The 70,154-nt window shown below is 48.5% G+C and overlaps 3 protein-coding genes and 5 non-coding genes across 8 annotated transcripts in view; 6 read left to right on the top strand and 2 right to left on the bottom strand.

The window, feature by feature from the left end:
* Positions 1-15,340, bottom strand: part of Bri3bp (BRI3 binding protein) — a 17,471-nt gene extending 2,131 nt beyond the window's left edge. Inside the window, exons 1-3 of the mRNA XM_027413861.2 lie at positions 15,024-15,340; positions 3,352-3,454; positions 1-867 (exon numbers count right to left, since the gene is read on the bottom strand). The exon at positions 1-867 is cut by the window's left edge and continues 2,131 nt beyond it. Of these exons, the coding sequence (XP_027269662.1) occupies positions 440-867; positions 3,352-3,454; positions 15,024-15,242 (750 nt within the window). The 5' untranslated portion in view covers positions 15,243-15,340 and the 3' untranslated portion in view covers positions 1-439. The remainder of the gene's footprint in view (positions 868-3,351; positions 3,455-15,023) is intronic.
* A 6,206-nt stretch (positions 15,341-21,546) lies between these two features.
* On the top strand, positions 21,547-43,380 carry Dhx37 (DEAH-box helicase 37). The gene is made up of 27 exons (XM_027413862.2): positions 21,547-21,738; positions 23,850-24,019; positions 24,681-24,793; positions 25,654-25,993; positions 26,927-27,075; positions 28,066-28,158; positions 28,935-29,031; positions 30,295-30,408; positions 31,523-31,624; positions 31,939-32,053; positions 32,489-32,584; positions 32,807-32,889; positions 33,966-34,110; positions 34,863-34,939; positions 35,176-35,408; positions 36,400-36,511; positions 38,420-38,526; positions 38,614-38,802; positions 38,950-39,074; positions 39,168-39,284; positions 40,149-40,321; positions 41,169-41,283; positions 41,398-41,535; positions 41,719-41,813; positions 41,898-41,971; positions 42,459-42,556; positions 42,690-43,380. Exons 1-27 carry the CDS (start codon positions 21,636-21,638, stop codon positions 42,773-42,775), a joined length of 3,459 nt encoding a protein of 1,152 aa, XP_027269663.1. The 5' UTR covers positions 21,547-21,635; the 3' UTR covers positions 42,776-43,380.
* Positions 43,381-43,821: 441 nt separating this feature from the next.
* Ubc (ubiquitin C) lies at positions 43,822-68,139 on the top strand (the record flags this gene model as incomplete). The annotated part of the gene is given in 7 exon segments (NM_001244378.1): positions 43,822-43,831; positions 44,845-44,856; positions 50,975-50,984; positions 50,986-51,002; positions 62,669-62,678; positions 62,680-62,696; positions 65,707-68,139. Coding segments are annotated over 7 exon segments (2,509 nt in total), but the record flags the coding sequence as incomplete, so codon positions are not given.
* Positions 46,190-46,261, bottom strand: Trnaa-ugc. Its single transcript has one exon. It is a non-coding gene; the product is annotated as a tRNA-Ala (tRNA).
* On the top strand, positions 46,517-46,588 carry Trnad-guc. Its single transcript has one exon. It is a non-coding gene; the product is annotated as a tRNA-Asp (tRNA).
* Trnaf-gaa lies at positions 49,184-49,256 on the top strand. Its single transcript has one exon. It is a non-coding gene; the product is annotated as a tRNA-Phe (tRNA).
* Trnad-guc lies at positions 49,642-49,713 on the top strand. Its single transcript has one exon. It is a non-coding gene; the product is annotated as a tRNA-Asp (tRNA).
* On the top strand, positions 51,270-51,341 carry Trnaa-ugc. Its single transcript has one exon. It is a non-coding gene; the product is annotated as a tRNA-Ala (tRNA).
* Positions 68,140-70,154: the final 2,015 nt, after the last annotated feature.

Here is a 70,154-nt window from a genome sequence, read left to right as displayed (position 1 = left end):
GGTCACACTTGGGATTACGAAGGTAATGCACACAGCGCTTACCCAGCAGCCAGTTTACACTTCCGATTCCTTCCAAGTTCTGATAAACTTGACTTGATCTGCCTTTATTTAAAAACCTTACAAAAGATTTAAATGTTTGAAAAAAATTAACTTCATGGTCTATGCAGATAAATTTCTCTGACTACTCAGCTAATAGGGGTATATCCATTATTTAAAAAATATGTTTTTCCCACTAGCAACATTCTGATTAAGTTCTACATAAGTTCTTTCTCCTCCAGTGGGCCTTAAGGTCGACACACAGTGGGAAATACCAGGTGTGGCATTCTTGTTCAGTTTATTGGGAGGGGTAGGGTTTGTTGGGGCTGCCAGCTGTTTTCTTCTTCCCTTGTCTTCTGACGTTACTGCAGGTGGCACCCTTGGGTGGCCAGGCACCTGGCCTTCACTTGTCCTTGGAGCGGTCGAGGTTCTCCAGCACCCTGTTGAGACGGATGTTGAGCAATCTCACCTGGTTCTCCAGGTGTTCCAGCTTCTCCTCCACACTGGGGCTGCCAAGGCCACCAGGGCTGCCTCGCCAGTAGCCCATGGGCCCTGTCATGAAGTAGATGGCCACCACGAGGCAGAGCGGTAGCACGGTGTGCTCAGGCTCACCCTCATACTTATGCAGGATATACACGCATGACATGGAGAACAGGATGACTCGTACGAGCCAGAAGAAGCGGCCAAACACCAGGTGCAGGAAGCTGAAGGTGAAACCCAATGTCAGAGATAAGAACCAGTAGGCCAGGAGGACCACACCAACCAGCACCAGGGCCCGGGTGGGATTGTTGGACACAGAGGCTGGGCTGAAGTACTGTGACAGGTTGGACACTGTGAAACAGAACAGAGGACAGGGCCAGTTATTCCCACGTAGTCAGGACCGTCTTTGAAAGCAGGAGGGACAGCTGAGCTGAGGGGCTGGCTGGACCCATGGGCTCCTACTACAATCCAACATAATGAAAGCCAATTAAAGCAAGCACTTGAAGCCAGGCAGTGATGGCGCAAGCCTGTAATCCTAGCATTCGGGAGGCAGAGGCAGGCAGACCTCTGTGAGTTCGAGACCTGCATGGTCTACAACAGCTAGGGCTGTTACACAGAGAAACCCTGTCTGGGGGGGGGGGAGAAACAAAAGAAAAGAAGAAGAAAAGTAAGCGCTTGAGCCTATAAACTAGCAGAGGAAGCACAGGTGGCCCCTCGGGACTGTTTGTTACATCATGAGTTTAAAACATCTTTTGTGAGGCTGGACAGATGAAAAGTGGTGAAAAGCACTCTTGCAGAGGGCCCAATTCAATTACCAGCAACCACAGGGTGGTTCATAACCGCCTGTAACTCCAGTCCCAGGGAACAAATCCTCAGGTACTGCATATATGTGATGCACAGACATACATGCAGACAAAACACCCATAAACAAAAATAAGTATATCTCAAAAAATATTTTCACAAAAATGATGCTGTGGTTTCAACTCAAGTCCTTGTGTTTTTAATGAGCTATCTCCTCATGCTGGTCACAGTGGCTCGCATCAGTCATCCCAGTACTTGGCAAGCTAAGACAGGAGGTTCAGAAGTTCAAGGTCATCCTTGGCCCACCACAGTGAGCTTGAGGCTAGTGTGGGGAGTACAAGTGAACCTTGCTTCAAAAACAAAGTAAATAACAACCACAAAACCAAAAATAATAGCAAAACAAAAACAGTAAAACTGATTGCACCAGCTTTGAGACAGGGGTCTTAAGTAGACCAAGCTGGCCTTGAACACACAAGAGATCTGCTTGCCTCTTGGGTACTGGGATTAAAGGCATGAGCTACCATGCCAGGATAAATTTCATCAATCTCTGTCTCTCTCTTTCCCTCTCCCCTGCCTCTTTTGGCTTTTTGAGGCAGGGTTCCCTGTGTAGCCCTGGCTGTCCTGGAACTCAAAGATCAGCCTGCCTCTACTTCCCGAGTGCTGGGATTAGAGCACCACTCCTAGCCTTCAATTTCTTTTCCCTGAAATGTGACCAGTAGAAAACTTCTATATACCTATAAAAAAGCTTATTTCTATCCAACTGATCTAGTGGAGGAATGTTCACTGTAACTAAGACTCTGAAAAATGATGGGGAAGGAAATGCTGAGAACAGCCACCTTGGCTAAGGTTCCTAGAGAGGCAGCTGTCACACTCCTGAGCTTGAGGCACAATTTCCCAGGGCCTTAGGGTGCCCTGCTGCTTATCAAAGCTAAGAGAGAAACCCACACCCCAGAAATAAGTATTTCACCTCCCCCACCAGCTTCTCTCAGCTGAAACATCAGGTTTCCTCAACGATGCCTGGTGTCCTGCAGCTGTCCAGCTCAGTTTCCCAGCCTGGGCTGCATGCAATTCCTTGCAATCAGGTTTATCTCTACAGGTTCACTGCCCAGGGATAGCAACCTGAAATTGCACAATTCCAGTAGGTGATGGCTGTGGCAGTCCCACAGGATTGCACACAGTTGCAGTGTTTGGTAATGTGTTGACTCAGCTCAGTCCCAGGGAGGGCTGTAACTGCCCTGGGGGCAGTGAGCTGCACAGCATCCTCAGAGAGCCACTTTTCTGCCTCCCATTCTCCATCTGAGTAGCAAGGTGGCAAGGCCTGATGTGAGGCCTTCTGAAGGTTAAACTCAGTGATTCGGGGCTGGAAGTGAGTGCAGTGGTAGAGAACTAACAATAGCAGTGATGTGTGGGCCCCACCTGAATAGTGTGGCTCCACCTTGAACCCTGGTCCCAGATCTATAAAGAAGGGATGCCCAGGACTAATAAGGACTCTGAGAGGGCCTGTTACAAGGGTGTATCCATTTTCTGGGTCTACCACAACTGACTCCCATACACCAGGTGGCTGATGATCATTAGATAGTGTAAGCCATCCTCTCTCCCAGTTCTAGAGGCCAAAAGTGCATGTCCAGAACCACACTCACAAAGCATGGTCTCCCGAGTCCTCCACTTAAATGTTTCTCTCTACTGACTTTGTCTTTGGCTACATACTGAAACACAGCTCTGACTGCACCTGGATGAGAGCTCTTAGGAGCATCCTTCTGACCTCTCTCTGCTTCAGGGGGCTCCAGGTGGCCCATGGCCCACAACATCATCATCATCATTGCAGGCTATGCCTTCATTATCTTCACAGCCTTCGAAGCTTCGTGGACCCCACATTTAGCTATTAAAGGTAAAATGTTCTTTCCTACCTGTGGTGCTCCATCCCCTCAACAGGCTCATGTACCCTCAGCTGGTGGCATGGAGATTTTACTACACAGTGAGACTGCACCCCAAAACAAAACACACAACACCCTGCATGATCATCCCAATACCTACCGTCAAGTCCAAGGACTTCCAAGAGCTCCATCCAAACTTTCCATATAGTCTCCATGAACATGTCCACTCCCTGCACGAAGCGCTCAGTCAGCCTGGACAGTAACTGCAGGGAAGAGAGGACAGCTAAGAAATCAAGCGACAGCCGGGGTGCACACACCTTTAATCCCAGCACTGGGGAGGCAGAGGCAGGCAGATCTCTGTGAGTCGAGACCATCCTGGTCTACAAGAGCTAGTTCCAGGACAGCCTCCAAAGCCACAGAGAAACCCTGTCTCAACCCCTGCCCCCCCCAAAAAAAGAAAGAAATGGAGCGACAGTCTTTCCCAATCCAATCAAGCATTGAAGCCCTAGAAGAGGACCATCTCAACAGAAAAACCAGGAGCTGCCTCACATGCGGTCTACACTCAAGCAATGAACAAGAGTCAATAGCTGGCCCACCGCCATGTAGAATATTGGAAAGCCCCCTTCCTCTACACACAGGACTAACAATTAGGTGAGAGTGGGTGAGTGGCTCTAGGTCATCATATCTGACTCCTCTGCCTGGGAGTTTCTGCCCTCAAAATGCTTCCCAGGGCAGCTGACTCTTCAAGGGACCGACCAACTCTGAAATCTGAGACCACGCAGCAAGGGTTCATGCTCTGTCTGAGGCCTTGAGAATTTCTAGGAGATTCAGAAAACCCAGATAACCAGGAAATCGTGCTACTTATTGCTACTTCCTTATTTTCTTTTGAATAAGTGATCATGCTAGCTAGCTTCCTGTCAATTTGGGACATGCTAGTGTCATCAGGGAGGAGGGAGTCTCAGTGAAGAAAATGCAGCCTTGTAGGCAAGGCTGTACGGCATTTTCTTAATTGGTGATTGATGGAGGAGGATCCAGCCAGCCCAATGTGGATGGGGCTATCCCTGGGCTGATGGTCCTGGGTTCTTTAAGAAAGCAGGCTGAGCAAGTCATGGGGAGGAGTAAACCAGTAAACAGCACCCCTCCATGTCTTCTGCATCAGCTCCTGCCTCCAGGTTCCTGCCCTGCTTGAGTTCCTATCTTGACTTCCTTCAATGATGACCACTGGATGTTTAAGCCAAATAAACACTTTTCTCCCAAGTTGCTTTGGTGGTGGTGTCTCATCACAACAATATTAACCCTAACTGGGACAGTGATATTATATACACCAAGCATAAAACTTGAAACCAGGACTGGTGATTAAGTGGATAATGATGTCCCGAGTTCATTCTCCAGCACCACATAAACAGGACAGCTTAAAACTGCCTGTAACTCAAATTCCATGGAGATCTGATATCTTCCTCTGTTCTCTGTGCTTGTACACACACACACACACACACACACACACACACAAACACTTTTTAATACAATTAATCTTAGAAAAGAAAAACATGAAAAGCAAGCATAGTGGTGCACACCTTTAATCTCAGTATTCAGGCAGGCGGACCTCTGTGAGTTCGAAGCCAGCCTGGTCTACATATACATAGTGAGTTCCATGACAGAGCTAGCATAGGGAGACCCTGCTTCCAAAAACAAAACAAAAAACACCAACCAAGTAACAACAACAAACAAAACAAAAAACAAACAAAAAGGAAAAGTACACAAGAAAGGAAGGAGGAAGGGGGAGGGAGGCAGGCAGGCAGCAGTATGCTTCTGATGGCACCAGCTATCTGGGAAGTGGTGTGCAGCAGTTCTTTCAGGACAAGCTACATTCTGACTCATGCTGTATCTTCCAGGCCTTGTTTTTCACAGCTGGAAAATGGGACCAGGAGAGGATTCAACATAGGAAGCTGAAGAAGCCCAGGGGCTACTGCAGTTAGACCAGTGATGGGGTGGCAAGGAGGGGCTCCTGGGAGGACAAATCCAGATCAGAGGGTCTTTCTGGGGCTGTGAAATGGCCAGGAGGAAGAGGACACACCAGGGCAGTCCCATCTGTGCCCTTTCAGCCACTCAGCTAGAGAACATGCTGGTCCCTCCAGCAAAGATAGACATGAAAGGAGACCCACAGACTTTATGGAAATGCTAGTGTTCAGCTGCATTCTCCTAAATCTGTGAAACTCTTAGTCCCCAGTGAGGAACATCTGAAGACAGGGTCTTTGAAGAGGTGATTTGGCTACAATGAGACTACTAAGGCAGGCCAAGTCTAATAGGGCAGAGGTTATTATAAGACAGTGTGTGAGTGGGACAGGCTTGTCATCCCAGCTACTCAAGAGGCTGAGGCAGATGTGTGTGTGTGCAGGGGGAGTGGGCAGGGATTGTTTATGCAAACATAAGGTAGGGCAGAGTAATGATCCGAATGAGGCAAGAAGGAAATCTGGTTCAACACATCTCAGTAGTCAGTGTTGATTCAAACTTCTAGAGCCTGACACCAGACAGTTTATTTTAGGTACACTTAAGCACAGTACAATTTGGAAAAATGTTTCCTGGTATAACACAATCCCATGTACACAGGAGGCATAATTGCATCAAAACTCTCCTCAAAGTACATGTATGTCACTTCTTCCATGAAAATTAGATGTACTCTTGAGATAGTTACATGTGCCAGGTGGTGATGGCGGCACACGCCTTAGGCAGGCAGATCTCTGTGAGTTCGAGACCAGCCTGATCTACAAGAGGTAGTTCCAGGACAGCCTCCAAAGCCACAGAGAAACCTTGTCTCAAAAAACCAAAAACCCAAAAAAAAGGAAAAAAGAAAGAAAAGAAAAGAAAAGAAAAGAAAAGAAAAGAAAAGAAAATAGATAGGCTACACGTGTCATCTTAGGGCCAAGGGGAGGCCCTGGTGTGGACTCCATCATACAGAGAGCACAGAGTCATCTGGGCTATCAACCACTTTCCAGTCCTCTTTGTGAGAGCCTGGGGGAACCCCTGGTCATATAGATAGCGCAGAGGTCATCTAAACTATTAGCCACCTCTGGTGGCTAATAGGTCCTGGTTGTAGAAACTTGGGGGGAGCCAGATATGGCCTGGCTCTACAGATAGTGAAGGGGTTACCTGGGCTATTAGGCACCTCCATTCTCAGCCCTTTGAAGGGAAAACAGGTTATACATCTTTTCCCCTGAAAAGACAGCCCTATGTGTTTAACATTCCTGTGCTATCTGGGAGCACAAGGACCTCTGCGCACCCAAACAGGCAGGGAGATTACAAGTTCAAGGCTTGCCTTGGGCTAAAGAATGAGTCCAAGGCTGGTCAGGACATCTCAGTGAGACCCACTCCCCATCTCAAAATAAAAAGTTAAGGTGTAGCTCAGTGGTAGTGTATTTGCCTAGCCAAAAAGAAAAAAAAAAAAAAAAAAAAAAAAAGAGCTAACATCAGAGACACACAGAGGACAGCCATCAAAACAGAGGGCAAAGAAGGCCTGCAGGCCTATTCTGGGATGCAGGGAAAGCCAACCTACCACAACCTTGACCTCAGATTCCCTGCCCCAAAGCAGTGAGGTACTGGGTTCTTGGTGAGTGACAACACAGTCCAGAGCCAGTAGACACCAGGTGAGAGAGCTGTCTTACATTAGGACTCCAAATCTGTTAGTTCAAGGAACTCCTAGGAGGGAGGGGAGGGGAGGGGAGGGGAGAGGAGGGGAAGGGAGGGGAGGGATACCAATATGGCATTGTGCCTATGTGCCTGGCCAACACAGGTAGAGCAGATTTCCAGGAAATGAGGTGTTGCCACCAAACAAAACAGGTGGAAAGAAAAAAATGATATAAATAAATAAATGATAAAAATAAAGGCTGCTTGTTATTATGGGATGAAGCGTGCACAAGGAGGGCAGAAGACAACCATGTGGAGTGGGTTCTCCCCTTCCACCTTCTTGTGGGTTCTGGGTATTGAACTCAGGTCGCCAGGCAGGAAAAGCAAGCACCTTTACTCATGGAGGACAACTTTCCCCTCTCAAGGACAACTTTCAAAAACTGATCTTCCTGCCTCTACACATTCAGGGCTGGGGTTACCCACCATGCCCAGCTTCACTTTATTTTATTTTTTTAAGATGAGGTCTCATAGATCCCATTTTTCTGGTGTTTTGGAGATAGGATCTTGAGACACACATACACACACACACACACACCAAAAGAAATGTGATTAGCACCTGTATATCATAAAATGTTACTAGAATGAATATAAGTTTCCTGGATGGGACATGTGTGGATTGTGCAGAAGGTACCATAATATCTATCGCTATCTTACTTCAAATGGTGAAAAAAAATGCAGACCATCTGTGTTTGTGAAGAGGCCTAACTTGCTATCAGTGCAGCCATGACAGGCTGCAGACTAACAATACTGGGACTAGGCCTCATCCTTATACTAACCAGGAAAAAAACTGACTGTACCCTGTGGGGGTTGGGGGAGGCCCCGCAATCAAAATTGAGACAAACAAATACTAGATGTTCCAGAACATTAAGAATAGCTTACCTAGTGGGCTGGAGAGATGACTCAGGGGTTAAGCGCACTAACTGCTCTCCCAGAGGTCCTGTGTTCAATTCCCAGCAACCACATGATGGCTCACAACCCCCATAATGACACCTGGTCCCTCTTCTGTCTTATAGGGATACATGCAGACAGAACAATGTGTACATAATAAATAAATCTTAAAAAAAAAAAAAAGAATAGCTTACCTAACTTGTATATAGGTTGTCAATTTCCTTGCAGCAACACCAGTACCAATCCCTCTTTGACAAGACTTCTGTTGCCCCAATTCTGCCTAATCAGGAGTTCAACCACCATGTGAATCTGGACTTCCCCTACTCAAATCCTTTACTCCTTAAAAACCTGCCATAGTTGAGCTCAGTGTTCTCCCTAATCCAACTGCTATGTTGGAGTGGACGGAGAGCTCAAGCTTACAATAAAGGCTCTTGGGGGTTCACAACACAGGCATAACATTGGTACACTTGTACAGAAAACAGAAAATATGCACAACGAGTGAAGGCAGCTGAGGGTCTTTGCTCTCTATTCTTTCAACTTTTCAATATTCTGAATTTTTAAAATATCACTACAATTTATTATGTATACAGTGTTCTGCCTCCATGTATGCCTGCAGGCCAGAAGAGGACACCAGATCTCATTACAACGTGGATGCTGGGAATTCAACTCAGGACCTCTGGAAGAGCAGCCAGTGCTTTTAACCTCTGAGCCATCTCTCCAGCCCAGTATTTTGAAATTTTAATTAAAGAAGAGAAGAAGAAGAAGAAAAAGAGAGTCAAGGAAATAACTCAGTAAGTAAAGGTGCTTACCACTATGCCTGTTTGATCCCCAGGACTAAGAGAAGCCCCCCCCCCCAAAGTTGTTCTCTGACCTCCATACAAACACTGTGGCATGCACATGTACCACCCATAAATAAATAAGTATAAAAAGAAAAAACTCTTTTGTTTTGTTTTTCAAGACAGGGTTTCTCTGTATAACCCTAGCTGGCCTGGAACTAGCTCTATAGACTAGGCTCAAACTCAGAGATCCTCCTGCCTCTGCTTCTCCAGTGCTGGAATTAAAGGTATGCACCTCCACTGCCCAGCTCTAAAAAGAAAAAATGTAAACGATGATGCATCGTGTGTGTTGATTGTGTCACCATGAGTGCCCATGGCTCATTTGTCAGTTCACATGCTTTGGTACAGTCTGAGGAGGGGTCAACTCAATAAAGCTGTTCAAATGATTAAGTTGGGAGAAAAAGGACCAGGGAAGTGTCCATTGCTTTACTCAAAATACTTCTTCACAGCAAGCAGCAACAGAGGAAAAGCTCTGTAAAAACAGAAAAAAGCAACTGTTCAACTAAAGGCCCACAAAGAAATAGAGCAAAGGCTCCGGAAAAAGACAGGGCCAGAGCATTCAGAAAAAAAAAAAAAAAGAATTGAAAAACTAAACAATAGTAATAATAACAACAATAATAAATCCTGAAAAAATGTTACTTCCCTCACCTTTTTTCCCTTCCTTCCTTTCTTTAAGTTTTTCAAGACAGGATTTCTCTGTACAAACCTGGCTGTTCCAGAACTAGCTCTGTAGACCAGGTTAGCCTTGAACTCACAGAGATCCTCCTGCCTCTGCCTCCCCAGTGCTGAGATTAAAGATGTGTGCCACCACTGGCTGTTTTGCTTTTTTAATACATGGTGTCACCTTGCCCAGGATGGCTCAACTCACTGTATAGCTGAAGCTGACCTTGAACCTGCCTCTTCCTGCCTCCACCTGCCCAGTGCCAGGATTACAGGTGTATGTTACAGGACCAGTCCAGCAACAGATCCACTTCCAACTTCTACAGAGAAAGCTATTTATGGGCAAACAAAAGTTTGCACAGAAAGGTCCTGCTCTGGTCACATTTGGAGGGACACACTACCACACATAGCCTTTGCTGCCTGCAGCCCCTCAAAAGCAACAAAGCAAGCTGCCAAGGCCAAGTAATGTCTGATCCCCTTTATGTGAAAATCCAAATAGGAAAATCTGTAGAGACAGAGGCTAGCAGGTACCTACTGCAGTGAAGGCCAACAGTTGATGGCTTAGTTGATGAGTTTCCTTTGGGGGCGATGTGACACTCTGTAGCTAGATAGAGGTAATGGATGTGCAATCTCTGTGAACATGCTTGTAGCTACCAAACTGAGTAAAAATGGTGAACTTATGTGTATTTCATTGCCATAACTAGGGGGAAAAAATGAAGGGGCTAAAACTATAGCTCAGTTGGCAACATGCTGGAATGCATGGAACCCTGGGTTCCATGAGCTGGACGTGATGACCTGAGTTCCAAACTTCTGCACCCACTTAAAAAGCCAGGTGTGATCATATACTGGTAGATTCCTGACAGTGTAGTACAAGCAAAGCCAGGAGGATTGATGTTGTCAGATTAGCTCCAGGCTCAGAAAGAGACCCAGTTTCAGGGAATAAGGCAGAATGATGGAGCAGAACAATTAAAAGTCCTCCTGAAGGAGCCAGAGAGATGGTTCAGTGACTAGGTGGTCTTCCAGAGGTCCTGAGTTCAATTCCCAGAAACCACATGATGGCTCACAACCATCTGTAATGAGATCTGGTGCCCTCTTCTGGCCTGCAGGCATACATGCCGACAGAACACTATATACATAATAAATAGAATCTAAAAAAGGTCCTCCTCTGAGCTGGGCAGTGGGGGCACATGCCTTTAATCAGCACTGAGGAGGCAGAGACAGGTGGATCTCAGTGAGTTTGAGGCCAGCCTGGTGTAAGAGTGAGTTTCAGGGGTGCTGGAGAGATGGCTCAGAGGTTAAGAGCACTAACTGTTCTTCCAGAGGTCCTTAGTTCAACTCCCAGCAACCACATGGTGGCTCACAACTATCCATAATGAGATCTGGTGCCCTCTTCTGGCCTGCAGGCAGACATTCAGAAAGAACAGTGTATACATAATAAATAAATAGTGAGTTCCAGGACAGCCAGGGATACACAGAGAAACCCTATCTCAAAAACAAAATAAAACAAAAAACCTTCAAACCTTCCCTTCCTCTGCCCTCTGTGTGAAAATGAATGTTGTGTGCCCACACAATGCACAGTAAAAAGGAAGGCTGGGCATGTTGGTCTACACCTGTGACCCCAGCACTCTGGAGGCTGAAGCAGGAAGGTCAGACTAACTACACAGCAAGACACTCTACCTCAAAAATGAAAAGAAAATGAAATAGAAACCTTAAGTATTATGCTACATGTGCTGTACAAGGAGCAGAGCTTTTATGGGCAGTGAAGACAAAGATGAGTTGAGAGTAGGTAAAATCTCCGAATGGTGGAAACAGGAAGGAAATAACCCAGGTAATCCAGCAGTTAAGATTTTTCTCTACTTATTTATTTAAATAAGTAGAGAAAATAAGTACATGAGTGCAATGTCCATGGAGTCCAGAAGAGAGTGTTAGATCATCTGGAACTAGAATTACCAACTACTGAATGGAACCCAGGTCCTCAGAAAGAGCAGCCAGTGTTGTTAGACCCTTAGGTCACCTCCCTAGCCCCTGACTTGATGTTCTGATTTAATGAAATGATAATTTTTTGTTTTGTTTTTCAAAGGTTTATTATGTATACAGTGTTCTGCCTGCACCACACCCCAGAAGAGGGCACCAGATATCATTATAGATGGTCATGAGCCACCACATGATTTCTGAGAACTGAACCCTGGACCTCTGGAAGAGCAGTCACTGTTCTTAACTGCTGAGCAGCCATCACTTGGGAGCCGATAGGTTAATTTTTTAACAAACAAAATTCTGCCCCATTCCCATCCCCATTCTACGGGATCGTGGGATGGCTTTTAAAAAATTATTTATGTACATGTATGCATGTGCTATGGTTCACATATGGAGGTCAAAAGACAGCTTGCCCTCCACCATGTGGGTGAACTCAGGTCATCAGGCTTGGTAGCAAGTGCTTACACCTGCTAAGCCATTTTACCTGTCCTCATGGATAGTTAATAGAGCAGTGGTTCTCAACTTTCCTAATGCTACAACCATTTACTACTGTTCCTCTTGTTGTGGTGACCCCCAACCATAAAATTATTTCATTGCTACTTCATAACTGCAATGAATTGTAATGTAAATATCTGACATGCAGGATATCTGATACTCAACCCCAAGGGGGTCACGACCTACAGGTTGAGAACCACTGTTATAGTGCTTATGAGATAGTGAAATCCTACAGTGGGAACAATATAATTTGGAAGAACGTGTGTGTGTGTGTGTGTGTGTGTGTGTGTGTGTGTGTGTGTGTGTACTCCACCTGTGAAGGTCAGAGGACAACTTGCAGGAGTCGGTTCTCTTCCCAACATTTGGTTGCTGGGGGAGGGAAGGAACTCAAGACATCAGGCTTACTAGTGAGCACATTTGCACCTTTACAAGCTGAGCCAACCACTGTATCAGCCCTCAGTTAATTTTTACTAGAGGAAAAGACTGCTGTGTAGTTTAACAGGCCTGGGTTTACTAATTAGCATCAAACATGCCTTCTGGGTAGGAGGCTTTTTAAAAGTTTGTTTCCCAAGCACAATGACCCACATCTTTAAACCCAGCACTCCAGAGGCAAAGACAGGGAGAGCAGCTCTATGAATTTGAGTCCAGCCTGATCTAGATAGTGAGCTTCCAGGCCACCCAGGGCTACATAGTAAGACCCCGGCTCAAAAAAAAAAAGAGAGAGAGAGAGAGAGAAAGAGAGAAGGTACTCCACATTCTAATCATAATTTGTGTGAAGTAAGCCTTAATAAGCCTTATGCATGATGGCATGGGTTTGAATTGCCACTGAACCCCTGTAGCTCTGGGGGCTGGGGCTGTGTAGTCTTGACCACATCTATATCTCATTTGGGCAGAAGAAAGCATCTGGGGGGTTGGATGTGACTGGGTTGTACATACTGAACACTTGCTTGTCATTACTGGGAAATATTGACATATGAAAGACTTGGTCTAGAGGTCTACTGAGAGCATGATAAATATGGTTGATAACAATATGCTATATTTTAAAAGTTATGAGATAGTATACTTTAAGTGTTCTCAAAACAAAAATGATGAATATGTGTGATATAACATGTTAATTGGTTTAATTTAGCCATGCCATTGTGAACATACTGTATTCTGTATCATAATTGTGCATGACTATTTATGAACTAAATAAATGAATAAAAAAAAAGGGAAAAAAGAAAGGACTTTGTCTAATAGAAGAATAATAACTCCTTCATTCATTTGGAAGTTACTAAGGGCTGAGAGTAGCCTGAGTAGTTAGCATGAACAAGGTTATGAGTTCAGACCCCAGCATCCAAAGAATACTGATATATAGTAACTATTAAGCAGCTGGTACATAAATATTTGTAATAGCCATTTTCAAAACAACCAAAAGAGGAGGGAAAGATGGCTCAGCAGTTAAAAATCCATACTGCTGTTACCAAGGACACAAGTTTTGTTCCCAGCACCCACTCAGACAGCTCACACACAGCCATATGAATACACGTAGTTAAAAATAAAAATACAACCAGGCTTCGCTGCACACACCTTTAATCTCAGCACTCAGGAAGCAGAGGCAGGTGGATCTCTTGTGAGTTAGAGGCCAGCCTGGTTTACATAGAGAGTTCCAGGAATACAGAGACACTGTCTCAAAAAAAAAAAAGTCAAGTCAACTTGAGTTCCTAATCAAAGGAGCTAAAGTTCCCATCCCCACTTAACAGAGAAACTCAAGTTTAAAGAAGAGAAACCAAGTCGGGCATTGGTGGTGTACACCTGTAATCCCAGCCCTTGGGAGGCAGAGGCAGGAGGATCTCTGTAAGTTCGAGACCAGCCTGGTCTACAAGAGCTAGTTCCAGGAAAGCCTCCAAAGCCACAGAGAAACCCTGTCTCAGAAAAAAAAAAAAAAAAAAAAAAAAAAAAAAAAAAAAAAAAAAAAAAAAAGAGAAACCAGGAACAGGCAAACTGGCTCAGCCAGTAAAGGTGCTTGCTTGCCAACAGGCCAGATAGGGATTCTCATGACCCACATGGTGGAAGCAGAGAACTTAAAGCTGTCTTCTGACGTCCACATGTACGTATGCACGCACTCAGTCAAAATCAACAAACAATTAAAAGTATTTAGGCCGGAAGTTGGTGATGCACAGCTTTAATCTCAGCACTTGAGAGACAGAGGCAGGTGGATCTCTGTGAGTTTAAGGCCAGCCTGGTCTACAGAGCGAGTGACAGGATGGGCTCCAAAGCTACACAGAGAAACCCTGTCTCGAAAAACAAAAAATAAATAAATAAATAAAAGTATTTAAAAGTGAAGTCACCTGGGCTGAGGAGATGGCTCAGATGATAAAGAGCCTTCCTGTGCAAGCATGAGGACCTGGGGTCAAGAGGCAAAGATAGGCTGAGCTCTATACATTTAAGTTCAGCCTGTTCTATACAGTGGAGGACCTGGATTCAATCCCAAGAACGCTTGTATTCCTGGAGCTGGGGAGGTGGAAGCAGGAAGATCCTAGTGGTCCACTGGCCAGCCATCCTGGCCTAATCTTCAAACTTCAGGGCAATAAGAACTTGTCTCAAAATACAAAGGTGCATGGCTCCTGAGGTTGAATACCTGAGGCCGACCTCTGGACTCCACACTCACACACACTAAGTGAAGCGACTGGCCTAACTTCACCCGCTGAGAAAGAGGGAGCGCCCCAACTTGGACCCAAAGTTCTCTGGACTCCACAACCCCAGGGCCAGAGACCAGGAAGGAAACGCAAGGAAGGCAAGAAAAAGAACACATGCATCTCTACTTCTCTTTTCTCAGCATGGTGCACCCAACATAGGTGCTTCGGCAGAGGGTGGAGAGCTCCTTGGTGGAGGGGTTCATCCCAGTCCCGGAGACCCCAAGTGTTCAAGCTATATATATCAAAGGCTCCAACGAGAGGTGGCCCCTCCCGCTCCCGCCCCCGCCACCCCAAACACACATTAGGCGCTCAGGTTGCCAAAGCAAGAGCTCAGACCCCATCGCTGCCCGGAAAGGAGAATTCGGCCCAGATATCTCTGAGGCAAGAAATGGGAGGCAGGAGGCCCTCGAGGCCAGGCCTCGCGGGGACCCGGGCGTCCTCAATGCCTGGCTCACAGTGGGAGACCATTGAGACGCGGCGGGTCAGCGCGCGGGCGTCACGCGCTCCCGGGGGCTGCGCTTGACCCGGGCTGCAGCAGGCCGCGACCGTCCCCAGCCCCGCGTGCCCCCCCCGACAACGGTCTCCCGGCCCCACAAGGTGACCGCGGGCGCGCCGCCCACCTTCTGAGCCGCGCGCACGTTGTCCTCTCCGAACAGGCTGTTCACGCTCTGCGAGAAGGTGCTGGCCGCGCGCCGGTGGCTGTTCTTGTCCGCAGTTCCGCGGCCCCGAGCCCCCTGCGCGCCGGGGGCCACCAGCGCTAGCAGCATCAGGAGCAGAAACAGCAGCAGCAGCCGCAGGCCGGGAGGGGCCTGGGGCTCCTGGAACGCGCGGGCGCCCATGCTCGGCCACGGGAAGAGGGTCTTGGGGCTAAGGGGGGGAGGGAAAGGGCGGAGCGCACGGCCACCGAGGGCTCCGGGCCGCACCGCGTGGGCGCGCCGTCGCCCCGCCCCGCCTTACAGCCCCGCCCCCGCCCCCGCCCCGCGCACGAAGCCCCGCCTCCCTCCCGCAGCGTTCCCCCGCGACCCCCGCCTGCAGCTGAGTGTCAAGTCTGCTATACACCCCAATGCATGCGGAGCTTCAAAGGCTCCTTCCTCGACCCGGCCCTTGCAAGCTATTGGGAAACCCAGGGGCAGGTGTTTGTCACCTCCACGCACCCCAAAAGCAGGCCATGTGGAGCACGCGTTCATTGGTTCTCAGGCCCCTCCTGCGCGGGTGGCATTTCCGAGCTATGAAGTGGTTGGAGAGGGGAAGTTGGTGGTGGAATAAGAAAGGCGAATTGATGTGCGAGGAGAGAACGGGAGTAGTGGTTTTAGTATTGTGCAGCCCTTGAGAAAGGATTTGATGGGATCGCGGGGTATTCCTTAGGCATCAAGTCAAAAGAGGTTGGGTAGGGGAGGGTGTCTAGAGTTGGTCCCGCCAGTCAGTTCTGGTGTCAGGAAGTACCCGCGCCATCTAGAGGGAGGGACTTATGGGCGCGAAGATCTCAGAGTACAAACTCTGTGTTAAGGTTGAGAGGAATTTACAATGCAAAATTCAGGGCTTCCTACAGGAAAAGCAACTGGGCTTCTTATATATGGCGAGAGGACCAGAGGATTATGGGTTTGAAAGATTTAAGAGCCACGATAATCATAATACAGGCATGGTGATCTGTGCCTCTAAATCCAACCCCAGAGAGTCTGAGGAAGGGAGGAAGGCCAGGGCTGGCCAGCCTAAGTTATCAGGTCAACCTGCCCTAGATAGTAGGAAACAGTCTCAAAAAAAAATAAAATGGGGTACAAGGGAGGGGTTGGAGGTAGGCAAGGGAAGAGTAGAAATTATATATTTTAATTTTAAAATGATGATAGCGGGGGTGGGGGGAGGCTGGAGAGATGGCTCAGAGGTTAAGAGCACTGACTGCTCCTCCAGAGGTCCTGAGTTCAATTCCCAGCAACCACATGGTGGCTCACAACCATCCCTTATGAGATCTGGGTCCCTCTTCTGGTGTGCAGATATACATGGAAGCAGAATGTTGTATACATAATAAATAAATAAAATCTTTTTAAAAATGATGATAGCCAGGCAGTGGTGGCATATGCCTTTAATCCCAGCACTCAGGAAGCTGAAGCAGGTGGATCTCTGAGTTGGAGGCCAGCCTGATCTACAGAACAAATTCCAGGACAGGCTCCAAAGCTACACAACAAATTCCAGGACAGGCTCCAAAGCTACACTTGTTAGACCCTCGGAAAACTCAGGTATCCGGGGGTCCCAGGGCATGACCATGGTCACCCCAATCACCAGGCAGATTCTAGAGCTTGATGCAAACTGCATGAGGCTTTATTGTTTTTTAACGAGCTAACCCCATGTTAGCTCGGGTCTTTCACCCACCTGCCATTGCGGATGGCTAGAAAAGACACCTCGAACAGGCTGCGGAGCAATCTAGTAGAGCAGTGTAAGGGGAGTGTCTAGGGGTACACATAGGCTCAGGATTAGTGTGCATCCAGGCTTGGAGTGCTTGCCCTGTGTTGATTGGCCAATTGGTTGTTATGGCCCATAGGCCCTCCCAGAGTGGTTGCTATGCTCTGTGCATCATTGCTGAGTGCTTGTCCGAAAAGTACACCCAGGATCCTAAAGCATAGTGCCACCAGCTAACTTCTGATTGGTTCCTTGCCAAAAGGCAGGCACCTAACCTCTAGTGACCAAGGCAAGGTAATAGCGAGCATGTGTTACTGTCATGGCTGCTGAAATGGGGGGCTGGTCCCTTCACACAGGGAAACCCTGTCTCAAATAAATAAATAAATAAATAAATAAATAAAAATAAAACACTGCTCAGGTGTGTCACTCCAACTACAGAAAGCTGAGGCAGGAAAAGAACAAATTCAAGGCCTGCCTAGGCTTACAGAATGAGTTGAAAGACTAGGTTGCCTGGCAACCGAGTGAGACCTTGTGGATGTTTTAAAGGATTGGAGATGTAGCCTAGCTGCAGGACACTTACTTACTTGCCCGGTGTGTGGAAGACCTTATGTCCAATCTCCAAAGCCATAAAAATTAAATTAGTAAAATAAATTTAAATATATAAAATAAATTAATAAAATCCAGGAACTGCCACCTCAGCCTATGCAGCCAATTGCTCCCACAGAGGGGATTATGGTACTAGGCAGGCAGGAAGGGGATTCCTCTGAGGGTCTTATCGAGGGCTTGCCCAGTCCCTGAAATCTCCCAAGGGACTTTGCCATAGCCCAGCCCCTATGCTGACAAATCCTCCCAAGACTTTCACTATCCATAGGAGCTTTATCTACATGGCAAGACAACCTTCGCCCTAAGGTTCTTCTCAGTCTTGCATAGCTCACCCTCCACACTGTTCAGCCAGATTCTTCCTCAGTCTTGTTGTCTTGTACATGCCCATGCATGGAGTCAGGTCTTTTTTTTTTTTTTTTTTTTTTTTTTTTTTTTTTTTTTTTTTCTGCTGTGTCCTGTATATCCTCAATTTATTTCACAGACTCCATGACTGAACTTTCAGAGGATTAATTTGCCTTTTTCCTCCACAACTTAAATAAAACTAATTGACAAGTTTGAGACAACCAGAAAAGTAAATCTTGATCCAGTCCAAAGAGAGAACATTGGGATCGGGGCACAACACAGTGGGGAGCATAAACTGAGCAAATGCCAGAGGCCCTGGTCCCATCCTCAGTACCACAAAAAGGGGAAATCAAAGCTGAGATGGCTTAGTAAATGAAAACTCTTACTGTACAAGCATGAGGACCTGAGTTCAAATCCCCCACTACTCACACTAAAGAAAAATTGAACCGGGTGTTGGTGGTGCACGCCTTTAATCCCAGCACTCTGGAGGCAGAGGCAGGCGGATCTCTGTGAGTTCGAGGCCAGCCTGGTCTCCAGAGTGAGTGCCAGGATAGGCTCCAAAGCTACACAGAGAAACCCTGTCTCAAAAAAAAAAAAAAGAAAAATTGAAAATTACTTTTGAATTCTACTCTGTCTTGTAGAAATTTCAAATATTATTGGGGATTTGATTTCTTTGTGCTTGTGTGTATGTTTCAAGACAAGGTCTCTCTGTACAGCCTTGGCTGCCCTGGAACTAGTCTTGTAGCTGGCCTCAAACTCACAGAGATGTGCCTGTCTCTGCCTCCAGAGTGCTGGGATTAAAGGCGTGTGCCACCACAGCCTGACTTTGATTTGCTTCTTTATGGGTTGTCTTTTCATATATTTTTACTGATATTTTTATGTGATATTATTTTTTTTTCCTTTGAGACAGGGTCTCAGCTCTAGCCAGTCTGAAACTCAGAGACTCTCCAGCCTTGATATCAGAAGGTCTAAAACTTAAGAGTTTAACAACAGCATACAGCTTTAATCCCAGCACTGGGAAACAGGCAGGCAAATCTCGAGTAACAGGCCAGCCTGAGCTACATAATGAGACCCTGTCCCCCAAACAACCCCCAGAAAAACAGGGTCACACTATGTAGCCCTGCATGACCTGGAACTGACTATAAACCAAGCTGGCCTCAAAGTCACAGAGACAATGCACCTGCCTCCACACCCTGTGATTGAAGTGCTGGAGTTCAAAGCATTCACTACCATGCCCAGCAAGACCTTTTAATTATGTGAATATTGGTGTGTAGGTATATGCACTCAACTGCAGGTGTCCTCAGAGGCCTGAGGTGCTAGAATACTTGAAGCAAGAATTTCAAGCAGCTGTGATCCACCCACTGTGGGCTCTGGAAACTGAACTCTGGTTCTCTGCAAGAGCAGTGTGGGTCCTTAACTGGTGAGCCATCTCTCCGGACCCCTCTCCTGTTCACTCTTATGAAAGACACCCATGGGCCAGCGTTGGTGGCACATGCCTTTAATCCCAGCAATCAGGAGGCAGAGGCAGGCAGATCTCTGTGAGTTCGAGGCTAGCCTGGTCTCCAGAGCGAGTGCCAGGACAGCCTCCAAAGCTACACAGAGAAACCCTGTCTCGAAAAACAAACAAACAAACAAAAAGAAAGACACCCATGCTGCTGTGTGTGCCTCTGTCTCCTTAAAGTCTAGGATCCTCTCTGTATCTTCTGGATGTTTATTGTTTACATGCTATCATATTACATTTATCTATTTATTTTTATATGTGTGTGTGTGCCACACTTGTGTGTGTCACTGTTTGCCTCTGGAGGACAATTTTAGAGAGTCAGTTCTCTCCATCTACCATGTGGTTTCTGGGGATTGAACTCAAGTCATCAGACTTTGTGGAGTGTCCTTTTATGTGCTAAAGCAGTGGATATTTTTAATCTCAGCACAGAAGACAGAGGCAGTTTAAGTGTGAGTGTGAGTTCTAGGTCAGCCTGGCTTACCTAGTGAGTTTCAGGATAGCCAGGACTATGTAGAGAAACCCTGCACTCAGGAATTCTGTACGGTTTAATCGGGTGTCAGGGAGTCTTTCTTGTGTAATCAGGGTCTATGCAAAGTCAGTCAGGGTATAGGGGTCTTTCTGTGTCAGTCTGAGACTCAGGTCATATCATTTCCCATAAGGCCTTGCGCCAGAGCCCCAGGTATGGGCCCCAAATCATTTCCTCCTGAGCTGGGACGAAGAGGTCCTATCCCAAGGATCTGGGGACTTGGTGTTGCCCCACAGTTCCAGAATCAGAGATACAGTATGGAGTAGGAACTGCCTGGAGGCCAGGTCAGAGAGTTTGTGGAATTCTAGAAACGATAGGAAGGCCTGAGAGGCGGGAGGCGTGTGTCCAGGTCCTGGCTTCTTCTTGCAGCAGAAGAGTGGTACCCCTGCCCAAGGAGCCTTTGGGATGGAGAAAGGGTCTCCCAGCCTTTTGTTTAGAGATGCTGAGGGCTTTGGGGAGAAATATCTCCCCCCAAGTTTGGGTTGGAAAGAGACAGGAGCTGGGTTACCTGAGTTCTGTTCCCTGCTCAAGCACTTTATTGAATTGGGGCTGGGTTGGGTGTGTTTAAAGCCTGTTCTTCTATAGTCTGCAATGGAAGGACTTCCAGATGGAGGCTGTGGAGTGTGTGTGTGTGTGAGGCTGGCCAGCTTGGAGTCTTTGCACACTAAGGTAATGGGCGGCGGGGGGTGGGGGGGAGCCGCAGCAACAGCCCCAGAGCATATCTGGTTTTGTAGCGATTTATACAGAAATAAACACACCTAAACACCCCACAAAAAAAACCATACAAATAAATAAAATGCTTTCTTTTTACATCTTCTGTTCCTGCCATGGAAATATTTTACATCTTTTCCTGTGGAATTAATATACCTCGCCTATGGGGAAATCAGAAAACACAAATGAGCAAAGCAAGAAGAGAGGAGATGTTTGAACTAGGGACAGCTATATTTTTCATATTTAGTAAAATTAATACTAAAGATGTATTTTTAGTTAGTCATGGGTGAGTGCTTTGCCTACTAGATACTAGATGTATCTAGTACCCTTTCAGAAGAGGTCGCTGGAGTTAGGAATGGTTGTGAACCACTATGTGGGTGCTGGGGACTGAAACCAGGCACTCTGCAAGAGCAAGTGCTCTTAACCACTGAGCCACCCTTTCTACACCTCCCTCCCCATTTAGAGACAAGGTTTCACTGTATGTAGACCAGGATGGTTTTGTTTGTTTGTTTGTTTGTTTTGATTTTTTGCGAGACAGGGTTTCTCTGTGGCTTTGGAGCATATCCTGTCACTAACTCTGTAGACCAGGCAGGCCTTGAACTCACAGAGATCTGCCTGCCTCTGCCTCCCGAGTGCTGGGATTAAAGGCGTGCGCCACCAACACCCGATTTATTATTTTTACATGTTTGTTTGTGTATGCACATTAGAGCAGTTTCCAAGCAGAAGATGACATGGGATCACCTACAACTAGAGTTACAGATGGTTGAGAACTGCCTTCTGGATGCTGGGAATCGAACCCGGTTTCTCTGCAAGAGCAGCCACTACTCTTAACCGCTAAGCCATCTCTTCAGCCCCAAATTAGTATTGTTATGCAATACAAAAGTCCTCAGATTGCACCTGGTAGGACAGCTTGGTCAGACCCTCAGGCGCCTCAGGCACTTCTAGGCCCGGCCCCCTTATTTACATAGACCTCGCCCATAGCCACACTGCGCTCCGCCTCTTCCGTTACGGTCTCCCTTTCCGTCCAGCCGCGCTTCCAGCTCCGCCCCTCCGCCGCTGAGTTTCGGCTCCTGCGCGTGCGCAGCCCGGAAGTCTCGCGCCTTGGTTCTGGCTCGCAGTGAGTTTGTCTGAAGGATCTGAGCGCGTGGCGGAGGCGCCATGGGGAAGCTGCGCCGTCGCTACAACGTGAAGGGGCGGCTTCAGGCGGAGCCGCGGCCCGCCAAGGGCCCCGAGTCACCCCCTGTGCGGCTGGAGCTCGAGGGTGAGGAGCCGGGGGCCGGGAGGGTCGTTGGAGTGGAAGCCGGGTTCCACGTGACCGGGACAGGGGGCGTGACAGCCTGTCTTTACTGCGATGTGGGGACGCTGCTGGGAGTTTGTTGCACAGATGAGTGAGGTCTTCGCATCCATTCCCAGGCCCTCCACAATTATCTCCTTTCCAGTGACTCGTAAATGTGTGTTTCAACCCAGACCTGTGAGCCGTGCGCCAGGCTGCTTGCAATGTTTGAGTACTGGGGCACTTGTGAGCAGCGGGGACACTGTTCTGGGTTCTGGGAGTAGTGACAGCGGAATAGAGAGATGGAAATCCCTGTCACTCCAGGCATACCTAGTTATCCGGATCAGACGGGCAGAGGGAAACGATAAAAAAAAAAGCATAGTATATGGCGGGCATGCAGGGGTAGGTACTAGAGAGCCAAAAATTGAGGTGGGTGGTGTGCTGGGGAAGGCCTCCCACGGAAAGTGCAATGCCAGGACCTTAAGGAGGCCTGGGTGCGGATGAGGGATGAAACCCCGGGACTATCGGGGTCATCGGGTTTGTGGGTTGTATAGATGATTAGGACTTTAAAGAAAGGGGAGGGTAGTGTGTAACAGCGGCATATTAGCTGTGGCATTACAGGTTGAAGGATGATGGGGTGTGAGGCTGGAGTTGATGCTTGGACCAGGGAGATGGTGTTTGGATTGTGGTGTATTCTGAAGGAGGGCTGGTTGGATTTGCTGACTGACTGGGCACAAAGGTGACAATGGACATTGGTCAGGCTGCTGGAGAAGGCAGATGTGGGCTGCTCAGAGGAGCCACATGAGCTCAGTTTTGGGTGTGAGTGCTTGGGCCCCTGCAGGTGTTAGAATAGAAGGAAACCCAGCAGCTATTTCATCAGCTGCTCAAGACAGGCAAGTTCAGGGGGCATAAACAATTTTGTGTGTAGATGGTATTTATTTGAGTCTGACGTGGCTCGCTGAGAAGAGTCCAGATATGAAAGGGGGGGATTGGAGATCTGGGAGGAGGGTGCTGGCCTTGAGCTTTCGAGAACTTACCCTTTATCTCACATGCTGCCTGGGGTCCTGAAGGGATGACAGGAGCGGAGCCATTGGTTAGAGTATTAGAGGACATGGCCACCAGGGTCAGGAAAGTCTGGGAGGAGAGTGAGCTGAAGAGCAATCCAGTGGATTCAAGTGTGACTTCCAGGCTCCTGAGACTAAACATGTTCCCAGATGAAACAGCACCATCTGTTGGAGAACGCCTCCCGAGGGTGTTCTTTGATCCCTTGGTTGGACCAGGAAGGTGGTGAGTTTGTAGGAAAGGGCATCAGAGAAGAATCTGTAAGTACGAGGTCTCTTGTGGTTGTTAAGGTTTGGGGCTAGTCACTTCACATACCTGGGCCTTTGTTTTCATACCTATAACATGATACCTAGCCTGGCGGTGGTGGCCCATGCCTTTAGTCCCAGCACTCAGGAGGCAGAGGCAGGTGGATCTCAGTGAATTCGAGACCAGCCTGGTCAACAAGAGGACAGGACTGGCTCCAAAGCTGCAGAGAAACCCTGTCTCGGAGGAAAAAAAAAAAAAAAGAGAGAGAGAGAGAGAGAGAGACCTAACTTTTCAGAGGTGGAATCATACACCCTCTAGCTGTTTGTTTTTTTTGTTTGTTTGTGGCTCTTGATTTAAAAGTAGATGTGGCACAGCCCACACACAGCTCAGTCTATTTCTGAGTTAACTTCAGGGTCTCATGTATCTCAGGCTGGCCTATGTAGTTAGGAGTGACTGAACTTCCAGTCCTCTCGCCTTCCCCTCTCAAGTGATTACAGATGTGTGCCACCATACTTGGTTTTATGTGGTACTGGGTTTGGAACCCAGGGCTCTTAATATGCTAGCCAGGTTCCCTACCACCTGACCTATATCCCTCAGACCCTATAGAATGATTATAGCTTGTGACAGTTGTGACACAGACCTCTCCTTGTTCAGCACTCAGAGATTCATAGGTGACATAGACCCAAGTGCAGGAGGTGATGACCTAACTTGATTAGACTTGTCATCAATAAGCATCAAGGACAGACACTCCATGACCTCCTGAACGTTAGTCAGACATGTTGTCTTTTTAGACAAGGATGTGTTGAAAGGAGTGGATGCCAGCAATGCACTAGTGTTGCCGGGGAAGAAGAAGAAGAAGACCAAGGCACCGCCCACATCAAAGAAAGAGAGGAAGCCACTGACGAAGAAGGAGAAAAAGGTGCTACAGAAAGTCTTAGAACAGAAGGAGAAGAAGAACCAGGTACGCCTCACCGTGGCAGGTATGCCCCAGCTCTCCAGATTATGGGGGGAGCTCAGGCATCTCTGTCCCTCCATGTGCTCTCTGCTGCAGCAAGGTTGTAGAACTTCGTGAAAGGAGGGGAGTGTTTTGTGTCCATACAGTGACACTGTAGCCATTAGCTACATTTGGCATCTGAGACTCTGAGCATGCTGGCCTGTTTTTAAAATTGTGACATGTACTTGAAGATGTGTATATAAGATATGAATGTATAATGTTAACGTCAATGAAGCCAAAATTGCCACACTCACACTGGCTGAAAAAAGTTATATGGCCATGTGGGTAGTTCAGGGACTGGCCAAATGAGCAGTCATGTCTATCCCCAGGTCAGGAGGGGGTGCTGTGCTTTATTCAGTCTGGTTCCTGGGCATAGGGATCACCAGTAGTCACATCACATTGTACTACAGAACTGTGTCCCATGACCCTAACTTTTGTAAGTGTGAAGGCAGAACTAACCTGTCTATCGAGAAGACCTCATATGGGGTGACATTCTGCCCAACATTTTAGAGTCTAGTATTAACTAGGTGGAGCCCCCCTTCAAGTCTGGCCTCCTCCCAGGAGAAAGCATGGGACCCGGGCACTGGTCAATAGCTACCTGGTAACTGAGTGCTTGTGCCTTTCCCAGCGTGCCGAACTGCTCCAGAAACTGAGTGAAGTCCAAGTGTCAGAGGCCGAAATGCAGCTCTTCTACACCACGGCCAAGCTAGGCACCGGAGACCGCATGTATCATACCAAAGAGTGAGTGAGTCATAGAGCCTGAGAGGGCTCACACAGCTCATGGCATCTTGCATGGGTGGGAGTGTGTGGAGGGTTATCCATACTGAATACTCCTCTGGCAAAGGCCATGCGCCTGCCTGCCTGGCATCTTTGTCACAAGTAAGTCACATTTTCTCACCCAGCATGCCTTGATCCCGTACTTCAAAGGCCCCATTTGTCATGAGGCTGCCACTTGAGGTTTTTTCGTGATCACTGTTCAGCTGCATAGGTGACATCAAGAATTCAGAGGCTTCACACTGAAAGCTCACTTCCTACCTGGACTTGACCATTGCAACTGTGGGGCCATCCCAAGCTGGCATTCCTGCAGGGCAGCATACCCCTGACCAACATGCATTCTCAAACACACACACACACACACACACATACACACACACACACACACACACACACACACACACACACACACACACACACACACACACACCACCCCACAGCTTCACTGCTCTTGAGTACTGCCCCAGCCTCACTGGACCTAAGGTAGAACAAGGAACACAATACTCCCTTCTCTTTGGAAGTTGTGGTGTTCATTAGCCAAATTAGCCATTACTCATATACTCTGCCAAAGGTAAGGCAGAGACAAGGGTACATCTAGGAAAGGGACTACCATCTGGGATTGAGCCCAGTGACACACAGTCTCCCTGGTAGGTGACTTTGGGCAGACACTTGAGTGTGACAGTCTGTGGGAAGTGTGTCTCAGGGGAAGGAATAGCCAGTGCAGAGGGCCTGGGGCCAACAGGGTGTGGCTTCTGGCCCATGGTGAGGCACCCCCATAGCCATGTCAGGTGTCCTGAGGTCCCTGCCTGAAGTTTGTGCTTTTTTAGGAGGAAGCTTGACCAGCCAGCAGCCCAGGGCCAGGAGAAAGTCAATAGCCTGGGTGGGGCTCACCGGAAGCGCTGCAGGTCATCATCAACAGAGGAAGAATCTGAGTCTTCAGGGGATTCAGAGCCTGAAGAAGCCACAGCTGCCCAACCTGGGGGCAGCACAGGGACAAATGCAGCGCATCTGCCCCCAGCTCCTTCTGAGGCCAAGAACCCTGTACCCAACCTCCAACCCCCTCCATCTGGGACCTCTGTACCTTCAAAATCACAGGCCTCTACCCCACCTCTATCCCTGGCCAAGCCTGCCGTCTTCATCCCTGTGAACCGCACCCCTGAAATGCAGGTGTGTTCTTCTCTTTGTGGTTAGAGACACAGGTTAGTGGGTTATCATGGAGAGGAGCCTTAGTGTCCACTTCTAGGAATGGTGGAATGGTTATGCCCACCTTGTGGGGCTCTAATGTGGGATGGGTGGTATAGCAGTGTTTCTAGGACCCAGGCTGTTGCTTCTCCCTAGCCATTCAACACCAATTGGCTATGCCTTTTATTTTACTTTATTTTATTTTTTGGTGGGGAGTGAATTTAGAGACAGGGTTTCTCTGTGTAACAACCATGACCATCCTGGAACTCACTCTTGTAGACCAGGCTGGCCTCAAACTCACAGAGATCCACCTGCCTTTGCTTCTCAAGTGCTGGGATTAAAGGCATGTATCACCACAGCCCCGCTATTTTATTTATTTATTTATTTTAAGATTTTATTTATTTATTCATTTATTATGTATACAACATTCTGCTTCCATGTATATCTGCACACCAGAAGAGGGCACCAGATCTCATAAGGGATGGTTGTGAGCCACCATGTGGTTGCTGGGAACCGAACTCAGGACCTCTGGAAGAGCAGTTGGCGCTCTTAATCTCTGAGCCATCTCTCCAGCCCCGCTATTTTATTTTTTAAAAGACAATTTTTAGCTGGGCAGCCTCCAAAGCCACAGAGTGTGTGCCTGTGTATATGTATACCACATATGTCCCTGCAGAGGTCAGGTGAGGGCATTGGTTCCCTTGGGACTGGATTTACAGATGATGGTTGTGAGCTGCCGTGTAACTGCTGGAAATTGAACCCAGGGCCTCTGCTGGAGCAGCCAGTGCTCTTAACCACCAAGCCATCCCCTTAGCCCCTGACTATACATTTTAGACACTGTGTATCATGCATGGCCTGTGTGTGAGTGGGGTACCCTCTTTTCTGCTGTTGTGCAGCCCTTCCTTCTATCTTCTCCCACAGGAAGAGCGGCTCAAGCTCCCAATCCTTGCTGAAGAGCAAGCCATCATGGAGGCAGTGGCTGAGCACCCCATTGTCATTGTGTGTGGCGAGACTGGCAGTGGGAAGACTACACAGGTGCCCCAGTTTCTCTACGAAGCAGGCTACAGCAGGTGGGGCTGGGCCAGGGTGTCCTCTACTCCCTGGGGACGGTGGACACTTAGTTTCCAAGAGCTGCTAAGGGCCTGAGCTCCAGTAGACACAATCCTGGCTCTATTGTGTGACCTTAGACAAATTGCCCACCTCTCCAGGCCTGTTGTCAACTGTGAGATGGGGGTGATGACACTAAACTCAGTGATCATGTGGGTTCCGTGACTAAAGCTGGTGCTTTAGTGTCAGGCACATGGAATAGTGTGTTTCCTGGTGTTACTGTGGCCCCCTGTGGGCCTCTTATGACCACTGTGTGTCAGGTCACTGCTCTCAGTAACTCATGCTCACCACTGTGGCTTGTCCCCTTGGCACGTGGCCTTGAGCAGAGTGATTAGCATGTGGGATGGTCCAGGTGAGCCACCCAAGCTAAAGGGAATCCTCTCACATGCACACTCAGTCTGTGTACATGGAAATTTTTCTTGCTGGGTTCTGTACACTCTGATTTTCTGTACCCTGCCACCCACCTCAACTCACTATGAAGTTATTAAGTTGCTGTTAATTATTTTAATAATTAAGTTATTATTCAGTTGCCAGAAAAGTTGTCAAGGTGATGCGAGGTTCTAGTATTCCTTTCAACTGGGCCTCCACTCGGTCAGCATTACAGGGTGTATTTGTCATACCTGTTATCTGAACTCAGGCCTTCTCTGGACTTACCAGTTCACACATGTACCTCATCTATTCAGGAATGCCATCCAGATCAGCCCCATCACCTAGAGGAAACCTCCTCATCCTAACAGTATCCCTTAGAGATGTATCCCAGCTATATACCAAGTTCTGTTAGGTCCCCATCAGTGCTGTGGAGTGTGGGCTGTCCCTTGGCTGTGCTGTATTGACACTGGGCAAGCAATATCTGTACCCTGTGCTTTGTGTTTCATCCTCAATGATGGTGACCCCTGGGTGTAAGTGCTCTGGGACAGACAGGCGTGGCTAATGTGTTGTGTCTTCTTCCCTAGTGAGGACAGCATCATCGGTGTCACAGAGCCCCGTCGAGTGGCTGCTGTAGCCATGTCCCAGCGGGTGGCCAAGGAGATGAATCTGTCACAGCGGTGAGGCCCTGACCCCTAGGGGGATAGGGAGTCTTTACAGTCTTTCTGGGAGGAGGGTGCAGGTGGGTGTCCTTTTTTCCTCACTCGCAGGGATGGTCCAGCAGAGCCCTCTTAACCTGCTAAGGCGGGGCTGCAGAGCAGCGAAGGGCCTGCTGGACACCCAGCACTTGTCAAAGGACAGTGTACTTGTATAGAACCTTGGCTGTGAATAAGTGGCAGCCATCTAATAAGCCAGTGGTATAAGGCCATGTAAACCCAGAATTCTTACTGTAAAACCTTCTGCCTGGGACTTACATTTCTTTACACTGTGGTGTTGGAAATGGAACTTAGGGCCGTGCATGTACTAGGTGCTCTGCCACCAAGCTCCTCACCAACCCTGAATTTTTAACTTTTTATTGTAAAATGTTTAAATGTCCACAAATAGAGAGGATAATGAACCTTAGATACCTTAGCGCCAGTGTCAGTAGCTGCCATCTGTGGCTAGCCCTGTACTATCTCCATTATCTTGTAAGGGTGTATCTCTGGGAGTGAAGACCTGTGTGTCTCCCAGTGAGCTTTGCCATGTTCTGTCCTAGGTCGGCAGTGTGTCTGGTGACATGAGTCTGGTTATCACTCAATCTTCACCCCTGTCCTTGGCCCCAGAGACTAGAGCTTGGGATGAGCATGTCTGGGGAGGGTCCTTCCCTGTCTCACTTGAAGGGACCACGTAGCCCAAGCCACAGCCGCCTGTAGCTCTGGAGATGTCATTAGCCCTAAGATGTGTCTTCTCCCCACAGGGTGGTCTCCTACCAGATCCGCTATGAAGGGAACGTGACAGAAGAAACCAGGATCAAGTTCATGACGGATGGTGTGCTGCTCAAAGAGATCCAGAAGGTTGGTGGCCTATCCAGTGTCATACTGAACACACAAGGGACGGAGAATAGAGTGTCACCCTGGCGTCATCACCACACTGCTTGCCATGTGTGTCTTTGAACTGGTCCATTCTCAGAGCTTCAGTTACTTGATCAGTATGCTGCTGCTTTATAGAATAATTTTCAAGCAAAAGTTGTCAGTGACAGAGGGTACAGAGTCAGCATAAGCAGAGAGGGCGTGGGCCAGTCAGCATCGTTACTCTGCATACTCATTTTTGCTAGAGGGACTGGGAATGTGGCTCAGTTAGTAGAGAGCTTGCCTAGCATGCATGAAGCCCTGGTTTCCCCCTCCCCAGCACTACAGAAAAAGCAAAACAAAAAAAAAAAAACATCATCCAAGCACTTAGGACAGATGTTCTCAACCTTCCTAATGCTGCGACCCTTTAATACAGTTTCTCATGTTGTGGTGACCCCCAACCATAAAATTATTTTTGTTGCTACTTCATAACTGTAATTTTGCTAGTGTTATGAATCTGTTTTCTGATAGTCTTAGGGGACTCCTGTGAAAGGATTGTTTGACCTAAAGAGGTCATCACCCATATGTTGAGAACCACTGACTTAAGAGATAGAGGCAGGAGAATAAGAAGTTTAAAGTCATTTTTGGTCACATAGTTCACAGCTAACCTGGGATAGCTAACCTCTCAAAAAAAAAAAAAAAAAAGTAAGGTAGGACAGGTTTTTTTTTTTTTTTTTTTTTTTTTTTTTTTTTTTTTTGAGACAGGGTTTCATTGTGTAGTTCTGGCTGTCCTAGAACTCTCACTGTAAACTCAGATCTGCCTGTCTCTGCCTCCCAAGTGCTGGTATTAAAGACATGCACCACCCCACACTACAACAGGAAAACTTTTTTCAAAAAGAAGAGGAAAAGCTGGCATTGGTGGCGCACGCCTTTAATCCCAGCACTCGGGAGGCAGATGCAGGCGCATCTCTGTGAGTTCGAGGCCAGCCTGGTCTCCAGAGCGAGTGCCAAAGCTACACAGAGAAACCCTGTCTCGAAAAACCAAAAAAAAAAAAAAAAAAAAAAAAAAAAAGAAGAAGAAGAAGAAGAAGAGGAGGAGGAGGAGGAAAAAAGCGAATTTTCAGTGTGTAATAGCAGCCCTCCCTTCTGGTCATGCACAATTCTCCCATAGGCTTCTAGGAACTTCTGAGGGAGTGGGAGCGGTCTAGGATTTTGTCACATGATTCAGTGTCTGTGATTTGGGGTTTGATAACTCTCACACCCCCTCAGGACTTCCTGCTGCTGAAATACAAGGTGGTGATTATCGATGAAGCTCACGAGCGGAGCGTCTACACAGACATCCTTCTTGGCCTCCTGTCCCGAATTGTGGCTCTTCGGACTAAGGTGTGTGGGAAGTCCACAGGGAGGGCAGACTAATGCCATCTTGTCAGAGGCTTGGTCTGGGAGGGGTCCCAGAAGACACTGCTTTCCTAGGCATGAGTTATTGCCATTGCCAGGCCATACCATTCTGCAATGCCCCCTACTAACTGACAGGCCTTGATCCAATGTCACCCATGAGTGACCTCTCCACATCCAAGAGGCTTAGGCAAAAAAGCTAAAGCTGGGAAGGCCTTGCTAGAGCCAGCTAAAGGGTACCCTCAGAGCTTCATGCTCTGGTGGGTTCATAGGGCTGCTGATTTAAGCCCTCTGCACCCCAGGCCTACTACTCCCTCCCCAAGCTTGTTCCTCTTTCCAGCTCTGTGCTCAGACAGTGGCTATGAGGGACCAGCTTTGGGGACATGCTATCTGAAGGGAACTTGATGAGCGGCCCTGTTTCTGTCCTTCAACAGACCAGCTCAGTGGAGAGGTGGGTGTTCTGGGGTGCCATGTACCCAGCCATATTAAAGGCACTGGGGATGGACAGTGGCTAGAAAGGGATAATCTACCATTCCTGCCCTCCTGGAGCCACCCTTTGGCCAGGGTGACAGGCAGTAGGCAAATTCAGGATCTGTGTGTGAGCTGAAGATAGATAAAGAGACAGGGTGAGTACCAGGGAGGTCTAACAGTCAATGGCAGTCTCCCCAAAATGTGAACTGGCAGTGAAGGTAACTACAAGCAGGATGGACAGTGGGTGAGGAGAGTTCCCAGCTCTGACACATCTACCTGTCTCTGCACCCGCATCCAGCAGTTCTAGAATATTTTATGTGCCTCCAGAAAGAAACTCTGGGTCCTATGGCTAAGCCCTCCCCCTTCCCAGTGCTGACCCTATCTTCATTTGGCTGTCCCATGAAGGTGGAATCCCACCATGGCCCCTTTAGCTGGCTTCATGTTCAGGGCTCTGGCCTCTGTCACCTTCAGAACCCCAGGGAACAGGCTTCCTGTGACTGTGTTTCATTTCTCCTGGGGGCAACCTGAGGAATGCAGTTGCTGGTTATATGTAACCATGGGGCTTCGAGGTGTATAATTCCACTTGCATAGTCTCTGTGATGTGCCTGAGTCACCAGACTGTCTTCCACAGAGGCACCTGCCCCTCAAGCTGCTCATCATGTCTGCCACACTTCGGGTAGAGGACTTCACCCAGAACAAGCGACTCTTCACCACACCTCCCCCGGTCATCAAGGTAAGATTTGGATAAGCCCCTGCTGGTTTCAACCTGGCCTTGCCATGTGAGAACTGACGGTCTTTTTTTTTTTTTTTTTTTTTGGTTTTTCGAGACAGGGTTTCTCTGTGTAGCTTTGGAGCCTATCCTGGCACTCACTTTGGAGACCAGGCTGGCCTTGAACTCACAGAGGTCCACCTGCCTCAGCCTCCCGAGTGCTGGGATTAAAGGCGTGTACCACCAACGCCTGGCTGAGAACTGACGGTCTTAGGTGTTGGTTCAGAGTTAGGAGGCCCTGGGCTGCAACATTCCCATACCTTGTGGACCTGTCACAGGTTGAATCCAGGCAGTTCCCTGTGACAGTACATTTCAACAAGCGGACCCCATTGGATGACTACAGTGGCGAGTGCTTCCGGAAGATCTGCAAGATCCACCGGATGTTGCCTGCAGGTGAGGCCCGATGGTACTGGCACATCCCTCTCTCACTGAAAACTCGGGTTTGCCTTTCATCCCTCTCACAGCACAGGGCACAGTCAAACCACCGTGGCGTGATGACTGTTCCTCAGCCTTAGCCCCACCTCCACCCCATTCGCGCGCGTGTGTACACACACACACACACACACACACGCGCGCGCGCGCGCACACACACACACGCACAAACACACACACACACACACACACACACACACACCATCTAAGGCAGAAGTGGGAGTATGGAAGCATCTTCTTGAAAAGGGCAAGCATGGATGGCCTCTGCTAGTCTAGGGTAATCAGCTCCCTCCTACGTGGTACCTGTTTCCCTGACTCCTGGTTCTCCCAGCCCCTCCGCAAGCTGTTCTTGAAAGGATAAATTTGCCAATTTGACTGGCTGGGTTCTCTCTGCAGGCGGCATCCTGGTGTTCCTCACAGGGCAGGCCGAGGTGCATGCACTGTGCCGCCGGCTTAGGAAGGCCTTCCCCACTCGATGCTCCCAGCCACAAGGTAACTGACCATCCGTCCCCTGTCAAAGCACTCCACCTCCCACCCCTGGGCCTGGCAGCTAGTGCCATGGTTGGGATGTCAGCCTCCACCTCAGCATCCTTGAGAGCCTGTACCTTGTGCCCCCGGTAATATGCTTATTGGCAGTCGTTTTGCTGAGGTGACAGGAGCAAAGTGCCTGCATTGGCCACAGGAGTCTCTTTCCACCCTCTTGCCTCTTTCCAGAAAAAGAAGAGGAAAAGGACTCAGCAGAAGGGATGCGGAGGTTTAAGAAGTCCCGGACGAGGGCCAAGAAGGCCCAGGCCATGGTATGTGGAAACCTGTGGAGCCCTGTGCTGTCCAGTTGTCAGCTTCATGTAGCTCTTTGGGTTTAAGTGTCACTAGAATAAAATGAAATGAAAGTAAAAGTCTATTTTGTCTAAGATGGCTGCAAGCCATGTGGGGCTCCCAGGGCCACACTGGTCCAGCCCCTTTCACAGCATGGTGTCCTGGTGGATAGTACAGCTATGGAAGCTGCAAGGTGGGGTTGTGTTATGATTTATAACACAGGGTCTGCCTGCAAGGATCCTGGAGCATAAATAGAGCCATGGCTTCTTGCTGAAGTAAGATCTATCTGCTCTCTGAAGCTGGAGGGCAGGCGAGGGGAGGGACCACCCCAGGCATCCTGGATACATCTGGATACAGCACCACTGGTGTGGCTACTCAATTATAGCTACTTGGTGGCCTCTACCCTCTTTTACACTTAAGGTGGGCCAGGCAGATTGTTAGACTCTGTGTACATGGCTGTGAGCAGCCTTGTGGGATGTACCCCATGCTTATGTCTAATTTATTTATTTGTTTGTTTATTCAGATAGAATGTCACAATGTAACCCTGGTAGGTCAGATACTTTCTTTGTAGACCAGGCTAGTCTTGAATTCACAAAGATCAATTTGTCTGTGCCTCTAGAACACTGGGATTAAAGGTTTGTACCACCACACCTAACTTATACCTAATTTTTGAAAGAAAAGAAATTTTTCTTTAGACTGATTTCATTTTATGTGCAGGAGGTTTTTTTGTGTGTATGTATGTGCACCACGTGCATACCTGGTCCATGTGGAGGTCAGAAGAGGGAGTCAGATCATCTGGAACTAGAATTAGAGATGGTTGTAAGCTGCCATGTAGGTGCTGGAAATCAAACCCAGGTCCTTTATATGAATAAGTGCTATTAACTTCTGAGCCATGTCTCCAATCCCCGTTACTAATTTTTAATCTAGGAAACTGATGCAGAGATTATTGTTCAGTGACCTAACCTTATAGGTCCCTGTGAGGAGATGCCCTCTATGTGTGTGGCTTTGTTCACACTCAGGTCATCTCACCTCATGGTGTTGCTATCTCCTCACCCAGGCATTGCCCCAGATCAACCTGGACAGTTACTCTGTGCTACCAGCAGGAGAAGGCGATGAGGACAGGGAGGCAGAGATGGATGACGAAGAGGAGGCCCTAGGCTCTGACTTGGATCTGGACCTGGGTGATAGTGAGACAAATGAAGGTGTGGCCTGGGAGAGCCCTGCCCTCAGGTTCATTGCTTCTTGATTTCAGCATAGGTCTTCTGAGCCCCTCTTGACATGATAGGCTCTGTTGGCCCTGGGACCAGAAGAATCTTAAGTCCCATCCTCATAAATGTGACCAAACACATCATGGCTCCTGCTGGTATGTGAGCACAGAGGATGGGCCTTTCTGATTGCTCTGCCCACTGCGGTCTCCTGAGATTCTAATACTTGTCGTGGTAGTGCTGGGGTCATCATCCCTAGGTTGGCCTTTCCTGGGCAGACACAGGCCTCATACAACAGGAAAGGCATCTAAATTCTCAGGACCTCTTGAGTATGTTGATGGGACAGCTCCTTGTTGTACAACTTGTGCTAGGTATGGTAGCACAGACCTATGGTCGCAGATGCTCAAAAGGCTGGCTTCAATCCAGCATAGGCTGTGTATCTTTAGAGAGAGAAACTTACATGGAAACTTTTGTGTCCAGAAAGGACTCCTTCCATACAAACAGAGTCTGCCACACTGCCCAGACACATACCTGGGGCTAGCTTGCTCTCGGGATGCTGCTCTGTGGCAGGCATCACATGCCTATGCTGGGCAGTAGTAACAGCTTTCAGGGGCTTCCTAGTATTGTGTCTGAACATGAGCCCTCAAACCTGGGGGTGAAGGGATGGGGAGGTACCAGGCAGCTAGAGGCATGCCTATGCCTGTGGCATCTATCCAAACCAGACTCCAGTGTCCCATGCTTGACCACAGGTGAGCAGCCAGATGCCTCCCTGCCCCTTTACGTGCTCCCGCTCTACTCTTTGCTGGCCCCGGAGAAGCAGGCACAGGTAATGGGACAGCTCTTGGGAGCATTAAGATGGGGTGGGTCAAGCCTCAGGTGCTTTTCCATCTGCTTACTGACCAGCCCCGGATGGTGGAGGGAGTGATCGAAACCACTCCTGATGGTTGTGTGTAGAGCTTGGTGGACAACAGGGGTTCTTTCCTAGCTCAGAGCAATCTGTCCACTGGCTGTCTCAGGTTTTCACCTGGTTCTGATGTTGTCCTGCCCACCTCCTCTTCCCAGGTCTTCAGACCTCCTCCAGAGGGGACAAGGCTATGCGTCGTGGCCACCAATGTGGCCGAAACGTCCCTGACCATCCCTGGCATCAAGTATGTGGTGGACTGTGGGAAAGTTAAAAAACGCTATTACGACCGTGTGACAGGCGTGTCCTCCTTCCGTGTCACCTGGGTCTCCCAGGCATCTGCTGACCAGCGGGCAGGTCGTGCAGGCCGGACAGAGCCAGGCCACTGCTATAGGTAGGCCACTTGTTCCTGCACCACACGCATTGAGATGCAGAACTGCCGCTGCCCCTCTACAGTGAATGGGCCCTGTGTCCTCAGCACCATAGCTCTTCCCACACTGCTGGTCACTTTTCCCCGTCCTTGGCTGCTCTGTGCATGATGGGTGGTCCACAGCTAATTCAGAAGTAATCTACTTTCTAGAATGCTTTCTTAGTTGGGCTACCGTCACCACCACTGAGGCAGTGCTCCTGAGAGTGGTTGCTCCCTGTGGACACTCCATAAGGCATTACCTTCTGTCAGTACCCAGCAGATGTCCACCACATGAGTTTTGGGGACATCTTAACAGACTTTCTCCTGGTGGCTTTGCTACCATCCATCTCTGCTGCACATTGAGGGGATTGCTCCTTTTTCCTGTTGTAAACACACATGTCCCTGTGTTGGTTTGTCTGTTTATCCTTGGCCTTGAGGAGCTCTAGACTCGGTGCTTAACAATGAAGGAACTAGCCACTGGGCCAGGTTCTTATCTCACACCTTTGCCCATTTTTGTTTGCAGTCATATGAGGCAGGGTCTCCTGTCACTGGGTTTGGATCTGTGTTTCCCTCAGGCAAGTGCCCTTAGCATCTTTGTGCACTGCCTGTGTCTGTGCCTTCTCGGGAACTGTCTGCTGAGACCGTTCCTCAGTTCTAAATTAGGCTCTGTGTGTCTGCTGATGGTTTGGAGGGCTCTTCTGATGTCCAGGAGATAGATCCTCATCAGTTACGTCCCTGGTCAATATTTTCTTATAATAATGTCACTTTGGGGAGCTTTATTGCCATTCTTCCAATACCATTTTAGTTTACAGAAGGGAAGACTTAGAAAATATGAGAGTATAGTCAGGGTAGCTGGAGGTGGTACTCATTGCCACTGGTGAGGGGAGGGCCTGACCCTTGAGTGGCAGGTGTGATTGTTGGGACCAGAGGTCTGGTTGACTTTCTTCTCTCTGGTCCCTTACTTCTCCCCACTTAGGCTGTATTCCTCAGCTGTTTTTGGGGACTTTGAGCAATTTCCTCCCCCAGAGATCACTCGCAGACCAGTGGAGGACTTGATCCTGCAAATGAAAGCCCTCAACATCGAGAAGGTTAGTCTTGGCCAGTAACCTCCCTCCTGCATTCCCAGTCTGTCCTCAGCCTTGCCCAGTCTGTCATCCCAGAGCTACACCTCCAGGAAAACCAAGTGAAGTGGTATCCTGGGGTTTGTCAGAAGGTGCCCTGGTGGCCCTCAGTCTCTGGTGAGGACAGCTTTATTGTCCCCTGGGGGACAAAGGCATATGGACAGACAGCCAGGTCTCACACTGTTTATGGGCACTCAGAGATGTCCTGCTGATCCCTGAATGTTGGCTTCACTGTTGTGGTCCTAAGACTTGCTGTCCGACTCCAGAATAAGGTGGTCCAGTGAAGAGAGTGTGCTTATGCTGCATGCTGTGCCCTAACCCTGTCATATGACAACCAGATACCCACTTAACAGATAAGGAAACCAAGGCAGGGAAGAGTCGCCCTCTGTTCATCTAGTAAGTGACAGAACCCAGGTGGCTGAAAAAACATCTGGTCATGCCCCAAAACAGAGGAAAGTTAAAAATGAAGAACATATCTTAATTGGTCTAGGGATATGGCTCAGCAGGTAAAGGCACCTGCTGCCAAGCCTGATGACTTAAGTTTCAAGGAACCACATAGTAGAAGGAGAAAACCAACTCCTGCATGTTATTCTCTGTCCTCTGCACTTGCTCAATGGCACATGTGTACCTACATACACATACAAATAAGTAAATTTAAAATTGAAAAAAAAAAAACCATTAAAAATAAAGAATATATCCTTGGCTAGGGATGTAGCTTGATTGGTTGAATGCTTGCCTCAAACACACAAAGGACTGAGTTTGATACCCAGCACCACATAAACTGGATATGGGGTGCATAAAACTGAAACCCCAACACAGGCTATAGAAACAAGATGAGAAGTTCAAGGTTAAGTTAGACATAGTGACCCACATCTATAGCCCCAACACTTGGAAGCCTGAGGCAGGAGAATTGCCATGGCTGAGGCTAGCCTAAACATGGGTTTCCGCACAAGAATGAAACCATGTGTTTTTCTTTGTTTTGAGACAGGGCCTAGTGCTGTAGCATTGGTTGGCCTGGAGCTCTCTGTGTAGTAGACCAGGCTTAGACTCAGAGATCTGCCTCTTGCTGCTGCCTCCCAAGTGTTGGGATTAAAGGTGTGCACCACCATACCTGGCAAGACCCTATCTCCTAAATAAAAAGACTGTTTCCTCACTGTGTGCAGTGGCACAAGCCTATGCCCTCATCTTAGGATGAGTTCTGGTAAAGAAATCTGTCCCGTTAAGGAGGAGTGGGAATCCCCAGTGATTTCTTTTCTTTGTTACAAACAACTGATTCAGTTAAGAAAACTCACATACTTTAGGTCATCCGTGAGAACTTCACGTTCATACCTGTGGCCATGGTTATGTTTTTCCATGCATAATACCTTAATTGTCAGGCTGTTTTTCTAAGTATTACATGATGATCTGTATGTTGTTGCATTTAAACTCCCAGATGAGCCAGGCATTGGTGGAACACGCCTTTAATCCCAGCACTCGGGAGACAGAGGCAGGTTGATCTCTGTGAGTTCGAGGCCAGCCTGGTCTCCAGGATAGGCTCCAAAGCTACACAGAGAAACCCAGTTTCTAAAAACCAAAATAAATAAATAAATAAATAAATGAATAAATGAATAAATAAATAAAAATAAACTCCCAGATTTTAGTTGACAAGGATTGCCCCTGGCACACAGTAGGCTTAATTTGGGGTCATCCTAGCACATGGACCTGGAAAGATCTTGACAACTTCCAGAGCACTCAGGATCCATATCCCCATTAGCATGACCCGTGGCCTGGAGACAAGCTGGAGTGAAGAGGGGCCAGTACCTGGTACAGCCAGTGTGACCTCATGGGGCTTGCTTCTCTGCATCACTCTGCCCTCTCCTGCCTTCCTGTATCCAGGTTATCAACTTCCCATTCCCCACACCTCCCTCAGTGGAGGCCCTCGTTGCCGCTGAGGAGCTGCTGATTGCACTGGGGGCTCTGCAAGCACCTCGGAAAGAAGAAAGGTAGGAGGGGGAGGGTGGACCTAAGCATGCATAGAGCCTCTAAGTACAGGTTCTATGGCTCCTACCCACTGTGACTCTTGTCCCCAGAATGAAAAAGCTGCAGATGTCACAACTGAGCTGCCCCATTACTGCACTGGGACGGACTATGTCCACCTTCCCCGTGGCACCCCGCTATGCCAAGATGCTAGCACTGAGCCAGCAGCATGGCTGCCTACCCTATACCATTGCCATTGTGGCTGCCATGACTGTTCGTGAGCTCTTTGAGGAACTGGACAGGTAAGTTGGTAACAGCCTGGTCTCTTGGAGCCCTCTGTTCTCTTTGATCTGTGGTGGCCTGGGGACCCTATGTCTGGAAGAAGGGATACAGCAGTGAGGATCTGGAGATGCTGATGTTGAAGCTCTGTGGGCCATGTGTGTTTACAGACCAGCTGCCAGTGAAGCGGAGCTTGCAGAGCTGAAGGGCCGTCGAGCCCGTGTGGCCCAAATGAAGAGGACCTGGGCTGGGCAGGGGGCATCTCTGAAGCTTGGTGACCTCATGGTGCTACTGGGTTGGTGCCACCTATAGGGCATGGAGGAGGGTGATTGGTAGTTCGAAGTGGGTTAGAACCAACTAGTGAGAACACCCTACTCCGGCCCCACAGGTGCTGTGGGAGCCTGTGAGTACTCCGGCTGCTCACCCCAGTTTTGCCATGCTAATGGACTGCGATACAAGGCCATGCTAGAGATCCGACGCCTCCGTGGCCAGCTGACCACCGCAGGTACAGCCCAGGCAACAGTGTGGGCAGACATCTGGTCCCTACTTTGCAGGTTTGGGTTTGGTGTGATGGAGACGCAACAATTGCTCGTTTGCCTGTCCTTTAAGGTGGACTCATTACCCCAAGTCAATTCCAAGTGTCCTAAGACAGGTCCCCTTGCACACTCCCTCAGGCCATCTGCCCCTTGGCCACACCCCTTGGTCCTCTTCCTCTGTTCAAGCCAGGACCTTTCTTCTCTCCTACATGTCCCCCAGAGTTCTGGCCTCATGGGTACGGGATTCACACTCATCTTAGACTCAGGTGGCTCCTGTCAACAGCATCTAAGATTCAAGGAGTGATACAGGGTGGTCACCGGGTTCAGGTCACATCTGCACAGTCCCCTCTCCAAGGCTAATTGGGAACTCAGTGCTGTTCTAGCAGCTCCAGGCTTTATGGATCAGTGGCTGTTCTCCAGCCCACACTTGGTAGCAGGTTATCATTGGAGGCCTACTTTCCTGTTCATTGTCATACTTATGCAGCCTTATCCTCAGAGGCAACAGCCTGCAATTTGTGGACAGTCACGTGACAGTAATGACAGGTGGCCATGTGGGGCCACAGGTCTCTGCAAGCCACCTTTCAACAGAGGCAATGGTAGGGATGAGGTTCTGTAACTATCCTACCACTTGGGAGCCTGGAATGGCTGTCCCTTGGCTGGGCTTTGCAAGCATGGGAATCTAGACCTTGGCTCAACAGAGTTGAGCCACTGTTGACCTATGTATCAGAATCAAACACTATGTGCGTGGGGCCCAAGTGTTGGGTGATTTCCTGAAGGCCTGGTTGACTTCTCTGACCCTGGACTTATGCACCTCTTTCTCACCTTCCTCCCAGTCAATGCAGTGTGCCCTGAGGCCGGGCTTTTCCTAGACCCCAAAATGCAGCCACCTACTGAGAGCCAGGTGACCTACCTGCGACAGATCATGGCAGCTGGCCTGGGTGACCACCTGGCTCGCCGGGTTCAGAATGAGGATCTGCTAGACCCCAAGTGGAAGAACGCCTACAAGGTGGGATATGAGCCTGCCCTTGGCAACTGACCCCATGACCTAGGAAAGCCCCATCAAAGAGCAAGTGGGGGCTGTTGTTTGTTGGAGGTTAAGATATTACCCTTAGCTTCAAGGTCATAAAGTCAACCCCCTGGCTTTACTATGTTCAGTATGGCTAGCATCAGCACAGTCAACTGAGAGTTTTCTCTGCCCTGGAGAACCCAAGCCTTCTTTCTACCCATCCCCCAGTGTCTCTGGCTTTTCCTGTGCTAATGGCTTCACCAGGAGGACCCATGTGAAGCTTGGTGTGCTGGGACTACCTCCCTCTCCCAGCATTGTGTTTCTGAGGTCTGTCCACACCACCAGGGCCTCACCTTCAGTTTTTGAAACAGGTTGATCCTCCTGCCTCTCAAGTACTAAGATTCCATGCTATGCCCCCACATGGAGATTGCGTTTTACTTTGTGCCTTAGTGTATGGTGCTGTGGTGCATGTATGGAAATCAGGATTTCAGACATCTTTTTTTCGCCTTTCACCATGTGGGTCCCAGGGAATGAACTTGCATTACCAAGCTTGGTGGCAGGTGCCTTTATCCACTGAGCCATCTCACTGGGCTCTAGCTCCCTGTTTTAGTATGTGGAGCACACATGTACAGGCAAACATCCAACAAGTCATCAGGCTTGCATGGCAAATGTTTTTATTCATTGAACCATCTTCCCAGCTCCATGCTTCAGCTCTGTTGATGGCCAAGGAACAATGTATCCTTGGTAGTACCTGGTCATTGGCTCTCTGGCTTGATGGTTGGACTTGAAGGGTCCAGAGAGCTCAGATTTTTCTCTGACCTGAGCCTCCATCCACCTCTCTCTGCAGACCCCTCTCCTGGATGACCCTGTCTTCATCCATCCCAGCTCTGTACTCTTTCGAGAGCTGCCTGAGTTTGTGGTCTACCAGGAAATAGTGGAGACCACCAAAATGTACATGAAAGGTACTGTGTAGTGGCCAGGACTTGTGTCACAGGGTGGTACCAGTAGGCTCTGTGGCGCACTGTGTCTATCTGGGAGAGCATATGAGATCTGACTGTGCCCTCTACTGGCCTCAGGTGTCTCCACCGTGGAAATCCAGTGGATCCCATCCCTGCTGCCCTCCTATTGCCAGTTCGATGCGCCCCTGGAGGAACCAGCCCCCAGTTACTGTCCAGAGTCAGGACGGGTGCTGTGCCACCGGGCCAGTGTGTTCTGTAAGTCAGGGACACTTCCTTTGTGGTCTGTCAACCTGTAGCCATGAGCTTCTTAGATTCATCAGTCTATGTCCTGTTCTTGGACATGTATCTGAGGATGTCACCTTAGCCCTCCTGCCCCTCTGATGGGCTTGGGAAGATGTGTGCAACATGGGCCCTTAATCACATGTTCCCATCCTCCAGACCGAGTAGGCTGGCCACTCCCTGCCATCCAGGTTGACTTTCCTGAAGGCATTGACCGCTACAAGTACTTTGCACGGTTTCTGCTGGAGGGACAGGTAGGTACATGGGCTACCTGTGGCCTGTTTCCTAGGTGTCAAGAACTGCAGGCCCCACTCAACCAGTCTGTGCTCTCTCTCCAGGTCTTCTGCAAGCTGGTTTCATTCAAGAGCTGCCTGCTGTCTAGCCCCAGCACCATGCTGAAGACTTGGGCCAGGTACAAGAGTATATTCCTAGACTGTCGAGGCAGGCGGTGGCAGAGAGAGGCTCCTCCAGGGCTCCTTTGTCAGTCATGTATACTGGAGATTTGACAACTATAGGAGCCTCCTTCATTCTGGAGCTATCAGTGAGCCTAGCACATCTCACTCCTTTGAAAGATACAGGGACCCTGTCCCCAACCCAGGAATTTCCCTACCTGTCTGTCTCCCATTGGCTATATATTTCCAATCTTTCCTCTTCCTCTTTTCTGTGTCCCCTCCTTATATGGGCCCCAGTCTTGGTGGTAGGGCCCAACCTAGTCCAATGTACCCTCATGATAAGGAACATCCATGTACCCTAAGGGGCTGGTTAGACATGAGTAGGGAGGGATGCTGGTGAACCCTACATGCTGCCACTGTGTACAGGAGGCTTTCTGTGCTGAGTGATAGGTGTCACCAACTGTCCACTCATCCTTTCTGGGTGTAGTCAGCTGCCCCTTTCCACAGGCTGCAACCCAGGACGGAGAGCCTATTGAAAGCCCTTGTGGCTGAGAAGGCAGACTCCCGTGATGCCCTGCTAGCTGCATGGAAGAAAAACCCCAGATGTGAGTATGACCAGGCTGAGGTGGGGGATGTTGCTCAGTGGAAGGACCTCACCATACCATGGGCTATGGTGGTCTGTCCAACCAAGCCAGTCCCGTGCCTGGCCCTCTAACCCTGGCTACCTTTTCCCCACAGACTTGCTGGCTGAATACTGTGAGTGGCTCCCAAAGGCTATGCACACTGACGTTGAGAAGAGCTGGCCCCCCATAACTGACTGCTGACCACACACCCAGCTACAGTCAGCTGGCTCCTAGGCTGTTACTAGGAACCACACTGTGACCCTGGAAGCCCTTTTTTATCTTGGCTCAATTCAGAACCAAGTTTGCTGCTGCACTGACCATGAGTGCCTTCTTGACTGTTCCGACAAGAGAGATAGGTTTTCTCTCTTTTCAGGTGACATAAGCACCTGTGAATGTACAGGGTTACACTGGGTCAGGAAAGTGGACTGTTCCCCAAGTGCACCTGTTGGGCAGCAGGTGCATTTCAGACTTCTGTGACCCAGGGATTTTTTTTTTTTCCTGAAAGATTAGCACCAGGTGAGGGATGAATATAGCCCAGAGCCCTGTTCCACACAGGTGGAAACTGGTTACAAGGGTCCTGCTTTGGCATCCACAGACAGCAAGTTCTGTTTCTTTTTTTGTTTGTTTGTTTTGGGTTTTGTTTGTTTGTTTTTCAAACAGAGTGTCTCTGTGTAGCCTTGGCTGTCCTGGAACTCAATCTGTAGACCAGGTTGTCGTTGCCACCGCCACCTGTCATAAAATGGACAATTTTCAGAAGATGAAATGGAAGTGGCCAGCAACAGACAAAATTAAATACTCAACCAGGACTTATGAAATGGCACTGGCTATTCTCCTGGAGGACCTGGATTGGATTCCTAGCACCCACCTAACAACCATCTGTAATTCCAGTTCTAGAAGATCCAATTCCCTCTTCTGGCCTGTACAGGCATTATACACATTGTACACAAATAAACACATAAATTATAAAAGTAAAATCAAACTTTATGAGCCATCAGAGAAATGCCAGTCAAAACTACATGAGAGGTTGGAGAGATAGCTCAGAATTAAGAATACTTGCTGTTTTCACAGAGGACCAACCTGGGTTTGGTTGTCAGCTCCCACAAGGCTGCTCACAATCATCTGTAGCTCCAGTTCCAGGGGAATTACATGAGATTTCACCCCTGTCAAAATGGATTTTGTACATGAAAATAGCAAATGAGCTGGGTGTGATGGTGCACGCCTTTAATCCCAGCACCAGGAGGCGAAGGGAGGTGGATCTGTTGAGTTCTGGCATAGTCTAAGCCAAAGGGAGTCATTATACACCAGTATTGGGACAGGAAACCAGTCCAGCCACTGTGGAAATCAATGTGGAAGCACCTCAGAACTCTAGAAAGATCTACCTTAACACTCAACAAAGCCGCTGCTGAGTATTTAGCAGAGGACTCCAAGGCAACACATCACAGACACTACCCTTTGCAACCAACTGGGTTCCCATCAAGGCAAAGAATAGGTAAGGAAAATGTGGTTTTATATAAGAAGGGGAGTCTTTCAGCCATTAAGGAAAACAACTGGAGATTATCCTACTAGGCAGATTAGGCCAATCGCAGAAAGACAAATGCTTTATTTTTTCTTATTTGCAGGCCCTAGACCTCATATAAAACCATACATCCTATGGGTGATGTGAAAGCAAAACTAAGGAGCTAAGGGGATGAACGATCGTGGAAGAGGGGCCGCCGTTAACAAAACATAGGCTGTGTGAAAATTGCACTATGAAACCCAGTGTAGTTTTTTGGTTTTTTTTGTTTTTTTTTTTTTTGTAGGGGGGGAGTCTGGGTTTTGGTTTTGAGACAGGGTCTCCTAGTGTAGCCCTGGCTGGCTTAGAACTCTATACATAGGTCAGGCTGGCCCCAGATTCCTAGAAAATGACTGCCTCTGGCCCCCAAGTCCTGGAAATTTAACTTGGATCAGTTTTCAGTCTTGGTGGCAATTTCCTTTGTCTAGTGAGTCATTTTGAAGGCCCTTGTTTGCTACTCTTATTTTGAAGCGGGGTCTTAGGTAGTCCAGGCTGTTCATAACCCTGCCTCTGCCTCCAAAGAGCTAGGATAGCAGCATGTGCTGCCACACTTGACTCAGACAACCTTATACTTGCAGGTGGTAGGGGAACAGTGTGCACTAGCACTGCTGGCCCAGTACCATTTTCCCTTGAGCTTGGGGAGTGACTCCTGGCCTGCTGCTTCACCAAATTCATCCCTTAAACTACCTTGCTAAAGCATGTTCCCAAGCTGTTAGAGAAGCAGCTAGAAGACCTGGTCCTCCCACCTCCATGACTGGCGTCTGTGAATAACAATCTTTTCCTAACCCTGCCCCAATGACCAGTATTCCAGTGGTTATATTATAGAGTCCTAACTTTGGTAACAGGGCCCATGCTCATCCTCTCAATCAGGCAGGAAAGCAATAGTTCCCAACGCACTTAGAAGTTAAAGCACCAAGGACTACAACCCCAGTGCCACACATGCCAGACTGGGGTGGTTTACTCCTGTAACCTCATCCTTGGTATGGATAAATAATTTGAAGGATCAAGGCAATCAGTCACCAAGTTTGGCGAGCAGAGAGGACCAGGAGCACCTTCACGTGTGCAAAGTGTCTCATAGCTCACCGTTAGCCTCTAAAACGCCCCTCGGGTGCTGGGATGGCAGGCATGCGCCACAATGCCTAGCTTATGTAGCGCTAGTTATACTGTGTATTCGAGGTAAGCACTCTACAAACCGAGCTACACAACAGACTTCAAGTATGTTTAAGTAGACGTTTTCAGGCCCACTTGCGCTCCTCGGAGTAGGCATCCATGCTGTCTAGGTAGAGGGCAAAAAGTCGGGGGCCATATGTGTGCTACATGTTAGTGACAAGCTTCAGAGTGGCAGAACAAACCTAAAGGGAATGACTAAACAAAGCACGGGGCAATGTTAGCTAACTGCCTACTGAATCAGCTAGAACACCCCCCACCTCACCCCTCCGCGTGGCCGCCAGAAGGAGCCTTTGAAACACTGATGATACAGCCAAGTCCCTTTCTTCCGGCTTTCGGGGGCTTCCAAACCTCAGCACCACCTGGTTCTGCCCCCATTCATTAAAGTCCAGCCACCGGACAGCTTTCTGACCCTTTCATCTCAAAGTTCCCGCTCCGCGCTCAGGGAATGTGCCCGCGCCGGCTCCGGGTCATGCGGATCTCGTGGATGTCCCAGCAGTTCTGTGCGTCCTCATAAAATATCCCTTGGATTTCAAGTGATAGCCTCGAGTCGGAATTTGAGTTCCAGAAAGGCTGAGACTCCTTACGTGGTCTTGGCAAGGTTACTGGGCTACTTGATCTATTTGGACGCACGATGGGTGCACAACGGGTGCACATTACGAGGCAATGAGCGCGCAGGAGCCGCCGATTATTATAGAACCTCCTTGGAAATGCAATGTTTTCCTCCTGCCCCACTCACAAGTTACTACAGGAGGTTGACTTACAAATGCTGATTCCCGCCATCCGCGCAGTCAGTCTGCCCCATAGGGCCGTCTCCACGTGGTGGGAAAGGAAGCCTGGGTCTGTAGTGTTGCATTCTGGCCTAATTTACTGGAGGGGGTAAAAAGAAGAAAAGCTGGAGATGCCGGGGATTGAACCCGGGGCCTCATACATGCAAAGCATGCGCTCTACCACTGAGCTACATCCCCTTGCTGTAAAGACAGTTTTCCAGAATAGTACTGATTATCAACACACACTGTTGTGAAGTCTTTGGCCTCTGATCATAATGTGGGCGTCATAAGATGAGGTGTCAGAGGGAAAGAAACAGATGAGAGAACAAAAGAGCAGAAGAAAAGAGAGAGAAAAAGCAGGAGAGGAGGAACACGGAAAGAAAGGAACCGGGTGACAGCCGCTGCGTGTATCCGTCTATAGCAATGTGTCTGGGAAGGAACCAGCGTGGTTCATCCTCGTTAGTATAGTGGTGAGTATCCCCGCCTGTCACGCGGGAGACCGGGGTTCGATTCCCCGACGGGGAGGCCAGAAGGAGGATTTTGCGTTTTAGCCTTCTTGATCTCCTTCACCATGAAGGATCTGAGTAAAAGCCTGCATTATGGTCTCGTTAATACTCTGAAAAACCGCCACCGTGGAGTGGATCCTTACCGTTTCCTACTTCCGTGAATTTTACAGGGAATCCCTGAATTCGGTTAGGGTGGTATCAATGACTTTGGCCTAAGATAGCCTCTGTGCATACGGTTAACGCAGAGAGGTCGTCCCAGCCCACCAACAGGGCAACCTCTCCAAAGAAACCTCCCACTTTCGCATCTTACTCCATTTTTGTCGTGAAGATCGGTTTTGCTTTATTTATTTTTATTTACTTGTTTGTAAAAGCCAAGTTAAAGCACTCTCTGAGAAGCCTAAACCAGGTTCCCACTTCTCACCAGGGTTTTGTTTTTTAATTCCTCCTTGTCCTGTAAGCCGGGCAGGCTTTGAACTCCAGGAGCAATTCTCCTGCCTCAGCCTCCCCAGTGCTTAGTTTACAGAACTTCATCTCCTCCACTCCCATTTCTTTGCTTTTTTTTTTTTTTTCCTTTTGACAAGACTTTATGTACCCAAACTGATTACTTTTTTAGATTTGTTTGTTTTATTTTATGTGTTTTGCCCAAATGTATTGTATCTATGTGCACCACGGAGATGTCTGCTGTTCGTACAGTAGAGGGGTCAGATCCCCTGAAACTACAGTTGATGGATGTGAACCACCTTGAGGATTCTGGGAACCGAGTCAGCCCGAAATAATAAGTGAGGTCAAAACAATCCTGGACAATTTAATGAAACTGTCTCAAATTAAAAATTTAAAAGGTTGCTGGGCAGTGGTGGCACCCGCCTTTAATCCCAGCACTAGGGAAGCAGAGGCAGGAGGATCTTTGTTTGAGGCCAACCTGGTCTACAGAACGAGTGCCAGGACAGTCTCCAAAGCTACAGAGAAACCCTGTCTCGAAAAACCTAAATAAATAAATAAATAAATAAATAGATAGATAGATAAATAAATAGATAAATGGACTGAGTGCAGAGTACTCATCTACCATATGAGGTGGGCTGAGGCAGGAAAAGGGAGCAAGACCTCGTTTCTTCGAAATCATCCCCATATGTGACACCTGAACTCACTCTCAGTCCTGTCCAGGAAAACCCAGTGTGTGGATGGAGAGGTATACTGTAGCCTGACTGTGTGACCTCCAGCTGCCAAGCCATGACAAAACCCCAAAGGCTGGAGTGTTAAACAACAGAAAGGTAAGAACTCTGGGACTAGACGCTGCAAGCCCAAAGCAGTTCCTCTCTCTCTCTCTCTCTCTCTCTCTCTCTCTCTCTCTCTCTCTCTCTCTCTCTCCCTCCCTCCCTCCCTCCCTCCCTCGCTCCCTCGCTCCCTCGCTCCCTCGCTCCCTCACCCACCACCGTTTCCTCTCCCAACTGCTCCACATACATAGCTCTAGCCATCCTTTAGTCTGGTTCTGACGTATTAGACATTGTCAGAGTGAGACACGTGACTTTTGGCGGGGACACTTGGGAGACCTTGGTTTGCTAAAATGATTGACTTTGCATGTGGAAAGGTGACAGTGAGAGTGGTCAACTTTCCACCCAACTATCACGCCAACTGGTGGGCATCCTCTTCACCGGTTCCTGTCCTCCTCTCCCATCCCAAATCAAAGCCATCAACAAGGTCCCTTTCCTCCTCCTGGGCCCCCTCAATGTCCCTCTCTAGGTCCAGACACCACGGCTCCAGGTTGGACCACCACACACACCAGCCCTCACCCTTCCAGGATGTGTCTGCTTCTGTAACCCACCCGGTTACGTGGGTGCTCTCATTAGTCGGGAAAGACCTGTGGTTCAGTCCCCAGAAGGCTTGCGGAACATCTAATCCCTTCTCCTGTCTCTCACTGTCCATCTCAGAAACCCCCACTTAGTCCCCCTTGGTCCCTCATACAAGCCTTCCACTTTCTGCTCACCCAAGGGAAGGAAGCAGGCAGGGCCCATCCCCATCCCCATCCCCATCCCCATCTGTTCCATTTCCCCGTGCTTCGAGGCTGAGCAGCTGTGCACCGGAATGTAGACCGCGCATGGAGGCCGGATCTGAGTCAGGCGTGGCCCTGCCCAGGGAGGGTTTACTCTCCCAGCCAGCGTCTGTTACCCCCGGGTGCCTGGCAGCCGCCTGCCTTCAGAGGTGGCCCTGCTCCTTCTCCAGGAGGGGAGAGGGGAACCGGAGGAGCAGAACTCTAAGCCAAGAAGGGCTGATCCGTGCGTTTGTTACTTGCTCAACAAACATTTAGTAAGCACCTATACTAAGCGTTGCCAGTACTGGGGTCTTCCGCCGTGGCTGAGGTCAGCGTAGGTGTGTCCTTCCAGCTAATACATGGGAGAAATGATAAATAAACTCAAAGTGGACAATAAAGTCCTGGGGGTCCCTGAGGGACCCTCGTAAATGGTGGCCTAAGGGGGCTCGCGGGGACCAGAGCACGCGGGTCAGCAAAGGATAAGATATGGGTAGTGTGAATTTCCAGGCATCAGATCTTGGAAAAGCCAAGGACGGAAAGCTGTCGAAACAACAAGGAGAGGAGAAAAAGAACGAGGCACTAGCGGCCGCCGAAATAGCTCAGTTGGGAGAGCGTTAGACTGAAGATCTAAAGGTCCCTGGTTCGATCCCGGGTTTCGGCAGCTTCTCTTTTCTTCGCAGTCCTTTCTAATTTGTAAAACGGTTTCCTTTTCTCCTCAGAAGTCCCTAGCATTGTACACTGAAGCCAAAGGTTCTGGAAATTTCCCAGATGCTCTCCATTAGAGTGAGTTGAAGTGTTTTCTAAAGCGTCCTACTCTGAAGCGCGTACTGTGATGTTTGTTGAAGTCTGCTGGTGTACGCTTGGCGCCTATTTATTGACGTCTGCGGTCTGAATTCAGGTGGCGAAATAAAAATTGAAGTAGGGAGTGACATTTCAAAAGTGAGATTCAGTCAAATCGGATTTATATTTTATTTTTATGAGTCAGTGGGTCGCGGAATGCGAAGAATCTTAAAGGAGCTTGTTGCCAAGCCTCGCGATAGCTCGCTTCCTCGTTAGTATAGTGGTGAGTATCCCCGCCTGTCACGCGGGAGACCGGGGTTCGATTCCCCGACGGGGAGATTGCTAAGCCTTTTTGTTTTTTTCCCCCAATTCCTTCGTGTTTTTCTTTGTCTTCCAGCCTATCTAAATTCAACTCCCACGGACATACTTCACCCCGTCGCAGAAGAATAAGGCCGATCCTCACTGATAGGCTCCATCCCCTTGCACACGACCTCAGCCCGGGCAGCAGGTCGCAAGAAAGACACTGTCCTCACCCAGCACTCCCTCCGTGTCCCCGGTACCCGCAGTCACAAGATGGAAGAAGCCTGGGCCGGGCTCACTCTGCGACCCACACTGCGTCTCCGTCCTCCAGCCCCTGCCACAGGTAGCCTTCTGACGTCGGTGAATTTGGGACGTTCTCTTGTCCCCATACAATTAATTGTATATCTTCCCGAACTGTCACCATCCTTCCATTCATTTGTTCCCTCGTGGGGCCCCTTAGAGGGGGTTGGGTGGTCAGTAACAAGGAGCGGATCGCGAGAACTGGGGCAATCATTCCACGCTGAGGGAACAGCGAGCGCCAAGCTCGGCTTGCTCCTGGAGCCTTGTTCAAAGCCGGCCGGACACCCTTTCACCTGCCCGGTTCTCTCCCAGGCGGGGCCTCGGACCCAGGGCAGGAAGGGCCAGACCCATCGCTCCTGGACTCCTCCATCACCAAAGGGCAACGCAGCCTCCACCACCACCACCTCCCCAGCCCCGGGGGCAACATGATGTGGAACTTCACACCCGGGGCAGGGGGTGGCGATGGGAATGCAGCAGCCCTTTGCCGTCGTGCACACCAGCGACTGCTGCCACGTCGCCTTTTCCAGCCTATAAAGGCTCTGTCCTTGTCGACTGTGCCGGCAAGCAGGGTTGGGACTGTCGGGGTCTCTCCACGACTCACTTGAGCCTCAGAGAGGTCAGGCAAGGTCAGCTGCTGTGCCCGGCATTCTAGCCGGCGACATCAGGCACCAGTAGTGTGAACGCGCTGACGGGTGTCAGCGACAGGCAGCTCGTTTGAGGGTATAGCATCCGGTGTAGCCCTGGGGCCTCTCCTCACTGCTCCCAGTCAAGCAACAACCCCCGTCCTACCCCCACCCCCACCCCAGACACTGTTCACATTGGAGGGTCTGAGACCTCGCTCCAAACTTGAGTCCTAATTGTGGAGTCTGAAAACGTTAGGCCATTTTCAAATCCAGAAAATTCTTCCAGGAGAGGGGCAGCAGGCGGAGGGAGGGAGGGAGAAAGAGAGTAAGGGTTTCAGGAAGATTTATAAACTCAGTGATTCAGGTTGGAAAGCATCTCAGGGGTGAAGAAGCAGAGAATTTTGAGTGAAGAACATTGGGGTCAAGTCCTTATTTACTGAGGATTTATTTTTACTTTGGTTGTTTTCTGAATCAGGCAAAATTTTAGCTTATATCTACGCAATAACGAATACATTTGTTTGGGAAATATAAGACAATTGATTTTACTAAGCCCTTAGAACCCTTTTAAATAAATACACACAAATTTAATTTAGACAAAGAAGAAAAAAAAAACCCAAACCGTCATTAATGGAGTATAGCAGGGATTTTCCAAAGCGGACGAAGAGCGGGTGGGGGATGTAGCTCAGTGGTAGAGCGCATGCTTTGCATGTATGAGGCCCCGGGTTCGATCCCCGGCATCTCCACTTTTTTTTTTTTAACTCTATTCCTATTTCGGGGGTCTTTGAACCAGAAAAAACATTCTTGTAAGGATCATCATAGCGGTAACCTCTTGGAACTTAGAATTTTGCATTCGTTCTTATCCTGAAGCCTGTAAATTTTTAAAAATGCGTCGCTGGAGGGACCATAAAAGAGTAGGCAACAGGGAAAAGTGAGTACCGTACAGGTTTGAAGATTGCAAAGCCAGAGGGAGAACCACCAGGGTTTTTTGCATGTGGTGGCTCCAGGACACTCTAGGACGCTGACCCCCCCCCCCTCCCCCGGGGGCTTTTCATGCTTAGAGATGCACAGTGCCTGCGTGTCTTACCATTCAATTAAAGGTGCACTTTAGTGCTGGCTTCGGCAGTACATACATATACTAGAACTGAAACGACCTGCCTCTGCCTCCTCAAGGCTGGGATTAACAGTTTGGGCTTTTTATTTTATTTTTACATTTTTACTTTCTTTTTTGTGTATATGGGTTTTTGTCTGCATGTTTCGTGAACCATGTGTGTGGACTTTTCAAGGAGATCAGAAGGGAGTGTCAGGTCCCCTGCAATTAGAGTTACAGATATTAGAGAGCAGCCATGTGGGTGCTGGGAACTGCACCTGGGTCCTCTGCAAGAGCAACCAGTGTTCTTAACCACTGAACCATTTCTCCAGCCCCTTACAGTGAATATTTATCATATTCACCCCTCACATTCCCCTCCAGTTCCTCCAGGAACATCCTATCCCCATGTCCTCCTCCCAAATTCATACCCCCCAATATATGTGTAAACTTACTGAGTCCAGTTTGTGCTTCCCATATACCATGGGTGGGGTCATTCACTGGAGTATGGTCAACCTACCAGGGACCCTCCCTTCCTAGCAGCGATCAACTCTCCATAGCTCTTCAGTCCCCTTCTCCATGAACGCTGGACTGCTGACTGGCTATTGTTGTTGTGAAACGGTTTTACGAGGTAGGCTAGGCTAGTCTTGAACTCATAGAGATCCACCTGCCTTTGCCTCTCAAGTGCTCAGATAAACGACATGAATCAACACTGCCAGTTTATTTTCTTTAAAAAAAAAAAAATAGAAGAGAGAATGAGAAACAGATTTCCTTACAGCATTTTAGTAGCTACTTGACTTTGCTTGACTCTCCATATTCTCCTCATGTGGGTGCTGGGAACCAAACCTGGGTCCTCTGCAAGAGCAGTAAATGTGATTATTCTCTAAGCCGGAAGAAAAAATATAATATTCTCCCAGACTCCATCCCTGCCTAAACCTTTCTGCCCCACTATTCCTCCTCTCTCTTTTTCTTTCTTTCTCCCTTACTTTCTTTCTTGAGACAGGGTCTCTTTATGTCGCCCTAACTCCTGCCTCTGCCACTCTGGTGCTGGATTAAAGATACACACCACACACCCAGCTTCCCTTTCCATTTCCTTATTTCATGTGTTCTATTGCCTTGTCACTGCTCTTCATAAAGCCCTGTTTTTCCTCTTTCTAGACCCCCTACTTTCCTAGTCGAAATTCATATGCATACATAAAAATTAGAAGCTAATATTGCCACATAAAAGAGAATTTGGAATGTTTGTCTTTTTTAAAGCAAACAGTCTTTATTCTTTCTTAAGGTTTATTTACTTATTAAGTATACACTATTCCACCTGCATGTTCCCTGCACTGCAGGGCAGAAGAGGGCACCAGATCTCTGTACAGACACAGATGGTTGTAAGTCACCATGTCATTGCTGGGAACTGAACTCAGGACCTCTGGAAGAACAAGCAGAGGGCTCTTAGCCTCTGAGCCATCTCTCCAGCTCAGAATGGTTGTCTTTCTTAGCCCAAGTTACTTCACTTAATATAATATTTTTTCAATTTTATCCATCGTCCTGCAAATTGAATAATTTTGTTTTTCTTTCTGGCTGAATGTCTTTTATTAACTTGTTGACAATTTCACACATGTAAACAATGGACCTTGATAATGTTCACTCCCAACTCTCTCCCACTCTTGCCACCCCCATTCCCAACCCATCCCTTTCCTCTTTTTTTTTTTGTTGTTGTTGTTGTTTTTCTTTTTTATTTATTTCTTTATTTATTTGTTTGGTTTTTTTGTTTGTTTGTTTTTCAAGACAGGGTTTCTCTGTGGCTTTGGAGGCTGTTCTGGAACTAGCTCTTGTAGACCAGGCTGAACTCACAGAGATCCGCCTGCCTGTGCCTCCAGTGTGCTGGGATTAAAGGCGTGTGCCACCACTGCCTGGCCATCCCTTTCCTCTTTATGTCAAAGTTTTTCTTTATTATTTTCAAAGTATTTTTATACGTGTGTGTTCTCCTGCATGTACGTATGTCTGTGCACCACTGGTGTGGCTGGTGCCTGAGGAAGCCAGGAAAGGGTGTCAGATCCCTTGAAACTGAAGCCAGGGCTCTTTCTTAACTGCTGAGCCATTTCTCCAGCCTATTATCATTTTTGAGACAGGGTCTCACGAAGTAGCCCTGATCTGGACCCCACCATGTAGATCAGGCTGGCCTCAAACTCAGGGATTCACCTGTGTCTTCCCTTCCTGGTGCAGGGCAAAGTTTTATTTTTGAGACAAGATGGCTGATATGACTCACCATTTATGTCCTGACACATTGGCTTAATGAGCCTGGGGAATATTCTTTCTCCCAATGTCAACAAGGCTTAAAAGAAGTTGATGGTTACTTTTCAAATGGTCTGTCCAGTTTGACGGGAAACTAATTACCTGCTTCCATTTTACCCTTTATCTTTACCTTCCCAATACTAGGAATAAGGGAAAACACCAGGAGGAGTCATCACTGACAAAGGCTTGTGCTAGAAATGCTTCGGGCATCTCTCGGGCTATGAGAGTTGTGTGTGTGTGTGTGTGTGTGTGTGTGTGTTTTTGCAGGGGTTGAGGGTTTGAGACAGGATTTCTCTGTGTAGCTTTGGAACCTGTCTTGGAACTAGCTCTTGTAGACCAGGCTGGTCTCGAACTCACAGAGACCTGCCTGACTCTGCCTCCCAAGTGCTGGGATTAAAGGCATGCACCACCACTGCCAGGCCTTCTTTGGTTTTTTGTTTGTTTGTTTTTTAAACAGAGTTTCTCTGTGTATCCCAGGTTGTCTTGGAAATCCCTCTGTAGACCAGGCTGGCCTTGAACTCACAGAGATCTGTCTTTGCCTCCTGATTGCAGGATTAAAGGCATGAGCCACCAATACCCAACAAAAAAACATATTTTTTTTTCATTAGGCGGAGCTTGGGGAATCCTTGGAAGAGGGGGAGGAAGGTTTGTAGGATGAAGTGGGGTCAAGGGCACCACAAGAAATCTCACAGAACCAATTAACTTGGGTTCATAGAGGCTCACAGATACTGAAGTGACAACCAGGGATCATGATGGGACTGACCTAGGTAGGTCCTCTCTATATATGTAGTTCTGAAGCTTGGTCTTCTTGTGGGATCTCACATTGAGAGCAGTGGATGTCTCCAGCTTTGTTGCCTGCTTTGGGGACCCATTCCTCCTACTAGATGCCTCATCCAGCCTTAATAGAAGAGGATGTGCCTAGTCTCACTGCAAAGAATGCCTGATATCCATGGGATGCCGGCCTGTATCTGAAGAGAAACAGTGGAGGAGTGGATGAATTGGGGGTCGGGGGTACTAGGAAGAGGGGAGGGAGGGAAACTTTGGTTGGGATGTAAAACAAAAAACTAAATAAACAAAAAAATATGGTTTTTCTACTGCTGGATTTTATTTTAAGCTGGGAGAAATGGTTCATGCTTGTATTTCCAGAATGTGAGAGGCTGAGCTACATGATGAGTTCCAGGCCACTGTGGCTGGGCTCAAGACTCTGCCTGCTTGACCAAGAGTTGTTTAGGCAACAGAATCACTTGATGTTAGCCATATGCATTGTGATAAATGCTTCCTGATGTTGTCCCTGCCCTTAGAGGACTATTTAAATGGATCTCTCAATAAACTGTGGCTGCTCGGCGTCAGCTGAGAGCCCTCCTGAAATGATATGGTGTTTCCTGTCTCATCATTAGCGTCGTTGGGTAACTAAACTTCCCTGGTCCACACACCTCCACTCAGAAACGGACCCGGAACTGTACGGCTGGCTCTGTCCACAGTCCTGAAGACATCGGTCCGAAACAGTTTTTGGGAACAAGTTAACATATAAAGTGGTTTTATAGAAAACAGCGATTGTCTTGTATATTTTGATAAGCAACAGTACCAGATTTCATTTGTAATACAGTTTGTGGCATTGGAAGAAAAGGATTATGTGATTGTCTAAATGAATTATGTTATAAATGCAAAGAGGAGAAAATATTAAAAACCATATTTTCTAAAAAAAAAAAATTGTTTTACCATAAGAAAGGTCCATTAGATAGATGTCCATGAAGAGCAAACCTCAGAGAAAACTAGAAAGGTGAATGAGGAGAATGGGGAAGGGGTAAGCTCAATGTTTAAAAGAGATGGTTTTAGTTCAGAAAGATGGGGTACTGTGCTCAGTTCTGCATCCCAGCACTTGGAAGGCTGAGCAGGAAGATCACCTGGAGCTTATGATCAGCCTGAGCTATGCAGTATGAAACTCTCTCTCAAGAGAGCAGAGGGATCCAGAGAGATGGTGCAACAGTTACAAATACTTTCAAGAGACCAGAGTTTGGTTCCCAAAACCCACAGGGCAGCTCATAATCATCTACTATAGAATTTGTGATTCCTGGGAAAAGACTATAGACCCAATCCAATTATAATGAAAAGCTTTTTGATTAACTGCTAGCAGGACAAGCAGTCTCTGAGCCAAATTTGAGATTGCTATGTAGGAGAGGAATGGGGAAGGACTTTTAAAGGGGAAAATCACACACACACACACACACACACACACACACAAATAATAATAAAAAAAATGAAATAGCTGGGCTTTGGTGGCGCACGCCTTTAATCCCAGCACTTGGGAGGCAGAGGCAGGTGGATCTCTGTGAGTTTGAGACCAGCCTGGTCTACAAGAGTTAGTTCCAGGACAGCCTCCAAAGCCACAGAGAAACCCTGTCTCAAAAAAAACCAAAATAAATTAATTAATTAATAAAATGAAATAACCTTCAATATCTCTTCAATATCTATGTAAGCAAGTAAAAACTGTTCTGTCCTTAACTGCCAAGTTAAGTAGTTAAGGCAACTCAAAAACAATCGTTGGGTATCTGTGTAAGCAAAAAAAAAAAAAATAGTCAGGGATGCATATTTTGGGGTGGGGGGGTCATTGAGTCAGGGTTACTGGGAACTTATCTTCCAGGGACTGGAGTCAGCAACAAATGGCTGGTGGATACCAATGGATGGGTGTCCTGGAACTTGCTCTTGTAGACCAGATCTGCCTGCCTCTGCTTCCCAAGTGCTGGGACTAAAGGCATGTGCCACCACCGCCCAGCCTTTTTTTTTTAAATGCAAAGGAATTTTATTTATTTTTATTTTCTGTACATTGGTGTTTTGCCATTGGTGTCAGGTACCCTGGAACTGGAATTACAGACAGTTGTGAGCTGCCATGTGGGTGCTGGGAATTGAACCCTGGTGGTCTGCAAGAGCTTGTCAGTGCTCTTAACCACCGAGCCATCTCTCCAGGCCCTAAAATGGGACTTCTTTTTTGTTTGTTTGTTTGTTTTTGTTTTGTTTTTCGAGACAGGGTTTCTCTGTGGCTTTGGAGGCTGTCCTGGAACTTGCTCTTGTAGACCAGATCTGCCTGCCTCTGCTTCCCAAGTGCTGGGACTAAAGGCATGTGCCACCACCGCCCAGCCTTTTTTTTTTTTTTTTTTAATGTAAAGGAATTTTATTTTCTGTACATTGGTGTTTTGCCATTGGTGTCAGGTACCCTGGAACTGGAATTACAGACAGTTGTGAGCTGCCATGTGGGTGCTGGGAATTGAACCCTGGTTGTCTTCAAGAGCTTGTCAGTGCTCTTAACCACCGAGCCATCTCTCCAGGCCCTAAAATGGGACTTCTTTTTTGTTTGTTTGTTTGTTTTTGTTTTGTTTTTCGAGACAGGGTTTCTCTGTGGCTTTGGAGGCTGTCCTGGAATGGGACTTCTTCAACCATAACACTGTAACTCCAGTGCCTGTGGATTCTATGCCTTCTTTGACCTCCTCAGGCACTACATGCAGGTAGTGCCTGGGCCATGTATGCAGGCAAGCACCCATACACATAAAACAAAAATAGTCTCAGCCGGGAGGTGATGGCCCACGCATTTAGTCCCAGCACTTGGGAGGCAGAGGCAGGCCGAACTCTGTGAGTTCGAGACCAGCCTGGTCTACAAGAGCTAGTTCCAGGACAGCTTCCAAAGCCAAAGGTCTCTAGACAAACAGCCTGGAGGCATTAAGATGGCTCAGTGAGTTAAGTGGTAGCTGCAAGACCAACCCCACCCATGCAAGGAGAAAGGAGAGAACTAACTCCATAAAGCTGATCTGACCTTTACATACACGTCACAGCTCCACTTCTAATAATAAATAAAAAGTTATTTTTTTAAAAAAAAAAAAAAAAGGAAGGCTGGGCATGGCAGTTCTGTCTCAAATCTGAGCACCTGGCTGGCAGACAGGAGGATTTCTGTGCACTCAAGGCCTGTTTGATCTACAAAGTGAGTTCCAGGCAGCCAGGGCTATCTATAGTCAGACCTTGTCTTGAAAAAGCAGGGGAAGAGGTAAGAAAAAAAAGGAAGGATTGACGAATATTCAGTGTTTTGGGATGCAGAGTTAGGAGGCACAAAGAATTCCTTTAAACTTTTGGGGACCTAGATTTAAGCCAAACTAAAATTGATGGCTTCTATGGGAAAAACATTCAGGAGTAGGGGGTATGAAGAAGCCAAGTGAGTTTTTTGTTTTGTTTTTTCAAGACGGGGTTTCTCTATGGCTTTGGAGCCTGTCCTGGAACTCTGTAGAACAGGCTGGCCTCGAACTCACAAACATCCACCGGCCTCTGCCTCCTGAGTGCTGGATTAAAGGCATGGACCATCATTGTCACCCATTGTAATGGGTGGCCCAATGGGAGTTTAAGAAGGACATTTTAGCTGAGTGCTGCTCTGCATGCCTTTAATCCCAGCACTCATAGTTGAGAGGCAGAGGCAGATGGATCTCTGTGAGTTCAAGGCCAGCCTGGTCTACACGGCTAGCTCTAAGACAACCATGGATACAGAGAAACCCTGTCTTGAAAAGCCAAAAATAAAGTAAATAAATATTTTTAATATAGGCTTGTGCATGGTGTGAGGGTCCCAAAGAGTGTGGAAAGGGGCTTCTTGCTGAGTTGTTTTTTGTGTGTGTGTGTGATGGTGGATTAGGACTGGGGTGGGGTTTGAAGTTCCTGTCTTCACTGGGTTGCTAGGAAACTTCAGTGAGGATGACTGGCTGGCTCCTGAGGGCTCCTGCCAGGCATTGCCAAGGAAAGCCCACAGCGATACAGGACACGGGGTACCTGAAAGGCTCAGGCATTAATTCTGACATGCCGGTGCTTCTTTAAGAGACAGACCCCGCCCCCTGACAACGGGTGGGGCGCGCACAGTGCGCACAGTGACGTGCTGCGTCACTCATTAGGCTGTTTGGAGCTGCGCATGCGCGAGTTACCCCCCCTTTTTTTAAGCCGACGCCCACATCTCTCTTCCCTCCCGTCCTGTCCCCCTCCCCTTCCCCCTCCTCTTCCCCGCCTCTGTTTCCAGTGGTCCGCCACTAATTATTCTTTGTTATTCTCTGCTCTGTTCTCCCATTTCTCTCTTTCCCCCTCTCGTCTCCCGCCCTTTAATAAAACTCTATGGTTAATGTACCCTCTACGGTTCATGTTCCATCTCCATCTCGCAGCTTCTAATTTAAGCAAAATAACAACAGTACCTTTACTGTAAACAGTGTGAGATTCTCCAATGGTATGTTCGGAAGGAATGAGACCATGAGCAAAGTCATAAACATTCAGGCCTAGTATATGTCTACGAAGGCAATATAAACTACAGAAGATGTGTTTACAGAAAACGTTAACTACTGGATTTGTTTTATTTTTTATTTTATTGGACAAGGTCATACCTCAGCTTGTAAAGCAAAGGGAGAGAGGAAAACACTTCCTGTTTATGAACAAGGGTAGAAGCCTGGACTCTGTGGGCCTCAATTCACACAGGACCCAGCCATGGCCTGCTCTTAGGACCAGATCTCAGCTCTGGGCTCTATGTTTTTAATTTGGAGAATTACTTGGTTTGGGCTTTTTTTGTTGTTGTTCTGTTTTTGTCGTTGTTTTGGTTTCTGAAGACTGAGTTTCTCCGTGTAAACCCTAGTTGTCCTGGAACTTGCATCAAACTCACGAGATCCCCCTGCCTTTGCCTCCTGAACACTGTAATTAAAGGTGTGTGCACCACAGTTGGGCTTGGTTTTGTTTCTGGAAACAGGGTCTCACTGTGTACCCCTGGCTGGCCTGGAACTTGCTATATAGATCAGTCTGCCTCTGAAGTGCTAGGATCAAAGGTGAATGTCACCATGCTATGTCTCAGCTGGTGAAAGGCCTCAACCTTCCCTCCCAAGTTCTCACCATTCCCTGTCTTTCTATCCTGCCTCAGAACAACGATTGTACAGCAGTTAGGGTGGAGTCTGTTTAACATTACTGACCTCCACTCTTAACAATGACATATTTAAGACTAGGCAGTGGTGGCCTACATCTTTAATCCCAGTACCACTCCAGGAGACAGAGGCAGGTGGATCTCTGTGAGTGTGAGACCCACCTGATCTACAGAGTTAATTCCAGGACGGCCAGGGCTACACAGAGAAACCCTGTCCCAGAAAACAGAAAACAAAACAAAAACCCCAAACCAAAAACCAAGTAATTCTCCAAATTTTCCAAGTTTGGACCGCATACAGAGTTGACGGTGGACCACGGCTGGGTCTTGTGTGAGCTGAGGCCAAGTCCAGCCTCTATGCTTGTTCATAACCAGAAAGCAGAACACAGCAGCACCCTGTTTTTCTCTTGCCCTATAAGCTGAGGCTTGCCCTTGCCCTTGGTAACCTTGTCTGGTTATACAACCCATGACAAAACAGACTTCTGGCTCCATCCTACTTCCTTTTGGGGAGAAAAACAGCACCTGACCCTTGTGCTTAGTCCCGGTTCCCTATTACAAAAACAGTCACACGCCAGGTGTGACCTTCAGACCAGGCCGACCCAGCTGCAGCAACCAGCCCCACCCCCATCGGGAAGCTTGGGGCCCAGCCCTGCCCTGCTCAGCCCATCCCACGCAGGTGTCCTCAGCCAATCCCTCCCTGTTGCCGGGCCCCTATCTCAGTCCCCATTGGTGCCAGCTTTGAAGCAGTCGTCCCTGGTAGCCTGCAAAGGACGGATCCGTGTGTGGAACGAACTGCAAACGGAATCCAGTGAGTCACAGGCCTTCTAGCACGTTCGAGCACTTCCCATTCTAGGTCAGGAGGTTTGGGATTTTAGGGCTGTGACTTAATACCCAAGTCCTGAGGCCAAGTAGGACATGGAGACATCAGAGTCCCTTTCAGAAAATAGACCAGCAGCTGTGATAATCTGCCCCCAAGGTCTCTGTAGGGGACATTTGGGGACACAGGATTCCATGTGGATGGCAGTGCCTGTCACTGTGACATATCTATGAATGTCTCTGGCCTCTGTGACTAGTATTATCCCCTTCTTTCCCATCAGAGTTGTGACAGCTTTGCTGGAGGGCTCACTCCTGGCTGGGAAGCTGTGTTGGGGTGCAGCCGCCAGCTCTGAGGTGAGGGCATTTCTCCTATCCTGTTTGCCCTGTGTCCATGAGGAGCAGGTCACCTCTGCTAGTGGTGAGAACACAGTGCTGATGGATTATTAAAAATAAAGCAAAATAAAAAAAAAATTGGATTGGAAGTGAAGAGGGGACTGGGTAGAGGTGTCCAGGAAGGAGTTGCAGGGAGGAAATGGGAGAGGTATGATAAAAATACAATATATGTATGTATGGAATTCTCAAAGATTATTATAAAATATATATTTTAAAATGAGAAGCTGGAGCTGGGCGTGGTGGCTCACACCAACTTTAATCCCAACACTTGGGGGGCAGAGGTAGGTGGATTTCTGGGGGAGTTCAAGGAGAGCCAGGGCTACACAGAGAAGCCCTGTCTTGAGCCAGGTGGTGGTGGTGTATGCCTTTAATCCCAGCACTTGGGAGGCAGAGGCAGGCGGATCTCTGTGAGTTCGAGGCCAGCCTGGTGTACAGAGTGAGTTCCAAGACAGCTTCCAAAATAATACAGAGAAACCCTGTCTCAAAAAACCAAAAAAAAAAAAATGCCCTGTCTTGAAAAATCAAAATAAATAATAAAAATACATCATGGGTTTCAATATAGTTTCATACCTGTAATATAATGCATTTTGGTCATGTTTGTTGGAAATAAGAATCTTACTTATCCCCCATTGTTCTCTTCCCCCAGACCCTCTGAACATTCCTTCCTTTCCATGCTAACCCTTGGCCAGGTCCAGCCCTCCAGCCTTCCTCCTCTTCTACTCCCTCCCCTCTGAAATCAAGACTGTTTGGCCTTGAACCTTCTAGACTTTGGAAAATGCTGATGCCCCAAAGCTCATGACTCAACCAAGAAACAGGAATCACGAGGCTGAAGCAGAGCATCAGCTAAATATAGCATGGGTGTATCTGAAAGCCAATATCACTGTAGAACCAGCCTTGGTATTCTGTCCCTTTTGTCTGAAATCTAGAAAGAATTGGCCTGCACAGAAATCTGTCTGAGAAACCACTGGGGTATCCCAGAGAATGACATTTTCTCAGTGGCATATGACTTCATTCATGGAAAACCACAGAAATTAGTCTGTTTTTAACAATATTTCTGATGTTGAATTATTATGAATTCCTAAACCGGAGGAACCAGACAATCTTGAAATCTCAACACCTGGGTGGTAGAGGTAGGAGGCTCCCTGCAAGTTAGACCCCAGCCTGGTCTACAGGATGAGTTCCAGGGCAACCTGGTGACCCTGTCTCAAAAAAACCCTCAAAAAGTGTTGGGATTAGTGGCATGCACCACCATTCCCACCAAAGGTTTATTTTTAATAATATGTGTGTGAGTGTGTATCACTATGAGTATATGTCAACATGTGTCAATGTCCCCAGGGACATTTAAAGAGCCCCTGAAGCTGGAGTCATAGGCCATTATGAACTGCCTGACATGGCTAATGGGAATTGAACTCAGATTTTCTGGAAGTTATACCTGCTCTTACTGCTGAGCCATGTCTCTGAAGACCCCAGGGATTTTTTTTTTTTTTTTTGAGACAGGTATTTTCTGTATAGCCCTGGCTGTCCTGAAAGGCACTCTCTATATGTAGACCAGGCTTGCCTGGAGCTTGGATATCCACCTGCTTCTGCCTCAGGAATGGTGGGATTGAAGGTGTGCACCACCACATCCGCTAACATGCACAATTCTTAATGGGTTTATATCTTATTTAATGAATGAAAGGTTTGGGGGATGGATGTAGCTTAATGGAAAATGACTGAAGATTTCAATTAAAAATCTGGGGCTTAGCTGCGCGGTGGTGGTGCCTGCCTTTAGTCCCAGTACTGGGGAGGCAGAGGAAGGAGGATCTCTGTGAGTTCGAGGCCAGCTGGTCTATAACGTGAGTTCCAGGACAGCCAGAGATACACAGACAAACCCTGTCTCACAAAACAAAACAACAACAACAACAACAAATCTGGGACGTAGGCTTGGTGTGGTGGCACACATTTTGATTCCAGCACTTGGAAGGAAGAGGCCTGCATGGTCTACATAGCTTGTTTCAGGCAACCAGAGCTACATAGTGAGATCCTGTCTCAACAAAAATAAAATAATCTAAGGCTTCAAAGGGTTCAATCTCTTAGGTAGCTAAATATGAACAAAATTTGGGAAATGTGACCTTTTCCTTAGTGACAGTCAGATAGAACCTTCTCGAGTGCAAGGACACCAAGTGCAAACAGGCTCAAGAACAGCCTGGAAAGGTCTAGTGCTATGGGGCTTCAGGTCGAATGCCAACTGTTTTCAAGAACTGTGTGGATTTTTCTGCCTGTAACGAATTCAGATTCATTTTTCAAAACTCGGGGAGAGTTTTCCCCCTTTATAATTTTTTTTTTTAAATTTATTAAACTTTGTTTCGTTCCCCTTGTTTTGAGAATTGCAGAGTCATCCACCCTGTCACAGTGCCAGGGAGCTCAGGGATGGGCCCAGGGGCCTGGCGGGGCTGAAGGGGCTGGGGAAGCGAGGGCTCCAAAGGGACCCCAGTGTGGCAGGAGCCAAAGCCCTAGGTCCCTAGAACGCAGAGGCCACCGGGACCCCCCAGACGGGGTAAGCGGGTGGGTGTCTGGGGCGCGAAGCCGCACTGCGCATGCGCCGAGGTCCGCTCCGGCCGCGCTGATCCAAGCCGGGTTCTCGCGCCGACCTGGTCGTGATTGACAAGTCACACACGCTGATCCCTCCGCGGGGCCGCACAGGGTCACAGCCTTTCCCCTCCCCACAAAGCCCCCTACTCTCTGGGCACCACACACGAACATTCCTTGAGCGTGACCTTGTTGGCTCTAGTCAGGCGCCTCCGGTGCAGAGACTGGAACGGCCTTGGGAAGTAGTCCCTAACCGCATTTCCGCGGAGGGATCGTCGGGAGGGCGTGGCTTCTGAGGATTATATAAGGCGACTCCGGGCGGGTCTTAGCTAGTTCCGTCGGAGACCCGAGTTCAGTCGCCGCTTCTCTGTGAGGACTGCTGCCGCCGCCGCTGGTGAGGAGAAGCCGCCGCGCTTGGCGTAGCTGAGAGACGGGGAGGGGGCGCGGACACGAGGGGCAGCCCGCGGCCTGGACGTTCTGTTTCCGTGGCCCGCGAGGAAGGCGACTGTCCTGAGGCGGAGGACCCAGCGGCAAGATGGCGGCCAAGTGGAAGCCTGAGGGGATAGGCGAGCGGCCCTGAGGCGCTCGACGGGGTTGGGGGGGAAGCAGGCCCGCGAGGCAGCTGCAGCCGGGAACGTGCGGCCAACCCCTTATTTTTTTTGACGGGTTGCGGGCCGTAGGTGCCTCCGAAGTGAGAGCCGTGGGCGTTTGACTGTCGGGAGAGGTCGGTCGGATTTTCATCCGTTGCTAAAGACGGAAGTGCGACTGAGACGGGAAGGGGGGGGAGTCGGTTGGTGGCGGTTGAACCTGGACTAAGGCGCACATGACGTCGCGGTTTCTATGGGCTCATAATGGGTGGTGAGGACATTTCCCTGACTATAGCTTTCCCTCAGTTGTAGGACAGGGTTTGGGCCTCGGCCTCGGGTTAGGCTCTCCAGAGTGGGCAGGAACCGGAAATCCAGAGGGGGGAAAAGTGAGCCTAAATTGAGTTTTGTTTCTTGTCCTATATGGTTTAGAGAGAGACTCGCTGCAAAACCGTGGCTGGCCTGGAACTCTAGACCAGAACCCTGGCCTTTGCCGACCCACATGATTAGATTCAAGGCCTGTGCCACCAGCCCAGGCTTTATTATTATGGTCTGGGATTTCTGCGATTTCATCCCTGGTGTTTTGGGATGATGACTTGTGGGTCTTCCCTCCTCCCCCTTACTGTTTCTGTCCATGGCGTGTGTTCTAACCCAAGTTTGTTCTTTTGGGGGGGTGGGAGGGTTGCGATAAAATGGGATCTATCTCTGCCCTCCCAACTTGAGATCTGCCTGTCAGAAGTCTCAGTGCTGAGAATAAAGGTGTGCATTGGCTCAGACCTCGATTTTTTTTTTTTTATTATTTTGTAGGAAGTCTGTAGTCCTTACTTGATACATAAGACCAGACAGGATCTGATTTCCTGCCTATGAATGGTAGATCCTCTCAGTGACTGCAGTGTGAATGGGGACCACGCTTTTCTCCAAACTATGCAGATAGCCATGAAAGCCATGAAATGACTTTCAGCCACTGGTACTGCAATATCCACTCACCATTTATTATATGGACCAGGTTCACCATGCCTAGGTGGCTTTGCTTTTGAGACACGGTTTCTCTGTGTAGCCTTGGTTATGTTTTTTTGTTTGTTTTTTTAATTATTTTTGGTTTTTCGAGACAGGGTTTCTCTGTGTAGCTTTGGAGCCTATCCTGGCACTTGCTCCGGAGACCAGGCTGGCCTCCAACTCAGATCTGCCTGCCTCTGCCTCCCGACTGCTGGGATTAAAGTAAAGCCATTCTGCAACCCTGAATACCACTCAATAGGTTTCTTATTTGAAATGTGGTTTTATGATTTTTATTTCTGGATTTAGAAAAGAAATCTTCAGACAGAAGTCTTCAGACAGAAACTAGCTGTAGTTTGGCTGTGTGAACTAAATTGGCATCCATTTCACAGCAATCCAACTGTTAGTACCATACCACGAATATTTGTCATTCCTGACCTGTTTTTTGTTTGTGTGTGTGACAGACAATGCAGATCTTTGTGAAGACCCTGACAGGCAAGACCATCACCCTGGAGGTCGAGCCCAGTGACACCATCGAGAATGTCAAGGCAAAGATCCAGGACAAGGAGGGCATCCCCCCTGACCAGCAGAGGCTGATCTTTGCCGGCAAGCAGCTGGAAGATGGCCGCACCCTGTCCGACTACAACATCCAGAAGGAGTCTACCCTGCACCTGGTCCTCCGCCTCAGGGGTGGGATGCAGATCTTTGTGAAGACCCTGACAGGCAAAACCATCACCCTGGAGGTCGAGCCCAGTGACACCATCGAGAATGTCAAGGCAAAGATCCAGGACAAGGAGGGCATCCCCCCTGACCAGCAGAGGTTGATCTTTGCCGGCAAGCAGCTGGAAGATGGCCGCACCCTGTCCGACTACAACATCCAGAAGGAGTCTACCCTGCACCTGGTCCTCCGCCTCAGGGGTGGGATGCAGATCTTTGTGAAGACCCTGACAGGCAAGACCATCACCCTGGAGGTCGAGCCCAGTGACACCATCGAGAATGTCAAGGCAAAGATCCAGGACAAGGAGGGCATCCCCCCTGACCAGCAGAGGTTGATCTTTGCCGGCAAGCAGCTGGAAGATGGCCGCACCCTGTCCGACTACAACATCCAGAAGGAGTCTACCCTGCACCTGGTCCTCCGCCTCAGGGGTGGGATGCAGATCTTTGTGAAGACCCTGACAGGCAAGACCATCACCCTGGAGGTCGAGCCCAGTGACACCATCGAGAATGTCAAGGCAAAGATCCAGGACAAGGAGGGCATCCCCCCTGACCAGCAGAGGTTGATCTTTGCCGGCAAGCAGCTGGAAGATGGCCGCACCCTGTCCGACTACAACATCCAGAAGGAGTCCACCCTGCACCTGGTCCTCCGCCTCAGGGGTGGGATGCAGATCTTTGTGAAGACCCTGACAGGCAAGACCATCACCCTGGAGGTCGAGCCCAGTGACACCATCGAGAATGTCAAGGCAAAGATCCAGGACAAGGAGGGCATCCCCCCTGACCAGCAGAGGTTGATCTTTGCCGGCAAGCAGCTGGAAGATGGCCGCACCCTGTCCGACTACAACATCCAGAAGGAGTCCACCCTGCACCTGGTCCTCCGCCTCAGGGGTGGGATGCAGATCTTTGTGAAGACCCTGACAGGCAAGACCATCACCCTGGAGGTCGAGCCCAGTGACACCATCGAGAATGTCAAGGCAAAGATCCAGGACAAGGAGGGCATCCCCCCTGACCAGCAGAGGTTGATCTTTGCCGGCAAGCAGCTGGAAGATGGCCGCACCCTGTCCGACTACAACATCCAGAAGGAGTCCACCCTGCACCTGGTCCTCCGCCTCAGGGGTGGGATGCAGATCTTTGTGAAGACCCTGACAGGCAAGACCATCACCCTGGAGGTCGAGCCCAGTGACACCATCGAGAATGTCAAGGCAAAGATCCAGGACAAGGAGGGCATCCCCCCTGACCAGCAGAGGTTGATCTTTGCCGGCAAGCAGCTGGAAGATGGCCGCACCCTGTCCGACTACAACATCCAGAAGGAGTCCACCCTGCACCTGGTCCTCCGCCTCAGGGGTGGGATGCAGATCTTTGTGAAGACCCTGACAGGCAAGACCATCACCCTGGAGGTCGAGCCCAGTGACACCATCGAGAATGTCAAGGCAAAGATCCAGGACAAGGAGGGCATCCCCCCTGACCAGCAGAGGTTGATCTTTGCCGGCAAGCAGCTGGAAGATGGCCGCACCCTGTCCGACTACAACATCCAGAAGGAGTCCACCCTGCACCTGGTCCTCCGCCTCAGGGGTGGGATGCAGATCTTTGTGAAGACCCTGACAGGCAAGACCATCACCCTGGAGGTCGAGCCCAGTGACACCATCGAGAATGTCAAGGCAAAGATCCAGGACAAGGAGGGCATCCCCCCTGACCAGCAGAGGTTGATCTTTGCCGGCAAGCAGCTGGAAGATGGCCGCACCCTGTCCGACTACAACATCCAGAAGGAGTCCACCCTGCACCTGGTCCTCCGCCTCAGGGGTGGGATGCAGATCTTTGTGAAGACCCTGACAGGCAAGACCATCACCCTGGAGGTCGAGCCCAGTGACACCATCGAGAATGTCAAGGCAAAGATCCAGGACAAGGAGGGCATCCCCCCTGACCAGCAGAGGTTGATCTTTGCCGGCAAGCAGCTGGAAGATGGCCGCACCCTGTCCGACTACAACATCCAGAAGGAGTCTACCCTGCACCTGGTCCTCCGCCTCAGGGGTGGGATGCAGATCTTTGTGAAGACCCTGACAGGCAAGACCATCACCCTGGAGGTTGAGCCCAGTAACACCATCAAGAAAAGCAAACAGGAAGATGGACGCACCTTTCTCACTACACTGTCTAGAAAGAGCACACCTTGTGCTTGTTCTTGGGCTTGAGGGGAGGTGTTTTAATTTACCCCATCTTTTAAGTTGTTAACAAGTTTCATTGCACTTTGAATAAAGTTCTTGCATTCCCAAAGGTGTTGGATCTTGTTTTAGCTTTAGTTTGTTGGTTCCTGATTGTAGAGGCTATCAAGTTTGTGTCATCAGTCTATGTTAATTACCATTAGGTAATAATGATGAAGCTGTAAGGGTAGTTATTTTCAGTGTAAATGGGCTTAACATTTGAAAGATTAGTTATATGTGCCTGGGTATTTGATTTTATGTAGTTATGTGCACTCTGTGCCTTGTGTCCAGTACAGAAAAGGATATTCAGTCTGGAGTTAAGATGTAGATGAGCTGCCGTATCCCTGCAGGCAACTGTACTTAGTCTTCTACATGACAACAAATAATTTGTATTTTTCCAAAACAGGCTTCTCTATGTAAGAGCCCTAGCTGTCTTGATATTAACTAGCTTTGTAGACCAGGCTAGCCTCAAGTTCACCTGCCTCTGCCTCCCAAGTGCTTGTATTAAAGGCATGTGCTGCTACTACCTGCCAAGAGGAACAAATTCTTAGGAACCATCTTTCCAGTCCTGGTAGGTGATATTACAAATATAGGCTTTGTTTTTTCTTTTTTTTTAATCATGTGAAATTGTACATTTCTGTTTGCATATGTATTATCCTGGGCAGGGATACATAGCTGTGTTAGATCCCTTGAAGATGAGTCATTGACACTTAACAAATTCTTTCTCTATAGGATCAGTACCTGCTGTGATTGAGCCATCTCTGCATCCACTAAGTGGAATTTTGTGTAAAACATGCCAATTATGACATAAATTAATTGGACATTAAGAATAGTAATAGCTGGAGAGATGGCTCAGAGCTTAAGAGTATTCAACTGACTGCTCTCCAGAGATTGAGTTAATTCCCAGCATTCACATGGTGGCTCACATTTATAATGAGATCTGGTGCCCTCTTGTGGCCTGCAGGGATTCATGCAGACAGAACACTGTACATAATTAGTTTTTTTTCAAAATTAATAGCTTGGGGGGAGCACATGGACCCAGAGTGATGTCTGGGAGGCCAGCACAGGGCTGATCCCTACCTCTGAATGTGGATGTCAATGAGGAGGCACCTGGCGTAAGAAGGGACTTTGGGAGCCCATTCCACAAGGGGGGATGCTCTCAGTCTGGACACATGGGAGAGGCCTAGGCCCTGCCAAGGATATGACAGACTTTGGGGAACCCCCACAGAGGGCCTTACCCTCCCTGGGGAGCAGAGGGGAGATGAGGGGGGCTGATTGGGAGGGAAGAGAGGGAGAAGGGATTGACATGTGAATCAGCCTTGTTTCTAATTTGAACTAATAAATCTCTTGGGATAAAAAAAGTTAATAGCTTGAAAGAATAGTAATAGTGGTAGCTGAAATTGGGCATGGTGAGTGAGAAGATGCAGATGTTATTGTGGCTGGTGAAATAATGAAAACTTGACATTTTCTCGTTTCTAAATACAGCTATTCTATATATTTTTCCCTTGAGCCTTTCTGATTTGTGGGATTTGCTAGTCAGTATAAATAGATTTCTTATGGCCAAGGGGTTTGATATACTGGAAATAAAACCTGTCCAAAGGATGTAATCCTTAGGTTTGGAGACTACTAAAGTGACTTAACAGTACTATTTGCTTTTTAAACAATCATTTGGATACAAAAGTAGTGAAGTTTCACAGGAAAAAAAAAATACCATGGTCTCAGAACCCCCACCCTTCCCCCAAAAAAGATGATAAAACCATTTTCAGGGATTTATTTTTTTCCTATTTTTGGCTTGACCTATTTTCCTGTGTGGAAGGTGCTGGTGTTGAAGACAACCCCCTTTGAGGGGGAATGTGCACAGCTTTTTTCTTTCTCAGTTTGTTACAGATTGGAGATGTTTGGTCAACGTGATGCTGACATCACAGCCAGCAGCATCCCATCTTTTTGTATCTTTTGCCCTAGCACCTTCACTTTCTCATCTCTTGTAAAATATACCCCCACCCCAG

The sequence above is a fragment of the Cricetulus griseus genome, chromosome 4 (genome assembly GCF_003668045.3).
Source record: "Cricetulus griseus strain 17A/GY chromosome 4, alternate assembly CriGri-PICRH-1.0, whole genome shotgun sequence".
Lineage (NCBI taxonomy): Eukaryota > Metazoa > Chordata > Mammalia > Rodentia > Cricetidae > Cricetulus > Cricetulus griseus.
This window is presented reverse-complemented; position numbering and strand designations above follow the sequence as displayed.

Coding starts and splice junctions, on each gene's coding strand:
- Dhx37 (XM_027413862.2), top strand. CDS start 21,636: ATGGGGAAGCTGCGCCGTCGCTACAACGTGAAGGGGCGGCTTCAGGCG. Junction 24,020..24,680: donor AGAAGGAGAAGAAGAACCAG/GTACGCCTCACC, acceptor TGCCTTTCCCAG/CGTGCCGAACTGCTCCAGAA. Junction 24,794..25,653: donor CGCATGTATCATACCAAAGA/GTGAGTGAGTCA, acceptor GTGCTTTTTTAG/GAGGAAGCTTGACCAGCCAG.